Consider the following 72,089-nt stretch of genomic DNA (forward strand, 5'->3'; position numbering starts at 1 on the left):
TCTTTTTTTTAATTACATGTTGCCACAAGAGCACATTTATATGCAAATTAGATGCATTGTATTGAATGGGACTACACATTTATGGCAATTTTACATACATATTGCACATCTTTATACAAAGTTTGCTTAAAATAAAAACCCATTGGTTTCCCTATTGGCCGTTTATATATATATACAGATATGGTGTCCTCTACAGAAAACATTCCCCCCATTTGTTTCTTATGCTCTAAACAATGTAATGACGTATAAATACTAAATAATTTTTTAAATAAAAAATCTGGTTGTCAGGAGGATATAAGCGTAGACAAATAGAGAGAGAGCAACATCAGCAGAATAGAATATGAAAGAGAAATGGACAGATTTTCAGTTGAGCTTTACCTGTGCTGTTACTTCTGTAAATCTAACATCTTTGAATGTCTGGTATTCTCACTTTGTGTTCATGCCTTTTTGTTGATGAATATGATAATCTATACCAATCAACAGCAGCTTGGTGTCATGGCTCTAGATTTTAATGAATCTCAATTTGAATTTAGTCTTCATTGAGTTTGATTATAATATCAGTGAGCAATAGATTGTGGATGGATGTTTTCAGTTTTACTCTCAGTGTGACTGAACTTTTATTTAAATAAAAAAATACACTTTTTGCCAGTTTAACTTCTAAACCTATTTTAAAGTGTATCCCATGCATTTTGACACATACATGCATGTCTGGGATCTCCATTCTCCACTGAAAAAATATTTCAGATTAATTTATACAAATAGACTACTATGTTTTTCCATATATTTGCAATTCAACAAAGCTCCTCAAAACCACACTCTAAATTACTATAAGATCTTGTTAATTGATGATATTTGAATGTACAACAAATAAAACACAATTGTATATGAACATCATTCAAATACTTTATTACTTGGTAAAGTTGCATTTTAAGGTTCCAGCAGTAAGAAATAAAGCATCTTTTAGAAGAACAGAAACATTAATGTGAAGCTAATGCCCTTTCTCACTGACCTGACCCAATCATATTTGTTCGTTATATCTGTTCGTTCTTTCTCACGTAACATTTCTCCACATATGCTCAAAATACATCACTAACTCACACAGAAACATAAATGCTTTGTGAAAAACACACCATCTATAGGGTTTGTTTTACGTTCATTCTGTGCAAGTGTAAATTCGAAGCCGTAACATTGTTGATATGTTCTACGGGTCACATGTCAAGTTCGTAAGACATCGTGTGAGTTTAACTTTATTCTGCTTCATCATCGTCTTCCTCACTGGCGTTCAGGGTTTCTGAGCGAGAAGCGTGCTGAGTTTGATCTTGCCGTCCATCGAGGCGGTGAGGCACGTGCCACAGTCCATCGCCGAGCACCAGTCCACCGTCACCACGGGCGCTTTATGGCCACCGAGAGGCAGGACGCTTTCCAGACCCACGTCCGCCTTGCTTAACTGGACGAGAGGAGAGGCGATATTAGGTTAGATTGAATTACTAAAACTTTCAAATTAAGATGAAAACATGAAAAATATGAATAAAAACTATCATACTATATCAATGCTACTGAAATTACACTGATTCGGTACAGATGTGTCGATTCGATCAGATTCAATGGATATAGATTCAATACAAATACTTTTTTTCTTTTATGAACATAAGTTTATAAATGGTGAAATTAAGAGCCACAGAACTGTATATTAAACTCTTTTTATTTCAGGTACACACACATACATTAAAACAACCCACCTCTCTCTATTTCAACTGAATTTTGATTAAACATAAAAGCCTGAGCTGTCGCATGCCTTGTTAAAAAGGGATCAGGTTATTTTACTTTTAGGATAAAATAGAATTAAATCTTAAAACATTAGCTGTTGTGCTAATAATGAAAGCTCTCAGATTTCATTAAATTCTCAATTTGTGTTCTGAACATGAACGAAAGTCTTACGTGTTTGGAACGACATGAGGGAGAGTAATTAATGACAGAATTTAAATTTTTGGGTGAACTAAGGTAAATAAGAGGGTGACATCTAGTGGAGAAGTCATAAGATTGGAAAGATCATGTTTATATTAGTTGAAAGCACATGAACAAGTGGGAAACTTGGGATTTTCTTTGAGTTGGAGGTGGTTGCTGTATTTAATTAACCCTTTATATTGTCACGGCCATTATATATTTAAAACAGTAATATCCTATACTAAACCTAAAGTATGGTAAAGCTTACCATCTTTATTTTTTTTATTTTTTGGTGACTGATTTTTAAAATATATTACAGAGGAGCCGTAATTGATCAATTATCAATCTTTTTGTGTTTCTTAGAGGTTGAATTCATTTCAAAATCTGCCAAACTTCCAACACTACTTCTGAATAGGATGTATACTTCATAAATTGTATGAAAATTGTAAAAAATAATGGTTCAGACTCAAACAACATATGGAAATGGAGGCGCCCTTATATGGGCAGTAATGTCTTGTAATTCAAGAGATATCAACCTAACATTTGAAACACAACTTGTTCAGATTTTTGCCTTTGATTTTTTTGCAATTTTAGAGTCCACCAGGTTTTGAAAATATATATTCTATATAAAATATGAATAATAAAAATTTTAACGTTGTACATTTTCATAAACTCAAACTTCTATAACTTTTTTTCTGTTTAACTTTCTTAATTTATTTCACTTTTACAAAAATCTACAAAATGTCTTCTTAAAAACATCTATATCTAACATCTACATCTATATTCAATATATAAAAAAAACTTTTATTAGCAACGTTTCGGCCTCACGACCTTCATCAGGCATGAAAAAATTATTAATTGAAAAAACGACCAGCCTTAATTGATAAGGACAAAAACGTCTGAAAAGATACTGGTAACAAAACAGAGAACCAAATAAAAAACTGAACCAATTCCTCAAAGAACTGAGCTCATCTGTAAATGTGTGTTTACCCGGTAGATGTTTCCTCCATTACCGGCGCAGGTGAGAACATGTTGGCCCTCAGAGTCGAAAGCGAAGAGCCGACCGCGTGGAACCTGAACCTGTTTATATCCACTGTAACCCGACAGCACAAACGGCCCCACGGCATCCTGGGACAGCGAGTACTCCGACTGTTTCACGCCACAGCGGTGGATATTCCACTGAACGAACTGACAACAAACACAACATGTTTACACACAACGACCTCAGATGAACATGAGCCATTTCTAATGAATTGTTGAATCAGAGCTTTAAACTGATTCACTGAAATTAATCACATTTATCATTGTTTGTTGAATTTCTGAGGGCAAAATCCGGTCATATCAAGGAATTCATACAAATTTCATGTGAAGGCTAAAAAATGTGTAGATTTCACAACAGGTTCAATGAAAGTATTTATTAAGTTCCCCTGAGATTTTAAGTCACTGATGTATCGGCCGCCGATATTTATCACTGATTATTTATCAATTTAAAAATATCGGATATAGCATGAAAAAGGCCGGTATAGCAAACCAATAGTTTATTAATTAACTTTGTGTGTTGTATTATGCCTTTATTTATTTATAAAATATGATAAGTTCTATAATAATAAGTCAAATATGAGGTAACGTTATTTGATAGCAAAAATAATCTGAATGTTAAATGAATCCAATGAAAATTATTAGATGTGCAATAAACTAGCCAGCATACCTTAATACATGTTTTTTGAACTGTGCATCAGTGTGTGTGGCTCAAAGACATAATTAGTGTTAATGACATTGATCAGCGATTACAGAAGAGATAAGAATAAACACAGAAAGAGATTCCCATCACCTTCCCGTCCTCTCCGATGCTAAAGACCGTGTTCTCGTCGTAGCTGAACTCCACGCTGTACACTTCACCATCATGAGCCTTCCAGCTCAGCGCGCTCTCGTAGCGCTGCATGTCTGCAGAGAAACATTTCAGCGTGCAAGAAGGATAATGAGTGGCTTAAACACACTGGAGATAACCAACTGAACAAGAAACAGGTGCGCAAAAACAACCAGAACCAAGACCAGTGCATAAACCTAGAAAACAGGAAAATAGGGAACAAAAAGCAGGAACTGAACACAATGAAATACAAACATAACATAAACCTGATACTTGGGGTTTAGAAGACAGTAATATTATCGATTTAATGGCACCAGGACTGACACTATTGGATACGAACAAAATTAAACTGAATTGAGCTAATGTCACTCACTTTGCAACATCGATAAAGTTATTGAACTAAATAATGACAGTATCGTCTTCTGTAGAGCGGCTTTATAGCTGAGATTGAATTTGTGTCATAATTGATGAATTTTGCAACATATTTTCCTGAAGCTGATTCGAAACGATCAGTATTGAATAAAGTGCTGTAGAAATAAACAACTACCGAACAGTCGTATCATCCCGTCCGCCGCTCCGGTCACCAGCAGGTTCCCGTTGTGGTTAAACGCCGTGCAGTTTATGGCGACCGGTCCCGGCTCCAGTGAAAACTGCAGCTGAACGCAGTAACAACCAGATAAACGTCAGTAAAAACCTGTGTGCAGACGTTACATCTCTGTGTCGGTGCCGTTTGGCTTCAGTACCTGCTGCTTGACCGTTTTGGTGTCCCACAGCAGCAGATGTCCGGATATGGGACCGGATCCTCGTGCGTCTCCGTCCGTCGGGACAGCAGAATTAGCAGCTTGAGCCGCCGCGGAGCAGACGAACGACGTCCCGCTGGGACTGCAGGCCAGAGACAGGATCCTGAACACACATGGAATAAGTGTACGACTTTATAGAAAGAGTATGCAACCATAGTTAACCAAAAAGATGCATGTAGAAATTGAGATTTAAATCCTGGTGCATTATGGGTAATCTGTAGGGCTGGGTTGAAAATATAAAAATGATACTGTAAATATATAAAAAAAATATTTTTGTGAGTGAATGCAGCACAATCGTGAACATAAATGCACAACTTAAAAAAAAAAAAAAATTATTCTCATTTTGATAATCTGATATCGATTCTTAAATCCCAAAATTCGATCTTTTAGTCTATGCTGTTTTTAAGTTAATGCGTGAAGAAAACTACTCTAAACATTATTTGTTGCGCCTCTCTTGAATGTCTCGGCTCAAGCGGCACGTGAACCGATCATCTTGTCCGCTTTACTACTAGTTGTAGCACCAAATAAACGTGAATGAACATCAGAAGGAATATTAAAAGAAACAGAGCAACTGATTGAAATGAATCATGTCCCATGTAATCGATCAGTCAGTGTTTCAACCACGGAAAGACGTCAATAAAACAGCTTGTGAACAACAGGAAAAATCTAATATTTTTAGATTTTCTAAATCTATAGACCCGATAAATCTAAATTTTATATAATTTTTGAGAGCCTGATTACAAAAACTAAAGTCTCAGGATTAAAATCCACGTCCCAAGAACACAATTATGTTCTCATTATAATTTTCTGTAGCCAATTTGACAGATTGCGCTGCACATGTTGCACTGAACCGTATTTTCCTATTTTGAAGTGATTTCAATCATATTTCAAGCCATTTAAAACCATCATGTTGAACAGTGCGCATCTGAAGCAAACAATCCATTATTTATCGGCTTTAATATATCGGCTAAATTTTCTTAAATATATCGGCCGATACCAATATGGTGGCATCCCTATTCAATATTCAATGTATATTTAAATAAATCCGTCAGGTATGTTATGACAGCTACCATTTGAAATGTAAAAAAAAAAAAAAAAAAAGCTGTTATTATTTTGACAAAGATATTGAAAAAGATTTTTTTTTTTATAAACAATTATGTGCAAATTAAATGTTTGTACACAATTCAGCTGTTAATTTCAACCTTTAGTAATGTACTGACAGACTTCACCACATTAGTTGAGAGAGATTGATTTAAACACTAGTGATCTGTGAGGACTCACCGCGGGTGGACAGTGTCTATGGACATCTCGTACAAACTCTTCTTGGCGTCCGTGTCGTAAAGCCTCACCGTGCCGACGCCACTGCCGAGCAACAGCTGCAGGAGTAAAACACCACATAAACCAGTCAAACCAACCAAATACTGTTTTTAGCAACATTCACAGCTTAAAAGTGCAAGCACTGAATCTGAATCTATTTCTCCGGGCATATTCATGAACAGTGTTGAGATTTACCAGTCTGTCAGGTTTGGCCGCCCACTCCAGAGAGAGCAGCGGAGACTTGGACATGATCGTGGCTTTGGTTTGCATGATGGGATTGAAGACCCAAACCTTCACCACCCCGTCCACATCCAGACTGGCCACTTTTCTGCCGGAGCAGTCCACCCTAAAACACAAACACACAACCGGTGATGCCAATAAAAGCTCATATAGTGAAACTAAAACACAGAAACGCCCATAAGCTCATTAACATATCAACACCAATTCAGTGTTAAGCATCCGAAACTGTATGCAGAGATTAGCCAATCACAGCAGAGCTTGTTTACATACAGCAATCCTACAGCCAGTGTAATAATTAGAGTCAGAGGAGGATGATTATTACCGGTAGACAGTAAATTATGACCGTTTCCAAGGTCGTGATTGTGTTTAGTCTCCACTAGAACAGTTTTCCTGCTTGAATGTTGATTATTTTCCTCATATTCTCCATTGTTGCGGCTCCTCTCTTCCCAGTCTGTCAGTAACGCTCTGTTTACTTCCTGTCTCTATGAAGCCCCGCCTTCTGAAAAGCACACTGTGCTCTGATTGGTCGGCTGGATCAGTGTGCTGTGATTGGTCGAGCGCTTCGAGTGTGTTTGGGAAATGTCCCGCCCCTTACCATAACCACCAGTTTAACACACTACTATCTAACTCAACCAGGCCCCGCCCCTTTATTCTGCATATTAATTATTATAATGAGGAATATTGTGACGTGTTCCCGGAAGAAACTCGAGACTACAATGGAGGCGTTTCAGGAGTTCAGAAATACTGACTATGATATAGAGGAGCACTCTGAACACACACAGCGACATTACACACACACACACACTGATGTACACATGAACATGTGAGAAACCATAATGCGACCCATTTAATGTTGCCTGGCCACACACACCTGCAGTGCATGATGGATGAGTGATGTTCTCCATACTCTTCCTGACTCAGCTTAATAAAGGGCTGCTCCACTCCAGCTCCGCCCACTTCACAGACTCGCGTCTGATTGGTGGAGTCCGTCTGATCAGGAAGAGCTTCGGTTTGAGTGTCTGGATCCACATCGGTTTTCTTCTCCAAACTCTGTGGAAGTCAAAAATACACACGGAGAAACACGAGATAATGTCAGGGTGATTTCAACTTCATTATACGTGACCCTGGACCACAGAACCAGAGGATCTTTTTTTTTTAAATTAAGATTTATATATCATCTGAAAGCTGAATAAATAAGCTCTGGAATCTGAGGGAGCAAAAAAATCTAAATATTGAGAAAATAAAATTGTCCAAATGAAGTCCTCGATGTTGCTGCAAGTTGTCTTGTGCTGGAGGCTGTCTATATGCAAACGCTGGTACGTCACTTCGTACCGTGACGTCACTTCTTACCATGGATCCAGAACGAGCTGTATTTAGAGCTTGATTAAATAAATGATTCGTTTATAATGGGGAGGACGTCTTAAGCTATGAAACTTGCAGGACGTTTTAATGGTACAAAGACCTCTTATATACCAAAAGATCAAGGCAAATTTGGTTTCTCATGTCATGACCCCTTTAAAACTGCAGTGAACCAAAGACAGTCTCAAAAACACGGTTTGAAATCGCTGGTGTTTCTGATTATATTAATTATATATTATTCAGTTATTTGTTAATTTGGTATCTGGTTCTGTCATAAATTGTACTTTTTTAATTAAGCTCATATCAAATTTGGGTGTTTTGTATTATTTACAACAATGTTCTCTGTAATTTATGAAACAATAATCAGGCTACTAATTTTTAATTATGAATTTAGGTTTAGGGCTCTGTCATGTTATATTGTTATTTTTACCTTGGCTTTTATTCTTCATATTATATGTTACCAATAAAAAATAACAAAAAAACTATACATTTGATTCTTTTTTTCATTTTTTGATCCACATGCAGACCTTTTTGCCTTTATTTGCATCTGTAATGATTCTATAATGCCATATTTGTTCATGCAGTTTACTGTGTATTTTGTTATTTTTTGTCCTTATTTGTAAAGTTGCAAAGATATATAAATAATAAACATCTCTATAGCAAACGTATAGACTAGATATATGTATTCTGATTTAAATATATTTTAATATTTACTGTATTATGATGAACATCAGTTTACGTCTCGCAATTCCGACTTTTTGCATGCAAATCTCACAAATCTGACTATTCTTGTAATTGTGAGTTTACATTTCGCAATTCTGGCTTTCTTTTCTCGGAATTGCAAGTTTACATCGCACAATTTGGACTTTTTTCTCGTAATTGCGAGTTTACATTTTGCGATTTTGACTTTTTTCTCGTAATTGCGAGTTTACATCGCACAATTTTGACTTTTCTCGTAATTGCGACTTTACATTTGGCAATTCTGACTTTTTTCTCGTAATTGCGAGTTTACATTTTGCGATTTTGACTTTTTTCTCGTAATTGCGAGTTTACATCGCACAATTTTGACTTTTCTCGTAATTGCGACTTTACATTTGGCAATTTGGACTTTTTTCTCGTAATTGCGAGTTTACATTTTGCAATTCTGACTTTTTTCTCATAATAGTGAGTTTACATTTTGCAATTTTAACTTTTTTCTCGTAATTGCGAGTTTACATTTTGCAATTTTGACTTTTTTCCTCATAATTGCGAGTTTATATTTAGCAATTTTGACTTTTTTCTCATAATTGCGAGTTTACATTTTGCAATTCTGACTTTTTTCCTCATAATTGCGATTTTATATTTAGCAATTTTGACTTTTTTCTCGTAATTGCGAGTTTACATCGCGCAATTTTGACTTTTGTCGTAATTGTGACTTTACATTTGGCAATTTGGACTTTTTTCTCGTAATTGCGAGTTTACATTTTGCAATTCTGACTTTTTTCTCATAATAGTGAGTTTACATTTTGCAATTTTAACTTTTTTCTCGTAATTGCGAGTTTACATTTTGCAATTTTGACTTTTTTCCTCATAATTGCGAGTTTATATTTAGCAATTTTGACTTTTTTCTCATAATTGCGAGTTTACATTTTGCAATTCTGACTTTTTTCTCTTAATTGCAAGTTTACATTTTGCAATTTTTACTTTTTTCTCGTAATTGCGAGTTTACATTCAGCAATTCTGACTTTTCTCGCAATTCTGACTTTTTTCTCTTAATTCCGAGTCTACATTTAGCAATTCTGACTTTTTTCTAGAAATTGTGAGTCTACATTTTGCAATTCTGACTTTTTTCTCATTTTTGCGAGTTTACATTTTATTGCTACTCTGACTTTTTTCTCGCAATTGTAAGTTATAAAGTGAGAATTGCGGGATAAAAAAAAATTGTGGTGGAAACACGCTTCCATAAAGATGTAAGTCAATGATAGTGGTTAATATTGAAGCTTTTAATAAACTCTAAAGCAACATTAGACGGTTCAAAGGTTTGTTTTGTATGAAAGTCAAGATAAACCAAGAGACTTTGGTCAGACACACCTGTTAATCTGCAGTTATAGTTCACACAGAACCTGTAGCTCAATCGACATAGACCAAGGAATAATTCAGTAAGGATTATTATTCCTGGTGATGATTAATATTGCTGATGAATGTTTTTGGGAGTATGTTCCTGCTCTGTATGGGAAGTTTTTTTTAAACTCAAAACAGACTGCTGAGAGTTAAAACAATTATTACTTAACTGAAAGGGAATACTTTGAGATTAATTTCTAAGTAACTAAGAAAAATGGCGTCTAGATCTTTTGCAGATGAGGATTTATCTTGTCCGGTGTGCTGTGACATTTTTATAAACCCTGTTCTTCTGTCGTGTAGCCACAGTTTTTGTTCAAGCTGTATTCAGAGGGTTTGGGGAAATAAAACACGTAAAGTATGTCCGGTTTGCCGAAAAACATCTTCAAATGACCATCCTCCGGTAAATTTGGCTTTGAAGAACCTGTGTGAGAGTTTTCAACAGGAGAGACAGAGATCTGGACCTGGAGTCTGTAGTGTTCACAACGAGACTATCAAACTCTTCTGTCTGGATGATCAACAGCCCGTGTGTGTGGTGTGTCGAGACTCCAGAAAACACACCAACCACAGATTCTGTCCTGTAGATGAAGCTGTCGCGGATCATAAGGTCAGATGATGTTTAAAATATTTGAATAATAAATCAAATATCAATTATTATTGATAGACAATTTCATCTTGACAAATAATGCTGGAAAAAAAATTATCGTGTGGATTTATTTACACAGGAACATTTCAGATTTTGTTTTCATCTCTTAGTCCCCCTGTAGTCAATAATTGTATCCTTTAACTCATCTTTGATCACCAAAAAGACATATTTAAAAGCTTTGGGGAACATGATCTAAAACGTCGTGCGTGCTGGGATCCGACACCATAGACCCAAGGCGACCAGCCGGGGTACATACAGTGCACAATCACCCAAGGGACTCACAGGGAATCCTGGAAGAAGAGGGAACAGCCTCTATCTTCCTAAAAGAGGCGGCTAGAGCAGCCCTGCTATTTATAATAGCCAAATATAACAAGACTGTATTTCAGTCTATCCCCTTTTGGCCATATTCAGACCGAAAGTAACCTGGCTTGAAGGGCGGGAACCTCTAGGTTATAAAACCTTATAAATGTAGACGGGGAGGCCCAGCCTGCCGCCATACAAATATCTTGCAAGGCAATCCCACTTGACCAGGCCCACGATGAAGCCATGCTTCTCGTGGAGTGCGCTCTAACACCCAAAGGGCATTGCATGTCCTTGGCTGCGTAAGTTAGCGCTATTGCGTCCACTATCCATCTGGATAGGCTCTGTTTCGAAGCGGCTAGTCCCTTAGAACGCCCACTGAACAAAACGAAAAGCTGCTCCGTCTGTCTAAAAACAGACGAGCGAGACACATACGCTCTCAATGCCCTGACCGGGCAGAGAAAACTTTCGTCCTCATTCTCCCCAGTGACCGGAAGGGCAGACAGGGAAATGACCTGTGCCCTAAATGGTGTGTTTAGGGATTTAGGAACGTAACCATGCTTAGGTTTGAGTATAACCCTAGAGTCATTAGGCCCAAACTCCAAGCACGTCGCGCTCACTGAGAGCGCGTGTAAGTCCCCGATGCGCTTCACCGAAGCGAGAGCCAGAAGAAACACCGTCTTTAGCGACAGGTGTTTGAGATCAATCTCCTGTAAGGGCTCAAATGGACGACCTTTCATGGCTTCCAGCACCGTGGAAAGGTCCCATATGGGAACTGTGGGAGGTCTGGGAGGATTCAGCCTCCTAGCTTCTCTAAGGAACCGGATGACTAAATCGTTCCTTCCTATAGACTGGCCAAGCGCTGTTTCAGAGAACGCCGCTATGGCCGCCACACATACTTTGAGCGTGGAAGAGAACCATAGCTCCGGGTGGGGATGCCAAATCGAACCATTGGCTTGAGAAAGGAGACCCTTCTTCAGAGGCACTGGCCACGGGGCACAACTGGGAACCAAGGCTGGCTCGTCCAGAGCGGCGCTATCAACAGCACTGAGCATCCTTCTTCCCTGATCTGTCCACCACCTGGGTCAGGAGGGAGACAGGGGGAAAAGCATAGAGAGGATAGTTTATAGCCCCAAACCACGCCCGTTTAGGCGGGACGTGACGCGGGAGGGCGCGAAGCGCCCTCATTGGGTGTGACGTCACTCAGTGTCTCGCTCGATAGGCTTAAGCAGTTGCCAGCACAGCAGCCAATCGGCGCGCGAGCTGTCTCGCCTAGGTCTGTATGCTGCGGCAACGCGTTTTACATTTATACAAAATTAAGGATCATTTTTGGCTTCAGTATTCTCGTGGAAAAGGATTTTCCCCAATGCGTAGTTTACTACGCAGTACGACAGTATCTCTCGTAAGAGAACGTTAGTTCCAGGAAGTGCTACGGCAATTCGATAGAGAGTCACAACCGTGATTTTGGGTAATTTGTAGTCAATAAATGCATTGATTTACGATAATTATATTGTTATGTTCTGGGTAAAAGAGCGACCTCTTGTGGTGATTCCTAACCTAGCATGTGTTTACATTTTATTAGTAGTCTCGCGTCAGTTCAATGTCACGGTGAATTTAAGCGGTCTCATATTTTTCTTTCTTGATTTAATTTGGCCAGAAAACACGTTTGCCTGTAAGTACGAAGTCATATAGTTATTTCATCATCTAGCACTAGGAATGATAGTAATGAGATCCTTTGTTAATGAAGTTGAGTTTGTTTTAAATGTGTATTTTGATCGCATATGCTAAACGTTAGCCTCGTAATGTAAATTCCCTTAAAAGTTAGCATTAAGCTAGCGCATTTATTTTTATATTGTTTAACAGATAAAATTTCAATATTATTCATAAACAACTTCTGTATTTGAATGGAATACTGAAATGTATTATTCTTTGTAGTTTTACAGTGCTTCCTGAGTAAAGTTTGGAAAGGATAAACAAGCTTCATTCTTTGTCTTGGGGAAACTGTTAACTTTCTGCCGAGCTGATGTAACCGGCTAGGCCACACCATACACACAGAAGCGGGGGCAGAACATATATAATACACCGACATGTGAATTCACTATATGTATGTAGTTACAGCAGTGTTGTTTGTAAAGGATAAAAATCTGCTAATATTTTAGGATTAGTGGTCCAGCCTTGTTTACATATTTCAGGCTAATGTTACCTTGGTTAAAGACATTGTTGTAGTTGTTTTAAAGTATTTTAATGTTCTTAAACTCGAATGTTCAAGGGCAATCACGTCATGTTCACTAGTTTCACAAGGACAGGAGACCTGCGGGTGATAGTCTTAAACTATTAAACCCCAGTGCTCCTTGTCGAGTCTTGTGCTTCTGGGATGTAATGTTTGTTGAGCTCATTCTGTTCCTGGTTCTCTGTTCTTCGTGTTTGATTTGTTTTTGTTTATTCTGTTAAGAAAATTCACTGTTTTGGATCCAGCTCTCCTTCATTTGAGTTCTCTCTACATTATAGATAATGAGTAAATTATTTCTGCATTAAAGCAATAAAAAATTGAGAGAGAAATAAGACATGAAAAAAAAATCCTTTTAAAAAAAGTCACAAAATTATCTGTTTGTTTTTAATATTTCAGTTTAGTGCATCATTAGATTAAGATGTAAAAATGAGTAGTGCATCTGTCAGTGCAAATATATCCCCACCATTGTCTGCATTATAATAAATGAAAAAGGGCAACAACAAAAAAACTAATAAAATTAATTCAACAATAGACACTGTTTTTGTTGTTGTTTCTTCCAGGAGATACTCAAAGCTTCACTGGAACGTTTACAGGAGGAACTGAGAAGATCTGTGAATCGTGAACAGAAACTGTGTAAAACTGCTGGAGATATTAAGGTTTGAAATAAACAATGTGATTAATGCAGTTCTGGAAGTATATATGTAGTTTGGCCAATATGGTTGTCTCTAATTTCAGGTTCACGCTCAAGACACAGAGACTCAGATTAAAGAAGAGTTTAAGGAACTTCGCCAGTTTCTAGATGATGAAGAAGTGGCCAGAATTACAGCGCTGAGAGAGGAAGAGGAGAAGAGGAGTCAGAGGATGAAGAAGATAATGAAGAACACGAGTAAACAGATTTCATCTCTCAGAATCACAATCGGAGACATCGAGGAGCAGATGAAGACTGAAGATGTTTCATTCCTGCAGGTGTCCATTCATCTGCATTATTCTCCAATGATATTAATGTAAATTTCAGAGATAAAATCGAATTCAGTTTTGCTGAATCTCTTTATTTTATTTCTTTACAGAACTTTATGGCCACATTGCAAAGGTGTGTGTTTGTCTCTGTGCTTCTGAACTCAATCATCACTCTTAGAAGAAAAGCTTCTATATGGAATATTAAAGAGTTCCGTCAGACGCTTCATATATAGAACCTTGTAGAGCTTCCCATCATTTCATGGATTTAGTTTGAATTAACACATTCATTCATTCATTCATTCAAGTATTAACATTTTATGAATTTAACAGCTTGTAAACTTTATCACTAAACATTTAAAAAAAACAATTAAACAGAGTAAAAATTTAAGACATTTCTCCTTAGAAACCTTTTGGATTAAAGGGTTCTTAAAATTGAGTCAAGAACCCTCGAGTTCTATGTTTTTTCTGTGTTCTGCATCTCTGACTCTTGAATGTTGTTTCAGAGCCGAGTTTAGCCTCAGTCCAAGCGAGATCTGGATAAAAAGGTTTGTGTTTGTTTCTTTTTGTGCTTCCGAACTCAAATCATCAGCATCTCTGACTCTTGAATGTTGTTTTTCAGATTCAAAAATATCTGTCTAAGAGTGAGTTTCACAGATCACCTGACCAACCTGAAGCTCAACGTCTCACAGAAGATGAGGGACAGTGTTGCTAAAACTGAGTAAGACAGAACGCAGCAATGTGAGTATCTATGAGTATCTGTTCTCTCTCTTCAGCTTCAGACGTCAACATTGATCTTTCTCATCCCGTATCTCGTTTCATTTAGAAGTTTTCTGATGATTCAGATGATGAATATAATCTATATGATAATTTTCCAAAAGGTGGAGGGGACAGCAGAAAAATTAATAGAAGAGGCTTCCACAGAGACCGGCTACATTCGAAGTCGCTCGTACAGGGGAATATATACGTCAAATCTTCATGCATGAATATGACTGAAACATGATGAAAAGTTGGAGCGTCTGGACCAATCAGACACGTGTAACGGAGGCCAGCTAGTAGTTGCTGTGCGAGTAAACCTCACTCCTCTGATCTCAATAGGCGCTCCAGCGACAGACGCTAGAGGCTGCAGTCTTTAGCCTCCTTGTTAGAGTGCCTGACTCTCATGCCGGAGACCCGGGTTCGAGACCCACAAGGAGTGGGGTGAGAAGGACCCGGGTGGAGGGGTTACATTGGTGCCGTGACCCGGATGGGAGTGAGGTTTAGGGGGGTGAGTGTAACGGAGGCCAGCTAGTAGTTGCTGTGCGAGTAAACCTCACTCCTCTGATCTTAATAGGCGCTCTAGTGACAGACGCTAGAGGCTGCAGTCTTTAGCCTCCTTGTTAGAGTGCCTGACTCTCATGCCCGAGACCCGCACGCAGAGGGGTGAGAAGGACCCGGGTGGAGGGGTTACACACGCACTTAACTATTCATTATATGTAAGGAATAATTTATTTATTTTAAGTGCATTATTTTTCTAATAATTCAACGGCCTGGAGTCAATTATTCTGCTTATACTACAGTTACCACACTTCGAAACATTATTCAGATGATGTATTTCAAGACGTCTGTAACGTTTTTGTCATTAAAACGCTCTTGTATGTAGGACTAATTTCTTACGCATCTAATCCCCATGCTCCAATGGTAATTCCAAAACGTATTTTAGAGTTACATTTACATTTAGTCATTTAGCAGACGCTTTTATCCAAAGCGACTTACAACTGAGGACTACAGCAAGCGAGTCATCGTGAAGAGGCAAAAAAACAACGCAAGAAGTGCTCAAAATACAAAGTTCAGGCATTGCTCAGAGTAGCATAAGCCAGACAAGGGAGGATTAAAGGACTTTTATTTTTTATTTTTTGCAGTAGAAACGCGTCTAATACAAATACAGATTTGTTTGAAGGTAAAAAGTTAAAATAACCAAAGAATCGAAAATAGCCCTACCTTCTGGTAAATAATACACTGAACAATAGAAGAACTGGATATTAAGAAAAAAACCACTTGCACAGACTGTGCTGAACACGCGTTTGGCATGATCAGTCATAAGTATCAAATTACATTCATAACCGGCCTTAAAGTGTGTCCCCGGCTTTATGCAGTTATTAATGCAGTTATTATTTTTTCTATTATTGACAGATGACAGTAAACTAGGCTAATAAATGAAACACAAAGCCTTTTTAACTAGTACAGTAGGCTATCAATAATTATTTATTTGTTATATTATCTGCAATAAAAACCCGTGCTGCAGGACTATCCATTTATTTAGCCTGTATTCAGTTTAATTTTTTATTGATTATAGATAGGACTAAATACTTTATATATTAAAATTTAACTGCATGTTTCCATTGATTGTGAAGCTAGCCATTGAAAATTGCAGATCAAGCGCATGGGGCTGCATGTTTTTTTTTTTGTTATGAATTGTTTATTACAGTTAAAGGAGAACTCCGGTGCAAAATGAACCTTTGGTCTAATTACACATTGTTACCTAGTCAACCGTTATCTGAGATTTGTTTTCATGATTATCGAATGTAAATAGTTTTATCTCTAAAAACAGTTTAGCCTATAACGGTAGTATATGGGACATTGAGTAATGACAAATAAAAACCGCTTGTTAATACCACTAACAAGGCTCAAAATAGCCTCACACTAACACGGTAGCATAATGAGGGTCCCTACATGCAAACCGAAGCATTGAGAACTTTGTCAGTGTCCAGACAGTTTAATAAGAAGATATTTTATACATACAGTCAACTTCACGTATACAAGCAGAATCCATCTTTGAAAAACAGTCACTACCAGTCGATCTACGAACCGCCGATCCAAATGCGCTGAACTGTGTAGAATCTCATATGGTCCAGCGCATTTGGATCGGTGGAATCTTGACGGATTTACATACGGTTTGGTTTCTTACAAACGTTATTAACGTGGCTAAAATTCTGGATGCTGAAATATATAATATTATAATTATTCATAAGTATGCAGTGTCATAACTACATCTCTGACGTTTATAACAAACCAACCCGTTTGAAAATCGGTAGAAAATTTAGCAAGTTATGGTTATTTAAAAAGTACATGCACCATTAAAACACAATGTTAGAGTGAGCAAGCTGACTGTGGCAAGATGGCCGCCGTGTACGGACGTCGACCTCCATTGGCCAGCAGCGCGGACGAGACATCTAGCCTTTATTATATGATATATATGGTTGTGACTCTCACTTTATTCTTACTGAGAGGGAGAAATAAACATGTTAATCCTATATATTCTATATAAATATATATATAACCACTTGAGAAATGTATAAACATGTATCTAATCTAACACCCCACTGTGGGGTGGCCTGTTTTCTTGTAAACTCTAATGGGTTAATGTTTCAAACTTTGCATACTATGGTTAACCAGAATCATGTATAGCATGTTTACTCTCTATAAACTCTACTAAACTGACGCATTAGTATTATAAGAATCTTGAAGATTCTTCTCTTAAACACCCAATGAAATTACAGATTCAAATGCGCTGCTAGAACACAATGGGTCGTAAAACTTTCCCTCCAAAGGAAACACTTCTTATTGGCTCACAGACCCCCAGAGGCTGTGACATCTTCACGCTTTTAAAAATCACTGATCACAAGATCAGCCTTTCTCTTGCTTCTTTCTCTCTCGCTTCTTGCTCTTTTACTCTCTTGGTCCTTTTTGAGAAGTCCTGATGTGAAGATGATGCTGAACTAGAAGTTTTCTAAGGACCCCCAAGCTTGTGCCAGGCTGCGGCCTTGTCTTTCCATTCACCAAAGAGACTGACTCACACTGGTTCTCTCTCATCAAGACAACATCAGCAAAGATCAACTGTAGACTCAACAAATTGCATCAGGACAATTTAATTCAAATGGGCGAGACATGCAAGTTTCAAACTTAGTCTCATTGTTTGATACATTAAGTATCCTTACCCCTTTTAAAGAAGTGCGTGTTAGAACTAAACAAAAGTTGGTTTGCTCAAGGCTGATGATCTGCTGAATTTCAAACAATGCTATAACTTCTTGCTTTCCTGTATTCTGCTTCAGTCTCTTTCCCTTGGTAAACTGTATGCTTGTATGTATGTATGTATGTGTATGTTAGAGTAGTTTAAATGTTTAGTCTAGTTAATAAAGCCTTGTTCATATCACACGTAAAGTTGTCTGTGTCTCAAGCTCATATCCGGAGTCACTAATCATAGATTTTTGTCTACTTGCTCTTAGTAGTACTAAGAAAGACATTTCCCATACCCCGTAAATGTACATTTATATTAATCAATTAATAACCAATATTGAGGGTTCACTATTGATCACAATTATGCTTAATAAACTTCAGGATCTATTAGGGATATCTGGATCAGCTTTGAAATGGTTTTCATCTTACCTTACTGGTAGAAGTTTTAGTGTTTTTATAAATCAGATCATGTCAGATACTGCAGGTTTATCGAGTGGTGTTCCTCAGGGTTCTGTCCTGGGACCGATTCATTTCCTTCTGTATATACTCCCTTTAGGACAGATAATCAGCCAGTTTCAGTATGTCTCTTATCACTTGTATGCTGATGACATTCAGTTATACTGTTCTTTTAAGCCTACTGAGTTATATAAACTGTCATCTTTAATCAACTGTCTGAGTAGGATCAAGCAGTGGCTAAATGATAACTTTTTAATGCTGAACTCAGCCAAGACTGAAACTTTAATTATTGCCCCTGAGCAGAGCATCCCTCAGATAAAACAGCATATCGGTGCCTTCGGTTCGTCTGTTCAGCCGAGTCTCAGGAGCTTAGGTGTTGTTTTTGATGCGGCCATGTCTCTGGAGAAACACTCGAAACAACTCATTAAAAGCTGTTTCTTTCAATTAAGGAACATTTCTAAGATAAGAGCCTTGGTGTCAAAAGCCGAGTTGGAGATGATCATTCATGCTTTTATCTCGTCTCGTATAGACTATTGTAACAGTCTTTTTATTTGCCTTAAAGGGCACCTATTATGGAATTTTGAAATTTACCTTTCATGTAGTGTGTAACATAGATCTAAGTGAACAAAAACATCCTGCAAAGTTTGAAATATGAAAGTGCACCGTATATAAAGTTATTGTCTTTCAAAAGTGAGAGTCGACTCTGAGTCATTTTTATGAATCGTTAGAAGACCGAAGCTTTTTCTCTGACTAGATGACGTCAACTTGTCAAGTTATTTGAATATGATACGCCCACTTATTACGCTCCAAGGCCAGCAGGGAAAACGTCATGGCGACGAGACGCTGTGTTCTGAAGTGCGACTCAAAAGCAAACTTTTTTCATCTGCCCAAGGAGGAGCATTTGAAGACTAAGTGGCTACAATTCATATAACTATACCACAGAAGTATAGTCCGAGCCTTGTGCTTTGTTCGCGCCATTTTGAAGACGATTGCTTTATCAACTTAAATGCAATCAAGCTTGGATTTGCGAGGCGGCTGATATTGAAGGAAGGTTCAGTTCCAAGTGTATTTGCATCAGCTTCCTCCTCCGTATCACAACCTGTAAGTGTTATTAATAATTTTTGCTTTTATATTTTATGTAGCATGCTTAATAATTATTGTGTTTGTTGTGTAAGCACCGTTTAGCTTCTAGGTCTTCAATGACAATTGTATTGAGATATGTGAAGTGTTTGTCGTTGTTTTCGGAGTTGTCTAAAGAATAGAGTAATACCTCGTAGTAACGTAACTGCATTTTTTTTTTTGTAAAAACGTTATGTTTATGCATCGGGCTAACGCAAACAAACACTGATTGTGCTTTTACAATATGAACTCTGGGCTATGCTCGCTAACATAACATTACATTATCTTATTTTTCGTTTTTTACTACAAACTATAAAGCAGTGGACTATAATCATTATTATAACACAATTTAATTGATAAAAGCATCATTGTACTCCGTGTTAAAAATAAGTATTATCTCTGTAAACACTGCTGGGTCATCTGACCAATCAACGCAGATTAGCGTCGCGCAAATGAGGGGTTTGGAAAAACGAGTCGTTGAACGAATCATTTGGGAGTCGGTGAGCAAATCAGGTAAAAATAAATGCATATTATACGACAACAAAAGTTTTTTTTGTCATTGCATGCATGTAAAACTGTTGTTGGGGACTCCCTAAACAACATTAGGAACATTTTAAATGTCATAATAGGTGCCCTTTAATAAGAAGGATCTTTGTCGTCTCCAGACTGTCCAGAATTCTGCTGCTAGGCTTTTAACCCACACGAGTAAAAGGGCACATATTACTCCTGTTTTAGCTTCACTTCATTGGCTACCAGTGAAATTTAGAATGCACTTCAAAATTTTGGTTCTAACTTTTAGAGCCATAAACTATATAAGATACATCTCTGACCTGATACAGCTGCGTACGTCCTCACGTAGTTTTTTTTTTTTAGCTTTAAGTTTTCATTTTTATAAATTATAAATTATTTATTTAATATACATCATCTGTAACAATAATCAAGTTCAGATGTAATTTGGGTATTTAAAAACATTTTTTTTAACACTATTCTCTAACTTATGAAACAAATAATCAAATTGGATATTTTATTAATCGTTAATTATGAATTTGGTGTTAGGGTTCTGTCATGAATTGATATTTGTAATTTGGCTTTCATCCATCTTAATAGTATGTTAACAATAAAGAAACAACTAACAAGTACTTTTTTTCGGGTATTTGATCCACAAGCAGACCTTTTCACCTTAATTTGCATTTTATTCTGTGATTCTATATATTTGTTCATGCAAATTTCTTTATTCTTTTTCAAAAATTCAATCGCAAATATATTCTTTATATAGATAAACATCTCAATATCAAATATAGATATTTATTCTGAATGTTTACTGTATTATAATGAGCATCAGATCAGTATGTCAGTGAAAATGTTTATCTAAGACACAATCATCTCATTGATTCTCACAGTAAAGTCATCATTCTTCTATTATCATACCTTGTACTGATCATCAATGAGTTTTCATGCACATTTAAATAATGTCTGCTTTCTGCATCTAAATGTGTAACAAACATAAGTTGTCATTCACTCCGACAAGCCCCGCCCACTGAGTCCAGAACTGACTGACATGTAAACTGGCCAACCATCGATGAGAAGTCATATTCGATCCAGCCAATGAGATTAGATCTTTTGGATTTATTGATCTCGTTTTCCTGAGTTTGTTGGTGTGTACTTGACTAGATTACTAGATCAATTTCATCAAGAAGTGAAACCCCCTCAGCGATCATATCAACAGCCTCAGGTATCTACATTTCTTTGCTTTGTAATTTTATTTGCCTATATTACCGATCTCACCATCTTTAAAATTAGGTTAGTTGTTACTGTAACTGTTGAGCAACAATTATATATATATATTTAAACATTTTTAATTTGTGTCTGATTAGCATTGAGTAGCCTATCTAAAGTCTGCTCCTCGTGTGGTTTGGTTTAGCGTGTGTTTTTGAACGAATGATTAACTAACTAACTGACCCATTGCTTGAATTAATTATTAACCATTTTGAACGAATTGATTGAATAAATGATTCACTGACTCGCTCATCAAGATAGTTTAAGACACTGGTAGATTAATAACACATTGTAGTCGGTTTCTGATTCCAAAAGACATGACAAATGTTGTAGTTAGTAGCACAATCCAATACATTACACACAAGGTATGATCTGAATAATTTAGATTACTCTCCAGTCCAGATTACATATGATCAGTAACTACCCAGCACTGTTTGCTAGCAGCTTCTGGCGGATTCATTTTCATGTTTATAACAAGTCTTCTATTTTTCTGTCGTTTCAAAAATGTGTATTTAAGATATTAATCTAATTACGTTATGCAATTGTAATTGCAGTGTATGCATGATATCCTCCTGGTAGGCATAGACTTTTTTCCTCTGTAGAGGACATATTTTAGCGAATTTCTCTGAGATCATCCGTCACAGTTTTAAGTCTGGATGTCCTGTACATCAGAGCACATCAGGGCTTTCAGAGATATACCAATATGTGGAGGTTTCACCTTGAAAAATCCCTATACTTGGTCTATACTTTGGTCTAACCAAACAGTAGACTGTACCCATTGACTTCCATAGTATTTTTTTTTTCCTACTATGGAAGTTTAATACAGGTTTGTGAACTATCCCTTTAATTTAGTGATCAAATTTTGCACTATTATGGAAATATAATAAAATTTTGTAATTATCTTGTAAATCAAACCAATTTTCAAGTTGTTTGTCGTTTAGAAGCATCTCAGGAAAACGTTATGAGGTTTCAAATCAGAATATGTTATGAAGCGGCACTGATTTCATACATGTACTCAGAGACGGCATGTGTTTATCAGGCATTTTGGGGAGACACAAGTGAAGAGGGAAAGAAATGACATATCAATATTCCTATGCAATATGAGATAATATGTTGCCAAGTTATCACTACCATTATTACACTTCTTTTTTTTAATTACATGTTGCCACAAGAACACATTTATATGCAAATTAGATACATTGTATTGAATGGGACTACACATTTATGGCAATTTTACACACATATTGCACATCTTTATACAAAGTTTGCTTAAAATAAAAACCCATTGGTTTCCCTATTGGCCGTTTATATATATATATATATATGTATATATATATATATATATATATATATATGAGAGTCCTGGTGTCCTCTACAGAAAACATTCCCCCCATTTGTTTCTTATGCTCTAAACAATGTAATGACGTATAAATACTAAATCATTTTTTAAATAAAAAATCTGGTTCTCGGGAGGATATAAGCGTAGACAAATAGAGAGAGAGCAACATCAGCAGAATAGAATATGAAAGAGAAATGGACTGATTTTCAGTTGAACTTTACCTGTGCTGTTACTTCTGTAAATCTAACATCTTTGAATGTCTGGTATTCTCACTTTGTGTTCATGAACTTCATGCCTTTTTGTTGATGAATATGATAATCTATAGGCAGCTTCCAATCAACAGCAGCTTGGTGTCATGGCTCTAGATTTTAATGAATCTCAATTTAGTCTTCATTGAGTTTGATTATAATATCAGTGAGCAATAGATTGTGGATGAATGTTTTCAGTTTTACTCTCAGTGTGACTGAACTTTTATTTAAATTAAAAAATACACTTTTTGCCAGTTTAACTTCTAAACCTATTTTAAAGTGTATCCCGTGCATTTTGACACATGCATGCATGTCTGGGATCTCCATTCTCCACTGAAAAAATATTTCAGATTAATTTATATAAGACTACTATGTTTTTCCATATATTTGCAATTCAACAAAGCTCCTCAAAACCACACTTTAAATGACTATAAGATTTTGTTAATTGATGATATTTGAATGTACAACAAATAAAACACAATTGTATATGAACATCATTCAAATACTTTATTACTTGGTAAAGTTGCATTTTAAGGTTCCAACAGTAAGAAATAAACAGCATCTTTTAGAAGAACAGAAACATTAATGTGAAGCTAATGCCCTTTCTCACTGACCTGACCCAATCATATTTGTTCATCATTATATCTGTTCGTTCTTTCTCACGTAACATTTCTCCGCATGTGCTCAAAAGACATCACTAACTCACACAGAAACATAAATGCTTTGTGAAAAACACACCATCTATAGGGTTTGTTTTACGTTCATTCTGTGCAAGTGTAAATTCGAAGCCGTAACATTGTTGATATGTTCTACTGGTCACATGTCAAGTTCGTAAGACATCATGTGAGTTTAACTTTATTCTGCTTCATCATCGTCTTCCTCACTGGCGTTCAGGGTTTCTGAGCGAGAAGCGTGCTGAGTTTGATCTTGCCGTCCATCGAGGCGGTGAGGCACGTGCCACAGTCCATCGCCGAGCACCAGTCCACCGTCACCACGGGCGCTTTATGGCCACCGAGAGGCAGGACGCTTTCCAGACCCACGTCCGCCTTGCTTAACTGGACGAGAGGAGAGGCGATATTAGGTTAGATTTAATTACTAAAACTTTCAAATTAAGATGAAAATGAATTAAAAATATGAATAAAAACTATCATACTATATCAATGCTACTGAAATTACACTGATTCGGTACAGATGTGTCGATTCGATCAGATTCAATGGATATAGATTCAATACAAATACTTTTCTTTTTTTATGAACATAAGTTTATAAATGGTGAAATTAAGAGCCACAGAACTGTATATTAAACTCTTTTTATTTCAGGTACACACACATACATTAAAACAACCCACCTCTCTCTATTTCAACTGAATTTTGATTAAAAATCAAAGCCTGAGCTGTCACATGCCTTGTTAAAAAGGGATCAGGTTATTTTACTTTTAGGATAAAATATAATTAAATCTTAAAACATTAGCTGTTGTGCTAATAATGAAAGCTCTCAGATTTCATTAAATTCTCAATTTGTGTTCTGAACATGAACGAAAGTCTTACGTGTTTGGAACAACATGAGGGAGAGTAATTAATGACAGAATTTTAATTTTTGGGTGAACTAAGGTAAATAAGAGGGTGACATCTAGTGGAGAAGTCATAAGATTGGAAAGATCATGTTTATATTAGTTGAAAGCACATGAACAAGTGGGAAACTTGGGATTTTCTTTGAGTTGGAGGTGGTTGCTGTATTTAATTAACCCCTTATATTGTCACGGCCATTATATATTTAAAACAGTAATATCCTATACTAAACCTAAACCAATCTTGACAAACTATATATCATTTGAAAGCTTACCATCTTTATTTTTTATTTTTTGGTGACTGATTTTTAAAATACATTACAGAGGAGCCGTAATTGATCAATTATCAATCTTTTTATGTTTCTTAGAGGTTGAATTCATTTCAAAATCTGCCAAACTTCCAACACTACTTCTGAATAGGATGTCTACTTCATAAATTGTATGAAAATTGTAAAAAAAAATAATGGTTCAGACTCAAACAACATATGGAAATGGAGGCGCTCTTATATGGGCAGTAATGTCTTGTAATTCAAGAGATATCAACCTAACATTTGAAACACAACTTGTTCAGATTTAACTGTTTAACTTTCTTAATTTATTTAACTTTTACAAAAATCTACAAAATGTCTTCTTAAAAACATCTATATCTAACATCTACATCTATATTCAATATATAAAAAAAACTTTTATTAGCAACGTTTCGGCCTCACGACCTTCATCAGGCATGAAAAAATTATTAATTGAAAAAACGACCAGCCTTAATTGATAAGGACAAAAACGTCCGAAAAGATACTGGTAACAAAACAGAGAATCGAATAAAAAACTGAACCAATTCCTCAAAGAACTGAGCTCATCTGTAAATGTGTGTTTACCCGGTAGATGTTTCCTCCATTACCGGCGCAGGTGAGAACATGTTGGCCCTCAGAGTCGAAAGCGAAGAGACGGCCGCGTGGAACCTGAACCTGTTTATATCCACTGTAACCCGACAGCACAAACGGCCCCACGGCATCCTGGGACAGCGAGTACTCCGACTGTTTCACGCCACAGCGGTGGATATTCCACTGAACAAACTGACAACAAACACAACATGTTAACACACAACGACCTCAGATGAACATGAGCCATTTCTAATGGTTGGCGTCTAAACAGAAATGAATGAATTGTTGAATCAGAGCTTTAAACTGATTCACTGAAATTAATCACATTTATTTATAATTGTTTGTTGAATTTTTGAGGGCAAAATACGGTCATATCAAGGAATATCATGTGAAGGCTAAACATTTTGTAGATTTCAATTATTAATTAACTTTGTGTGTTGTATTATGCCTTTCTATTTATTTAGATAATATGAAAAGTTCTATAATAATAATGTCAAAAATTAGGAAATGTTATTAAGAAATATTTAATAGCAAAAATAATCTGAAAGTTAAATGAATCCAATGAAAATGATTCGATGATGTGCAATAAACTAGCCAATATACCTTAATGCACACATTTTTGAACTGTGCATCAGTGTGTGTGGCTCAAAGACATAATTAGTGTTAATGACATTGATCAGCGATTACAGAAGAGATAAGAATAAACACAGAAAGAGATTCCCATCACCTTCCCGTCCTCTCCGATGCTAAAGACCGTGTTCTCGTCGTAGCTGAACTCCACGCTGTACACTTCACCATCATGAGCCTTCCAGCTCAGCGCGCTCTCATAGCGCTGCATGTCTGCAGAGAAACATTTCAGCGTGCAAGAAGGATAATGAGGGGCTTCAATACACTGGAGATAACCAACTGAACAAGAAACAGGTGCGCAAAAACAACCAGAACCAAGACTAGTGCATAAACCTAGAAAACAGAGAAGAAGCGGGAAAATAGGGACCAAAAAGCAGGAACTGAACACAATGAAATACAAACATAACATAAACCTGATACTTGGGGTTTAGAAGACAGTAATATTATCGATTTAATCCAATAGTGTCAGCCAGGACTGACACTATTGGATACGAACAAAATTAAACTGAATTGAGCTAATGTCACTCACTTAGCAACATCGGTAAAGTTATTGAACTAAATAATGACAGTATCGTCTTCTGTAGAGTGGCTTTATAGCTGAGATTGAATTTGTGTCATAATTGATGAATTTTGCAACATATTTTCCTGAAGCTGATTCGAAACGATCAGTATTGAATAAAGTGCTGTAGAAATAAACAACTACCGAACAGTCGTATCATCCCGTCCGCCGCTCCGGTCACCAGCAGGTTCCCGTTGTGGTTAAACGCCGTGCAGTTTATGGCGACCGGTCCCGGCTCCAGTGAAAACTGCAGCTGAACGCAGTAACAACCAGATAAACGTCAGTAAAAACCCGTGTGCAGACGTTACATCTCTGTGTCGGTGACGGTTGTCTTCAGTACCTGCTGCTTGACCGTTTTGGTGTCCCACAGCAGCAGATGTCCGGATACGGGACCGGATCCTCGTGCGTCGCCGTCCGTCGCGACAGCAGAATTAGCAGCTTGAGCCGCCGCGGAGCAGACGAACGACGTCCCGCTGGGACTGCAGGCCAGAGACAGGATCCTGAACACACATGAATACGTCCTGAGTGAGTGTACTACTTTATAGAAAGAGTATGCAACCATAGCTTATCAATAAGATGCATGTAGAAATTGAGATTTAAATCCTGGTGCATTATGGGTAATCTGTAGGGCTGGGTTGAAAATATAAAAATTATACTGTAAATATATAAAACATTAATTTTTGTGAGTGAATGCAGCACAATCGTGAACATAAACGCACAACTTTAAAGAAAAATAAATAAATATATATATAGAAATTATTCTCATTTTGATAAACTGATATCGATTCTTAAATCCCAAAATGTTATCTTTTAGTCTATGCTGTTTTTTAAGTTGATGCGTGAAGAAAACTTAACTTATTATAAACAAATAACTTATTATTATTTGTTGCGCCTCTCTTGAATGTCTCGGCTCAAGCGGCACGTGAACCGATCATCTTGTCCGCTTTACTACTAGTTGTAGCACCAAATAAACGTGAATGAACATCAGAAGGAATATTGAAAGAAACAGAGCAACTGATTGAAATGAATCATGTCTCATGTAATCGATCAATCAGTGTTTCAACCACGGAAAGACGTCAATAAAACACTTGTGAACAACAGGAAAGCCAATCAATTACCATCGTTAGTTAGCTAGAAAAATAACTCTAGAGAGCAGCATTTTGATCAATATATGCACTATATTGCATATTTATTATATTTTTACTTAACCTGTTCTTCAATATTAGGGATGCACCGATATCGATACCGATAATTCTTTATATTTAAAAGCCGATACCGATGTATTGGCCGATAAATAAAAAATTTTATATAATTTTTGAGAGCCTGATTACAAAAACAAAAGTCTCTGCATTAAATGTCCCAAGCACACACTTATAATGATGTTCTCATTATAATTTTATGTCGCCAATTTGACAGACTTGAGCTGCACATGTTGCACTTTACTGTATTTTCCTTTTTTGAAGTGATTCCAATCATATTTCGTGCAATTCAAAACCATCATGTTGAACAGTCGCATCTGAAGAGTCTCAGCTGAAGGAAACAATACATTATTTATCGGCTTTAATATATCGGCCAAATTTTATAATAATATTAAAAATGTAAATATTACAAATGTAAATATATCGGCCCGATAATATTAAAAATGTAAATATATCGGCCCGATAATATTTAAATATATCGGCCGATACCAATATGGTGGCATCGCTATTCAATATTTAATGTATGTTTAAATAAATGCGTCAAGTATGTTATGACAGCCACCATTTAAAATGTAAAAAAAAAACTGGAAAAGAAACAAGAATTTTGACAAAATTGTTTAAAAAAAATTGTTTTTAATAAACAGCCATATGTGCAATTTAAATGTTTGTACACAAATCAGCCGTTAATTTCAACCTTTAGTAATGTACTGACAGGCTTCACCACATTAGTTGAGAGAGATTGATTTAAACACTAGTGATCTGTGAGGACTCACCGCGGGTGGACGGTGTCTATTGACATCTCGTACAAACTCTTCTTGGCGTCCGTGTCGTAAAGCCTCACCGTGCCGACACCACTGCCGAGCAACAGCTGCAGGAGTAAAACACCACATAAACCAGTCAAACCAACCAAATAATGTTTTTAGCAACATTCACAGCTTTAAAGTGCAAGCACTGTTAATGTACATGCCGTCTGAATATATTCCTCTGGGCATATTCATGAAGAGTGTTGAGATTTACCAGTCTGTCAGGTTTGGCCGCCCACTCCAGAGAGAGCAGCGGAGACTTGGACATGATGGTGGCTTTGGTTTGCATGATGGGATTGAAGACCCAAACCTTCACCACCCCGTCCACATCCAGACTGGCCACTTTTCTGCCGGAGCAGTCCACCCTAAAACACAAACACACAACCGGTGATGCCAATAAAAGCTCATATAGTGAAACTAAAACACAGAAACGCCCATAAGCTCATTAACATATCAACACCAATTCAGTGTTAAAGGAGAACTCCGGTGCAAAATGAACCTTTGGTCTAATTACACATTGTTACCTAGTCAACCGTTATCTGAGATTTGTTTTCATGATTATCGAATGTAAATAGTTTTATCTCTAAAAACAGTTTAGCCTATAACGCTAGTATAACGCTAGTATATGGGGCATTGAGTAATGACAAATAAAAATCGCTTGTTAATACCACTAACAAGGCTCAAAATAGCCCCACACTAACACGGCAGCATAATCAGGGTCCCTACATGCAAACCGAAGCATTGAGAACTGTGTAAGTGTCCAGACAGTTTAATAAGAAGATATTTTATACATACAGTCAACTTCACGTATACAAGCAGAAGCCATCTTAGAAAAACAGTCAAAGGCAGTCGATCTACGAACGCCGATCCAAGTGCGCTGGACCATATTTGATTCTACACAGTTCAGCGCACTTGGATCGGCGTTCGTAGATCGACTGGTAGTGACTGTTTTTCAAAGATGGCTTCTGCCTGTATACGTGAAGTTGACTGTATGTATAAAATATCTTCTTATTAAACTGTCTGGACACTTACACAGTTCTCAATGCTTCGGTTTGCATGTAGGGACCCTCATTATGCTACCGTGTTAGTGTGGGGCTATTTTGAGCCTTGTTAGTGGTATTAACAAGCGATTTTTATTTGTCATTACTCAATGCCCTATATACTAGCGTTATACTAGCGTTATAGGCTAAACTGTTTTTAGAGATAAAACTATTTACATTCGATAATCATGAAAACAAATCTCAGATAATGGTTGACTAGGTAACAATGTGTAATTAGACCAAAGGTTCATTTTGCGCTGGAGTTCTCCTTTAAGCATCCGAAACTGTATGCAGAGATTAGCCAATCACAACAGAGCTTATTTACATACAGCAATCCTACAGCCAGTGTAATAATTAGAGTCAGCGGAGGAAGATTATTACCGGTAGACAGTAAATTATGACCGTTTCCAAAGTCTTGATGTGTGTAGTCTCCACTAGAACAGTTTTCCTGCTTGAATGTTGATTATTCTCCTCATATTCTCCATTGTTGCGGCTCCTCTCTTCCCAGTCTGTCAGTAACGCTCTGTTTACTTCCTGTCTCTATGAAGCCCCGCCTTCTGAAAAGCACACTGTGCTCTGATTGGTCAGCTGGATCAGTGTGCTGTGATTGGTCGAGCGCTTCGAGTGTGTTTGGGAAATGTCCCGCCCCTTACCATAACCACCAGTTTAACACACTACTATCTAACTCAACCAGGCCCCGCCCCTTTATTCTGCGTATTAATTATTATAATGAGGAATATTGTGACGTGTTCGTTCCCGGAAGAAACTCGAGACTATAATGGAGGCGTTTCAGGAGTTCAGAAACACTGACTTTGATATAGAGGAGAACTCTGAGCTCACACAGCGACATTACACACACACTGATGTACACATGAACATGTGAGAAACCATAATGCGACCCATTTAATGTTGCCTGGCCACACACACCTGCAGTGCATGATGGATGAGTGATGTTCTCCATACTCTTCCTGACTCAGCTTAATAAAGGGCTGCTCCACTCCAGCTCCGCCCACTTCACAGACTCGCGTCTGATTGGTGGAGTCCATCTGATCAGGAAGAGCTTCGGTTTGAGTGTCTGGATCCACATCGGTTTTCTTCTCCAAACTCTGTGGAAGTCAAAAATACACACGGAGAAACACGAGATAATGTCAGGGTGATTTCAACTTCATTATACGTGACCCTGGACCACAGAACCAGAGGATCTTTTTTTTTAAATTAAGATTTATATATCATCTGAAAGCTGAATAAATAAGCTCTGGAATCTGAGGGAGCAAAAAAAATCTAAATATTGAGAAAATAAAATTGTCCAAATGAAGTCCTCGATGTTGCTGCATCCACAAAAATAAATGTGATATTTACAGTAAGAAATGTACAAAATATCTCTATGGAACATGATCTTTACTTAATATCCTAAAGATTTTTGGCATAAAATAAAAATGTATAATTTTGACCCATACGATGTATAGTTGGTTATTGCCGCAGATATACCCGTGCGGCTCCAGACTGGGTTTGTGATACAAAATTTAATAATAGCAAACCCAGGATGGGTTTAACATCAGTTAACATGAACTGAGAATGAAAAATACTTCTAAAGCATGTGCTAATCTTAGTTAATGTTAAACCTTATTGTAAAGTGTTACCAGAAATCTGAGCATTTATAAAGTTAATGTAGAGATTCTTCAGTTTGGTTTGGTTCATGGAACTTTTTAAATCCCCATGGAGAAAATGAATGGGAAAAGTACGTCCCGAACCGAATCCCTTGAATGAGTGAATTCAGTTTTTTTTTTTTTCATCCCACTCCTTTTCGAATATGCAATGGACATTGACATTGGCAAAAAAAAAAAAAGTAAATGAATAAAAAAGCCTTTGGCTGTAACTATTGTTAATTATTATTTTTATTTTTTTATGTTTAACTTGATTTGATTTTCTTATCGGATGTTCTTTTTGCATAAAATAAAAATAAAGAGACACGAGACAGAGACGTCTTTGTTGCTCGGACCTGCACTGAGGGTTTGGACAGCAGCTCTTTTCTCTCCTTCTCGTGGTCATGCACTCTTCTCGTTCGGGGATGACCCGTGGCCAAATCCACCGTCACCGCGGAAACGGCGGCCATCTTCACGTCTTTGGCGGCGGGCGGATCTTTTGCTTTCACAGACTGAAAATCACAGAGAGGAAAACCTTCAGATTAGCGGAAAGACAGAAAGACATTAGTTGCTAAAGCAACATTTTTAACACTTATACAACAAGGTCCCGTTAGTTAATGCATAAACTAACAATGAGCAATACAGTATATTTATCCATATTTGTTAACATTAGTTAATACAAATCCAACTGTTCTGTGTTAGTTTAGCTCCATCTAATAATTATAAACAGACTTTTGATTTTAATCATGTAAATGTTGAACTTGGAGAATTATCAATTCTCTAATAAAACATTTTTTTTTCATTGATAGTACAGTACATGTTAACAAATGGAAATAGGGCTGTAAACGATTAATCGCATCCAAAATAAAAGTTTGTGTTTACATAATATATGTGTGTGTATTGTGTACAATTATTTTGTATATATAAATACACACACATGCATGTATATATTTGAGAAATATTTGCATTTATATACTGCATATATATTTTTATATAATTTATATTATATAATATACATTTATGATGGATTATCGATTTATGATGGACAGATGCACTTTTATGATGGATAGATGCACTTTTATGATGATAGATGCACTTTTATGACAGATAGATGCACTTTTATGATGGATAGATGCACTTTTATGATGGATAGATGCACTTTTATGATGGACAGATGCACTTTTATGATGGACAGATGCACTTTTATGATGGAGAGATGCACTTTTATGATGATAGATGCACTTTTATGATGGATAGATGCACTTTTATGATGGATAGATGCACTTTTATGATGATAGATGCACTTTTATGATGGACAGATGCACTTTTATGATGGACAGATGCACTTTTATGACAGATAGATGCCCTTTTATGATGGATAGATGCACTTTTATGATGGATAGATGCACTTTTATGATGGACAGATGCACTTTTATGATGGACAGATGCACTTTTATGATGGATAGATGCACTTTTATGACAGATAGATGCCCTTTTATGATGGATAGATGCACTTTTATGATGGATAGATGCACTTTTATGATGGACAGATGCACTTTATGATGGATAGATGCACTTTTATGATGGACAGATGCACTTTTATGATGGACAGATGCACTTTATGATGGATAGATGCACTTTTATGATGGACAGATGCAGTTTTATGATGGACAGATGCACTTTATGATGGATAGATGCACTTTTATCATGGATAGATGCACTTTTATCATGGATAGATGCACTTTATGAAGGATAGATGCACTTTATGAAGGATAGATGCACTTTTATGATGATAGATGCACTTTTATGGCACTTTTATGATGGATAGATGCACTTTTATGATGGACAGATGCACTTTATGATGGATAGATGCACTTTTATGATGGACAGATGCACTTTTATGATGGACAGATGCAGTTTTATGATGGACAGATGCACTTTATGATGGACAGATGCACTTTATGATGGACAGATGCACTTTTATCATGGATAGATGCACTTTTATCATGGATAGATGCACTTTATGAAGGATAGATGCACTTTATGAAGGATAGATGCACTTTTATGATGATAGATGCACTTTTATGGCACTTTTATGATGGATAGATGCACTTTTATGATGGATAGATGCACTTTTATGATGGATAGATGCACTTTATGATGGATAGATGCACTTTATGATGGACAGATGCACTTTTATCATGGATAGATGAACTTTATGAAGGATAGATGCACTTTATGAAGGATAGATGCACTTTTATGATGATAGATGCACTTTTATGAAGGACAGATGCACTTTTATGATGATAGATGCACTTTATGAAGGATAGATGCACTTTTATGATGATAGATGCACTTTTATGGCACTTTTATGATGGATAGATGCACTTTTATGATGGATAGATGCACTTTTATGATGGATGGATGCACTTATGAAGGATAGATGCACTTTTATGATGGATAGATGCACTTTTATGATGGATAGATGCACTTTTATGAAGGATAGATGCACTTTTATGATGGATGGATGCACTTTTATGATGGATAGATGCACTTTTATGATGGATAGATGCACTTTTATGATGGACAGATGCACTTTTATGATGATAGATGCACTTTTATGACGGATAGATGCACTTTTATGATGATAGATGCACTTTTATTGATGGATAGATGCACTTTTATGATGGATAGATGCTCTTTTATGATGGATAGATGCACTTTTATGATGGATAGATGCACTTTTATGATGGATAGATGCACTTTTATGATGGATAGATGCACTATTATGGACTTCAAAACAGAAACAGCCCTTCACTGCCATTATAAAGCTGGGAAGAGCCAGTACATTTGTTAATATAACTCTGATTGTGTTCGTTTGAAAGAAGAAAGTCATATACACCTAGGATGACTTATGGGTGAGTAAATCATGGGCTAATTTACATTTTTGGCTGAACTATCCCTTTAATAGTATCTAAACGATGTTGAAATAACGCTGGATGTACCTGTGCTCCGGCGGGAGAGTCCTTCCGGCCCAGCGAGGCCTGTGTGGGCGAGGATTGTGGCCCCGGGGCCGTTTTCCCAGGAGCCCGTCTGGCCTGAGGGAGGAACGTGGAGAAGAAGTTTCTGGACGGCGTGGTCATGTTCACGTTCCTCTGACTGTACACGAGATCACTGAGAAAACAGATGAAACATCACTCACGTTTCTGAACACACACACACACACTACCTGATTTTCCCGCTCACTTCCCTTCCTCCGGTTTCTCTTTGCCAGTTTGAATGCCTTTTAACTTTAGACAAAGAGGCTTTTGTCAAGAATCGTAGTTTAAAATGATTTAATCTTCACAAAGAGCTTACAGGACCAGAAACCTTTATACCTCATTGATATTTGTGCAGATGTGTGCTTCACATGTATCAAAAATAGTTTTGATTTCATATTCTTTTACATGATTTTCCCCCCAAATCAAACATACCGAACCCCATATTATCCCAGTGATGTACAGAAATGATCACAGACACAATCACGACTATTGTGAGGAAGTTACGTTTCAAGTGAATGTTTATTCACTAGTCAAACGCTCGTCAGTCTCATTCTGTTCAGTTCATGCTTGTAAACATCGACATAATGTGAGATGGTTGGATAAAAACACTGATGCTTTCAGTCCTACAGTGTCCTCACAGCTCAGTGTCGCCGAGCCGGTCCATGTGCTGCACGTACGGCGGGAGTTTGTGATGCGCCGTCACCTCGTCTTTCTTTAGTCGAGATTCTCCTTGAAGAGCAAATAACTGGAACGAAGGGAGATGTTGGATTACAGACAGATGCATCTTAACACAATTACCGCTCTTCTAAGGGGGTTAATAGGCCACTAAAAGTCACAGATCGAAAAATAATAATCATGAATCAACTTTTAAAGGGACAGTTCACCTTAAAATGAAAGTAAAGTCCTCATTTACCCACCCTGGTGTTGTGTTAATGCCGTGAGCCATTCATTCTTTTTTGGACCTCAAAAGGAGAATTATCATCAAATGTTCTTGAAAAAATTTGTTTGGTGAAAAACAAGCTTTTATTTTAGATTTTATGTGTCTATGTGGTGTTTTTAATACACTTAAACCATGTGTAAGTTCATAAGTCGACAGCATTGCTGAGTATTTTCTGCTTAAAACTGCAGTGATCCAAAGACAGTCTCAAAAACACGGTTTGAAATCGCTGGTGTTTCTGACGTCACACACTACCTTGTAACCAATCAGATCAACGTGTGATCGTCAACCAGTGGATCTCTGAGTGAGTGAGTGAGTGAGTGGAGGCGGGGCTCATTTGCATATTCATAGAACCGCGTATACCTAATGAGGCAAGGGTGTCGAGTTACATTCAAGATATTTTAAGGCATGAAGTTTTTTTTTTTCAAGAATTTTTTTTTTTATATGTAATTTTGGTGATCAAAGATGAGTTTTAAGGGATAAAATTATTGACTTTAAGAAAAAATCCTGATCTGTGCTCGACTGCACGTTCATTAGCGCCGCAGTTCACTCCGACTCGCCCAGAAAAACACACAAGTTATGAGAAATCAAGATTGATAAAAAAAACACATCATAAAATACAATCCATGTACTTTCTATATATCCGTTGTGTTCGTTGTAACAATAAGTTATCGTGTTCACATCTGTCATCTGACAACCGGAGTTTTGGTCCAGAGATATTTAACTCTACTTTTTGGGGATTTCTAGGTGTTGTATTTCATGTTGCGTGTTGATTTATCACAACTTGTGTGTTTCTTTCACGGAGGAGCACGAGCTTTACTTTCATTTTTAAGGTGAACTGTCCCTTTAAACTCTCCTTTTCAATTGATTGGCTAGAGGAGCCGTCAATCTAGAACTAGAGGACCAATGGTGACGCTAAATACCCTCCTCATTTACATAAAATTCGAATACATACAACGTTTAGAAAAGCAAGTGATAAAACGGCATAAGTGTACACAAAATGAGGGAGAGACAGCACAAAAAAGCAGGAAAATAAAGTAAAACATTATTTTGAATTCATGTTTCAGTTTTGTGCAATGTAATTTTAAATAAGGTTTGATTAATGCTAATTTTTTTATGCAAGTTTTTACATTTTTGCAAAACAGTGTCGCATGCTGTGATACTTTTGATGTAAAACTAATCCCATAGCTTTCTTCCATTGTAAGTGCATCACTGTACATGTATATTTCAGTGCAATATTAAAGGGATAGTTCACTTTGAAATTAAATGTTGGTATGTTTTATCTTACCTGAAGTGCATCCAAGATGTAGGTGTCTTTGTCTCCGCAGTAGTTTCAATTTTGATATTTTTAGGTCAAACCGTTCTTGTCTGTAAGTCATATAATGCAGGTATATAGGCACTGTCTCCAAAAGCATGCAGAGAAAAGTCCACATTACACAATTCCCCATCGTAAGTGCACATTGATGGCCTAAGACACGAAACAAGCGGTTTGTGTGATAAAACGAACAGTATTTATATAGTTTTTATCTCTTTTCCACAACGACGTCCAAGTGATCTGTTTACACCGGATTTCTTCCCCGGAAACTAATCTAACCGCCTTCGATTGGACGTTGCATTTTTAAACTCAGCAGAAACGCGTGTGATTGGCTGTATGGCTCAACGTATGCCTTTTGATTGACCTGAACAATGAAGCGAGTAGTGCGTCAAGATAGAAGGCTTACAAACTGGGAATAAGTGAAAACTCAACACTCCCGGATGAGTTCGCGCGAGCTTAGGCCATCAATGTGCACTTACGATGGGGAATTGTGTAATTTGGACTTTTCTCTGCATGCTTTTGGAGACAGTGCCTATAGACCTGCATTATATGACTGACAGACAAGAACGGTTTGACCTAAAAATATCAAAATTGAAACTACTGCGGAGACAAAGACACCTACATCTTGGATGCACTTCAGGTAAGATAAAACATACCAACATTTAATTTAAAAGTGAACTATTTCAAGCTATCTCGAGCTCAACTAGTGAACAGTGAAGATCTCACCATCTGTCTGAACTGCTCGTTCTCCTCCTGAAGACCCGTGATTTTCTGCACTTCACTGTCGAAGCTCAAGAGCGCAGGCAGAGGTGAAGCTGTTAAGGAGCACTACCAATTTCATCACATTACATATGATCTGCATAATCATATCAGGGATTAATGCACATTCAAAATGTGTACACACTAAATGTCATTTCTAAGCATCAAAGGCACATTAAGGCTGGACCACAGAACCAGTCTGGAGCCGCACGGGTATATCTGTGGGAATAGCAACTATACATTGTATGGGTCAAAAAAAAAAAATGATTATGCCAAAAATCATGAGGATATTAAGATCATGTTCCATGAAGATATTTAGTAAATGTCCTACCGTAAATATATAAAACATGTATTTGTGTGAGTGAATGCAGCACAATCGTGAACATAAATGCACAACTTTAAAGGAGATTTTCTCAATGTTTACATTTTTTTGCTCCTCAGATTCCAGATTTTCAATAATTGTGTCTCGACCAAATATTGTCCTATCCTAACAAACCACACATCAATGGAAAGATCATTTATTCAGCTTTTATATGATATATAAATCGTAAAAAATGCCCCATGTGACTGGTTTTGTGGTCCAGGGTCTCATTTAAACAGCTGGAGGACGATCATAATTCCCCCCATCCCATAATAGAGGGATGTTCCAGTGAGCGCATGGGTTGCCGGGCAACCGCAGTGTTTGGATATGCATGCACTGGAAGAGGACGCTGAGGAAGTTGTGCAGAGACACCAGGAACGTGTCGGCCCACTGGCGGGAGAAGTACGGAGAGAAGACGGGATTCTGTTCCGGTGTGGAGATGAACGGCAGAGCGAACCATTCCCGCCACTCCGGCTGCGCCTGCAGCTCCAGCGCCTGCTTCTGGAAGAACTCCTGCGTCTTCTCCGGAGTCCTCGACTGAGACACGGGAGATACGAGAGGAGGCTCACAACAGAAACTACAGACACCGAACCAATCCTTTCTTATTTATTCAGCATTTTTCATATGTATTATATTTTATTATTATATTTTTCATATTATTATTAATTATATTAAGTATATATTCCTATATTAAATTACTATTATTTATTAGTATTATTATTATTGATATAATATTTATATATCTTAATATTGTTTAATGGTATTATTATTATTTATATATATTAATATTTAATATTATTTAATGGTATTATTATTATTTATATAATATTATTTATATATATTAATATTTAAGTATCTGTACAAATTCATCATCAGCATCAATTTACTAACTTCAAATAATATAGCTTTTTATTATTTCATTTTTATTTATATAATTATTATTTAATTTACTACTATATGAAGTATCTATTTAATTAAACATATTTTATTGTTATTGGTTTATGTTATTTTATTATTATTTATATTAAGTATATATTTACTTGTATTTGCATTATTACTGTTATTATTTATTTAAATAATAGCATTGTTATTATTTAACGTTACTATTTTTTAAATTTATATTATTAAGTATATATTTATATAGTAATGATATTTGTAACGATTAGCATAAATTAAATTTAGTACTACCTTGAAATAACATCGATTTTTTTAAATTATGTAATTATCATTATTATTTAATTTACTATTTGTATTAAATATATATTTTTGATAATTTTTTTATTGTTATTATTATTTATATTAATGAATATTATATTCATTAATATATCATTTTAATAATTAGCATACATTAAATTTAGTACTACCTTGAAATAACATCGATTTTTTTATGATGAAATTATTATAATTTAATATACTATTTGTATTAAATACATTTTTATTGTTTATTATGATTAGCATAAATTAAATGTAGTACTACCTTGAAATAACATTTTTTTTATTATGTAATTATTATTATTATTTAATGTACTATTTGTATTAAATACATATTTATTTTATAAAAAAAAAAATTATTATTATATATATATGAAGTATATATGAATGAATATTATATTCATTAATATATCAATGATCATTTTAATTACTAATCAGTATAAAATAAATGTAATACTACCTTGAAGCTTATTTTTTGCATAGCAGTAACAAAACTAGAGGAGTAAATTTGGGGATATTTTGATGAAAATGGCACAACAATGCAAAAAATAATAATAATAGGCTTAATAATAATAATAATAATTCCAAAAATAGGCTTAATTTTCTTTCATGCAGAAATGCATTGTCTGGTGCAGTAGTAGTTGGGCCGAGGTGTGTGTGTGCACCTGAACGCTGTGTATGACGTAGAAGCGGTAGAGGCTGGTCCTCAGCTTGCTGACGGTGGGTCTGTAGATGTCCTCCAGCCGGGAGAAGAGCCGGCGGTCCAGATACGCCCAGTACTCCTTCAGACCCGCCAGGTCATAGTTCTGGATCAGATGCTGGAGCTGATCAATGATCTTATCCACCTGGAACACACATCAACAACATGTACACATATTAATATACACATGTACATCTGATTCATGCACACTCATATTTGAATGCACATGGCGTTTTTGATGTGATTAACAGGCTTTTGATTAACCCCCGTTTTTTTAATAGACATGAAAATGCACATGCCGAACTTAAATGGTTGTAATTCAAGAATGCTTTGGAATATAGATGTAAGATTGGATCTTGTTTTAAAGAAGACATTTGGCAGAATTTTGTAGAAGTGAAATAAATTAAGAAAGTTAAACAGAAAAAAAGTTATAGAAGTTTGAGTTTATGAAAATGTACAATGTTAACAATTTAATTATTCGTATTTTATATAAAATATATATTTTCAAAACCTGGAGGACTCTAAAAATGCCCCAAAAATCAAAGCCACAAATCTGAACAAGTTGTGTTTCAAATGTTAGGTTGATATCTCAGAAAACAAGCGTTCAGTGAGATTTAGTTTGGGCGCAGTACCACACTTCTCCACTAGTGGACATTACTGCACATATAAGGGCGCCTCCATTTCCATATGTGGTTTGAGTCTGAGCCATTATTTTTTACAATTTTCATACAATTTATGAAGTAGACATCCTATTCAGAAGTAGTATTGGAAGTTTGGCAGATTTTAAAATGAATTCGTCCTCTAAGAAACACAGAAGATCACGTATGTGCATTATAGCTCGCTGACACATCACTAATGCTGAATCTATTATTATTTTCTTTATATTTAAAACATTTTCAGAGCTTTTTTTCTAAAATAATTGAATGGATGCTATCTTTTGAACTCTTGGCATGAAAACAAACTGAGGTTTCTACCATTCTTTCATGATTTTTCATGTTCATCACTATTTCAAAATAAAGGTCTGAACACGCCTCAGGAGTATGAACATATTCTTGCTGCAAATTGATAAATTACGGCTATTTATTTTGAAAATCAAACCAAATATGTAAACCAGAGATTGTAAGCTTTCAAATGATATATAGTTTGTCAAGATTTAGGTTTAGTATAGGATATTACTGTTGTAAATATATAATGGCTGCGATGCCAATATAAGGGGTTAATAAACATTAAATAAGGTTTAAGATATTCTATTGTCTTGTTATTAAACAGGTGAAACTGGAAATATGGTGCAAAAGTTGATTTATTTCAGTAATTCAACTTAAAAGGTGAAACTAATATATTATATAGACTCATTACATGCAAAGTGAGATATTTCAAGCCTTTATTTGTTATAATTGTGATGATTATGGATTACAGATTATGAAAACCCCAAATTCAAAATTGGATATAAAGGTTTTCATAAGCTGTAAGCCATAATCATCACAATTATAACAAATAAAGGCTTGAAATATCTCACTTTGCATGTAATGAGTCTATATAATATATTAGTTTCACCTTTTAAGTTGAATTACTGAACTTTTGCCGCATATTCTAGTTTGTCCAGTTTCACCTGTAGCTAATGTATACTTCTGCATGAGCCAGGCGTGCAGGAGGAGATGAACACACACACACACACACACACACACACACACACACACACTCACTCTGAAGCCTTTCTCCTTGTCTGATTTGATCTCCGAGTCCAGATGTTTGAGTGTGCTGTTGAAACCCCGGTAGATCAGATACTCTCGCACCAGATCATCTGTTCTCTCCACCGCTGCGGCCATCTCACATACTGCACTGCACTGGACACATTCACAAACACACATCATGCGTAAAGACAGCATTTCACATGCACGATTATTATGCATACAAAATGTTCCTGAATAATGGTGAGTCATAATAAAATAGTGCATAATATCAAAGTTATATTTTGACTCAAAACACAATGTGTTGTTGATGCACGACACGATCTGTTAACTTCATACTTTATAAATGAATAATTACAAATAAAAACGCGTTGAGTAGAAACAGCGATGAAGATTAAAATACCTGATTAAAATACGAGTTCGAGATGTCTTCCTGTTTGTTTTCAGCTCCTGCTCGTCATGTGATTGTAAGTGTCACGTGATAGACTCCAGCGTCATCGGATGACGTCGGCTGAGTGCGCGTTCATGCCCGCCGCCAGAGGGCGCGCTCACACTGCCATCACGTGTGCAGTAAGTAACATTAACACATATTTCGCTCTTGTAAGGCATCACTAGACCTCCACAGTCGCTTTAATCGAGGTAATAAACTTATAAAACAGTGAATCTCAAACCTTTTGTTAGTAATTCTCGTTGTCATTTTCTGCAAGACAAATAATAATATCTATAGTGTTAATCGTTTCTCCTATAGACAGAGCTCCATTATATCTCCTGTTCACACTCCTGGAGGTGTTCAACCAAATGCAGATGCAGAAATATGAGCCGCCTTTAGGTGATTTAATGAGACTGACTTTAATGGCGCTCATCATACAGTCGTGGTTGAATAATCGAACACGACCGGGTAAGAGGAGCTTCAGTCACACACACTATATATTAACTTGTCCTGAATTCAATTAGGAGAATCTGGTTCCCTGTTGGCTGTGCGATGACACTGCTCTGTTGAAAATGCTCATGGACATTTATCATATATTGGTAAACACTGCGCATTAACTTACTCTTAAAAATAAAGATTCTGCATTGGCTTCATGAAAAACCTTTAACATCCATTGAAGATTTCCAATGCACAAAAGGCTCTTTATAGTGGGAAAAAATATTTCGATTATTAAGCTTTTCATGCATGAATTTAATTATGACAACCTCAGTCAGGATTTTTCAATTATTGCAAACGCAATTGACCCTTCGCTAAGCCACGCCCGAAAACCGCCACTGGCCAATCGTGGCTTAGCAACCGTAACCAGGCATGGGAGATCTGGCAAGCTTTCGAGCGAGGGAAACATGCGTATGGATTGAAGGATTTTTTTCCCTTCCCGAAATTTTAAAGCCGAGGGGAGAAATGCATTCACAACAAAATGTCGACAGGATTAACAAAAACACCTATTGCTTGGAAATAATGACGATTCTTTGTTCTATAATGCATATATTTGAACGTAAAATAAGACGATTAAAGGCAAGACGGAGGCTCACTGACATACTTTACCATATATTTCAGCATTTTGTTAATCGACGGCCTAACTTTACACCAATCCGATCGCGGCTCTCCCGGTGTTAGTGTTATTCCACACGATTTATGGATAAACTGTTTGATTTATAGTTATTCGATTATTTTCACATTTCACTTACCCTGCTGTGCATGTGTGTGTGAGGCGGCTGCTGCTAGCGCTGGGACTATAGGTTTTAGCTTCAATTTTGATTAAAGCTACACTGTGTGATTTTCACCCCCATCTAGGGGTGAAAAGGTATATGACCATCCAGTGAATATTAGTTTCTGTTCCTCTCAATTTCGATTTCGTTTTAACTCCTACGGTGGCCAATGTAGTCCAAGATTAACATGGCTTCCAGTTCGACCTCGTCTATGAGTATTCCTTCAAGTGATGAGGTTACTTTAGAAAACTATTATAATTTTCAGTAATTTAATTTGTCAGTTAACATATAGGTTATGACATCTATGTAAAATGAATAATAGTTTTATGTTTTTGTTAATTTTTTACCATTTCATTGGTAACATCAGCTATCAGTCCCAGACGAATGCAAGCTAATCTTACTAAAGTAACTTTTATCAGTGCTATCGTTATTCTGTATATTGTACGACATCACTAGCGTAAGGCAACGTTTACATTGTAGGCTATATCATTTTCTCCGTGAGCAGAGATCAGCTGATGTGCGAGGGAGAGGGAGAGGGAGAGGGAGAGGAAAAAATAAAAAATGCCAGTGAATTGCGGAGACGCGAAAGGCGAAGCTTGAATTAACGGGTATGTCCCTCTTTGGCTAATGTACTTTCAAGATGGAGGGGCAACATGGCGACCGACATTTGAACCCCTTACCCGTATGTATTTTCAATGGCATATTATACACTCACGAGAATACTTTATTACTTGAACGAAGTAAAAATACATTAATGAGCACATATATTTTGAAATGAAAGAACTAAGTGTTTTTAGCTAAGAATAAACTAAAAAAGTTACACAGTGTAGCTTTAAGTTATTCTCTAACCGGTTGCATATTATGTTGTGGATATATCCCTCGAATGCACACTGCAGTCCCTTTTTACACTTTTTTTTACTTTTCAGACATTACCTCCAAAGGGAAAATGAGGGCACGCTTGGTGAATTACATCAAAACCTCTGAAGTTCTCCGACAGCCATGCCCTCTTCAGATCAGATCCGGTGTCACACACATACTTCATGAAGCGGGAAATTTTCTGATGAACCCAATGGTCATGATGATGGTCCTTCCTTTATTAATCATTGTTCTGCTCCCAAAGTTGGTAAATACTAATGATCCTGAGATGAGAAAGGAAATGGAGCAATATATTAATATGTTGAACCCTAACCCAGAATTGACCCTTCGCAGGGAGCTTGATTGACAGGTGATCTGACCAATCATACTTCGCCATCCGCCATTTTGTCAGACAAAGCAGTCAGGAGAGTTAGTAGATTAACATGGGAGGATTTGATCTTGAGAAGCGGAGTGTACTGACGTCTTTCCGCGGTTAAAACAACATTCCTTCTGATGTTCATTCATGTTTATTTGATGCTATAAATGAACTAGAAGAAGAGATGATCGGTTCACAAGCGGCTTTAACTGAGGCGACACAGCGATCTGTCACGACACATTAAAGAGACACAAAACGGTATTTATTGTTAACATTTCTTTAAAAAAATGACAAAATTTGAAAGGTGAGACTTTGTTTAATATGTTTCATATCAAAAGTAAGCTGGTCTGTGTCTGTCAGTGTCTCTGTCAGTGTCTCTCTGCTCCACGATGTATTTTTCAATGCGTAAGAACATGGTGTGTGTGAGAGCAGCGTAGCTTGTCGGACATAGCGACAGTAACTAAGGGGGGCGGGTCTTTGCAAACGGTCAATTGCCAGACGTTTCTGAATTGATGACTAAATTGTTCTCAAAGTGCTCCAGTAAGTCTGGGAACAAAGGCAGCAGAAGTGTCGTGTGTTTAGGATCATTTCGTCGGTTTTCTTTAACACTGTTTTACTGTTTTTCTTCTCTTTTTTAAATTAAATTAACCGTTTCTTTTTCGACTGAAATGCTTGACAAAAACAGGACTGTGTTTGCACTGTGCAACTTTTCCACGCTTCATTAGGTTCTTGAGCTGCATTGTTAATAATCAGAATATTTTAAACTTTGTATGACTGAAAACTATACATAACATTTAAAAGTGTCCAAGACCAGTACGGATAGCGCAAGACAAAAATACAGCTCAAATACGATGTTTTAACGAGTGTGAATGTAAAAGATTGGTCAAGATTCCTAGAGGGGATTTTTAGACTGAGATATTCAGTCTAAAAATAGTTTTGCTGAAACATTTCAATATCTTGTCATGCAACTAACGTGCTTTCGCTGCTGCTGCATTTACGATTCTTCACACAGATATGATTCCTTCTCAGAATTGAGGGCAATGCAGTTTCACCTCCATTACGACTTGAATAAAAGCAAGAATTAAAGATTTAAAGTGATACTTCACCTCTGGAAAGATGATTGTGTATTTAAAATGGGTCATTTATGTAGAAGAAATGTGAAATGTGGAATTTGGAGCCTTCTAGACACTTTTGTGTTGCTGTTACCGGTCACCAAGTGCCAATTGTGAATATCTTGACACTATCTGTAAAATGTTGGATATAAATACTAATGTAAGTCAGGACATATATTTCATGGGTGACTTAAACATTGACTGGTTTTCTAAAGACTGCCACTTAAAAAGAAAACTGTTAACTACTGCAAATGCATGTGGACTTACTCAACTGATAAATAAGCCTACAAGAACATGTTTCAAGAGTGATGGCTCCAGAACATCTACCTGTATAGATCATATTTTCACAAACCGTCCTGAACTGTGTAAAAAGGTACTGTCTATTCCCACTGGTAGTAGTGATCATAATTTGATCATTTCTGCGTTAACAACCAAGCTGAGTGGATCTGGAATTGCAGTCTTATTTAAAAGATCGTATAAATTGTTTAAAAGTGACAAGTTTATTGAAGATGTTCAAGCTATATGCTGGTCTGATGTGTTGGCTGCCAGTAATCCAGAAATTGCTCTCTTTAAATTTAACAATCTATTCTTGTCATTGATTGAGAAACATGCGCCTTTAAAGAAGTTTACTGTCAGGAACAACGTCACACCTTGGTTGGATGATGAACTGAAAAATTCTATGAAAATAAGAGGTCAAATGAAAAAAACAGCAGTCACTACAGGAAATAAATGTGATTGGGACCTATATCGTAAAATGAGAAATTCTGTTACTAAACTTAATAAAAAGAAGAAGAAAATCTATTTTTATAATCATGTTAAAAATATAGGTAATGATAGTAGGAGGTTATGGAATGTTTTAAATCAATTGACTGGTAAGAAAAATAAAATAAATCCATCTTTTTTGGAAACAGGGGATACATTTATAATTAAGCCAATAGATATTGCAAATTATCTTAATGATTATTTTATAAGAAAATTAGATAAATTAAGAGAAAATATGCCTAATCTAAGTAATGACATGTCTTACCGATTAATAAGAAATGAACTGATGAAAAATAAAAACTTAAGTTTTAAATTAGAAAGCGTAAATACAGATCAAGTAAAGAATCTTTTAAAATCCTGTAAAAATAAACCACCGGGTGTTGACGGTCTTGACAGCAGACTCCTTAAACTAGCTGCTGACTTTATTGCCCCTGTTCTAACCCATATCATTAACCTCAGTTTTATCTGCTGTACCTGCCCACAGGCATGGAAGCAGGCTAAAATAGTTCCTCTGCCCAAAGATAAAAAACTGCCTTTCTCTGGTCCCAACAGCCGTCCGATAAGTATATTACCTGTATTATCGAAAATAATGGAATCTATAGTATACGATCAAATTAATAACTATTTTTATACAAATGATTTATTAACAGATTTTCAGCATGCATACAGAAAAAGTCACTCCACTGCCACTGCACTGACTCACATGTCTGATGATTGGCTTAGAGAGACTGAAAAGAGAAATATTACAGGTGTTGTATTTTTAGATTTTTCGGCTGCCTTTGACATCATAGATCATGACTTGTTATTAACAAAATTATCTTGTTATGGTTTTGAGCAGTCAGCAATCACATGGATGTACAGTTATTTGTCAAACAGAACACAGACAGTGTTTTTTAATGGCAGTCTCTCAGGTATCAGAAATATCACATGTGGAGTACCCCAAGGCAGTTGTCTGGGTCCATTATTATTTAATATTTTTACTAATGATTTACCGTATATTTTAAACAAGGCTAACATTGTCATGTACGCTGATGATTCAACTATATATACATCAGCAAGTACACAAATGGAATTAGAAACTGCTCTAAATATAGAATTACAATATGTAGTAGATTGGATCAAATTAAATAAACTGGCATTAAACACAGTAAAAACTAACTGCATGATTTTAGGTTCAAATTATAACATTAATCAAAATCCTGTAATTAATATTAAAATTAATAACGCAATTATTGAACAGGTGCATGAGACTAGACTGCTGGGTGTAATAGTTGACTCTAGATTATCATGGAAAAAACATATTAATAATATTATTGCAAAAATGGGAAGAGGTATATCTATTATGAGAAGACATGCACATTTTTTGACTACAAATATTATGAATTATGCAATGAAAGCACTAACATTGACATACCTCGACTATTGCCCAGCAGTTTGGTCGAATGCCACTGGTGAATATATTAATAAATTACAACTTATACAGAATAGAGCAGCTCGTGTAGTACTTAGGTGCAGCTATAGGAGAAATATTATATTAAGGCACAAAGATCTTAATTGGTTGTTGGTCGAAGATAGACTGTTGTATTCACTGTTAATTTTCATAAGAAACATTTCCATCTCAAAATTGCCTTCTGTTTTGTTCAAGCATCTTTCTTTTAGTATAGACAATCATCAGTACAGTACCAGACATGCAACTAAAGGCAACTTCACCTTACCCATAGCAAGAACAAATGCCATAAAAAACACTGTTATGTTCAGAGGTATGAAGGAATGGAATAAACTGCCGAAACATATCATGCTTACTAACAATGCTAATAAATTTAAATTAAATGTAAAACGGCATCTATCAAAATAATACATCTGACTGTTTATAATTATTTATTTATAGATGTGTGTGAATATGTATGTACATGCACATGTGTAGAATGTGTTTTTATGTGTGTATATCTCATGCCCGTATGAGGGTACATATGTACGTTGCTATGTGTTTGTACATGTGTATATGTATGTGTGTATGTGTTTGTGGATTTACTTTTTATTTTTTCTGTACATATTTTTCAGGACCCCAGGAAGAATAGCTGCAGCACGGCTGTAGCTAATGGGGATCCTTTCAATAAAACTAAACTAGACTGAGAAAAGCCAGAAAATGTATTTTTGGCTGATGGGGATGAAAGACAACAACTCCCAGAATGCACTTGCTTCGCTGCCCTACGAGGACACGCCTACCGGTAAGAGATCGCAGTTGAACAACAAGGCTAGGCTACTAGTGAGTCTGCCCGGGATTTTGAGATCGCCAAAAATGTCTGGGATTCGGCTTTTGCGTTCTACAGTCGCCATTCCTCATGTTTACTGCGGCGAGCGGGACGAGACTGACGGCCGCGGGAGAACGGCGAGCGGGACGAGACTGACGGCCGCGGGAGAACGGCGAGCGGGACGAGACTGACGGCCGCGGGAGAACGGCGAGCGGGACGAGACTGACGGCCGCGGGAGAACGGCGAGCGGGACGAGACTGACGGCCGCGGGAGAACGGCGAGCGGGACGAGACTGACGGCCGCGGGAGAAGGGCGAGCGGGACGAGACTGACGGCCGCGGGAGAACGGCGAGCGGCACGAGGCTGACGGCCGCGGGAGAACGGCGAGCGGGACGAGGCTGACGGCCGCGGGAGAACGGCGAGCGGGACGAGGCTGACGGCCGCGGGAGAACGGCGAGCGGGACGAGACTGACGGCCGCGGGAGAAGGGCGAGCGGGACGAGACTGACGGCCGCGGGAGAAGGGCGAGCGGGACGAGGCTGACGGCCGCGGGAGAACGGCGAGCGGGACGAGGCTGACGGCCGCGGGAGAACGGCGAGCGGGACGAGGCTGACGGCCGCGGGAGAACGGCGAGCGGGACGAGGCTGACGGCCGCGGGAGAACGGCGAGCGGGACGAGACTGACGGCCGCGGGAGAACGGCGAGCGGGACGAGACTGACGACCGCGGGAGAACGGCGAGCGGGACGAGGCTGACGGCCGCGGGAGAACGGCGAGCGGGACGAGGCTGACGGCCGCGGGAGAACGGCGAGCGGGACGAGACTGACGGCCGCGGGAGAACGGCGAGCAGGACGAGACTGACGACCGCGGGAGAACGGCGAGCGGGACGAGGCTGACGGCCGCGGGAGAACGGCGAGCGGGACGAGGCTGACGGCCGCGGGAGAACGGCGAGCGGGACGAGGCTGACGTCCGCGGGAGAACGGCGAGCGGGACGAGACTGACGGCCGCGGGAGAACGGCGAGCGGGACGAGACTGACGGCCGCGGGAGAACGGCCGCGGGAGAACGGCGAGCGGGACGAGGCTGACGTCCGCGGGAGCACGGCGAGCGGGACGAGACTGACGGCCGCGGGAGAACGGCGAGCGGGACGAGACTGACGGCCGCGGGAGAACGGCGAGCGGGACGAGACTGACGGCCGCGGGAGAACGGCGAGCGGGACGAGACTGACGGCCGCGGGAGAACGACGAGCGGGACGAGGCTGACGTCCGCGGGAGAACGGCGAGCGGGACGAGACTGACGGCCGCGGGAGAACGGCTGCGAGGCCGGTGGCGTGATTACTGATGAGCGGCGCCTGTGAGACGCACCAGTCTCGTATCTCTCACGGAAGAGCGGGAATTTTCTTAGCAATGCTAAAACGCACATTAACCGATCACTTGTTTAGCGTTCATGTGAACACTACATTCAGATTAACCAATCGGGATGAACTCAGTTAGATTGAAACAAAAGGTGTGCGTGTAAACAATGAATGGCGACCGCAGAAAGCAAAAGACGATCGATCTCGGCAGCCAGACGTGTCCGGGAAAAAGAGGATGGTCACCGCTACTTCTCAGCTTTCTCCACAGAATAAGAGCCCGTTAGCTTAGCTTCCAGATAAAAGATGGCTGACACTATTTGTGCATTCTGTGAGTGAGAGCCCTCTATGGGCGGGCTGAGAACATGCAGATCTAGCGCCTTCTACTGGCTGGAGTCTCTAGCCTCTGGCCAAAAAATCCTCATATGACGCAATATGACGATTTTTGCGTCATGAGGATTTTTTCCAGACTAAAAATACATAAATCTCATCTCAGGGGGATATGAGGCAGGGGAGCACGGTAATTCGAAAATACTACTGGCTTTCTACTGATACAAAGCTTAATGCTAAATCCTGAAGTCCCTTTAAGTAAAATGCAACACATTGTGGCTGTTGAGCGGTTGAGTGCTTTGGGTTAATGCGATAGCTGCATTTTTGATGAACTGATAAAGTCAGATGCAGAAGTTATACTCACTGTATAGTTGTTTTTCTCAGTTTGTCACAAGCCTTCTGGGATATATTTCAAAAGCACCCTTGAGCTTAAGGGTCAAGATAGATGAAAAAAGTCTTTCCATCTCTGCAGTGATGCCTTGTTTCCAGACCAACCCGAGGAGGTGACATGGACCCCAATTCTGTTTCATAACTACTTGAAAAATAAAGCTTCTAGGTTATAATATTTACTATATCTTGTTTGGTTTGTGCATGACTGTGAATGAAGATGAGAAATGCGTACAGTTAAAAAATGATCGTGATTTTAACGGTAAAAGACTGCTACAGTGAAAAACTGTTAATTGGTTAACAGAAAGTTTCCTTACTATATACGGTAAATTACTGTGATCGATCTAATGGTACATTTAATGCAATTTTACTGTAAAATACCGTTAAATTTACAGTTTTTGAAAGTGAAAAAGAACAACTCATTGTATAATTTACAGTGAAAAACAGTAAATTGACATCCCACAATTCCCTGCGTGACAATTTTATGTATTTTTGTTGAAATAACTTTTTCTTCATAATTTTTCTTAGTTTTTTTCTAATCAGTTATGTACATTAGGGTTTTATGTTACATTTAATGTTGTTAAATTAATGTTTATTGCATTTTTAAAATTTCATGTGTGTTACCTTGATGGTGTTTAATGTTTGTTTGAATGACATGTGCAGCTTCTATATATTAGTATTAACTTTATAGTGGAAGATCTGCTTGTGATGAGCTTGGATTGATCATGTGACTCACGTCACTGCTGTGATTGGTGGTTGTCAGTGTATGGTACAAAAAAGATATTAATACTTTAATAGGTCAGTAAATTAACATTATATCAGATAATGAAATACAGTTTCTTACTGTAAATTAAAAATTACGTCTATTAAAGATAAACTGTTGCTACCGTATTTTATTCGGTAAATTACCGGCAGCTGTATTTTACCGTAAATTTTGCGGATTTTTTTTTTTACAGTGTACAATTTAAGCTATGAAGTATACATTTATTTAAACTGAATGGAAATAAACTTTGGGATACGAGACGCGCAGGTGTCGCTCATTATAAATCACGCCACCGGCCTCGCGCCGTTCTCTCACGGTCCTCGCCACAACTACATCACAGTAATAGTAGCCTATGGATTGCAGCTGTAATATAGCTAGTGATGCATGATGTCCAATTTAGTGGACCCAATCGAAAATCAAAACTTGGAATATTTAACAATGACATTCTGAGTCCACACCACAACTATAACGACACAGATCATTTTTTGCACATTTTTGGAATGATTTTAGTAACCCATTATATCTCATAGGTTTTACTGTTTTTGTATTGGTCACAAAGATTCAAGCCAAGTTCAAAACAAACCCTCCAACGTTTCCCTTCTACTTCCATATTGAGTCTAATTGGCATTTGATAAACAATTAAAAGCTGTTGCCTCTCCACATTAGTGGTTCCCATGGAGACAGGAGTGCTGATGCCATGTGAACACGTTTTAGATGTGCAGCTCTTCCCTATATGAGATATATAAGAGAGTTGTCTTCATATCACAGTGAATAAATGAACGGTCACGCTGCCCTGCGCTATGTGCACACAGGAAACTGGCGTATCCATGACAACAGGTGGCACAGGTTCCGGAGCGGGTGTCTCCGTTTGACCTTACACTTCTCTTTAATTGATCTGAACTGAACACAGATTGTGTCTTTGACAAAGTGAGGAGGCTTGTCAAATGTTAATAGCGCTCAAAAGGGATTTTTTTTTTGCAGTCTGTTGGAATCTTCTGGAATCATAGAGTGTGTTTCCACGCATCTGTGTGAAAGTTGTGCAGTTATGCAATCATTGGATAGGCGGACTTATTTTTCCGATGGGATGCATTTATTTTGGTCTCATTTGGGTCGGCGCGGTTGTCAAATTAGATTTGTAAATTGGATGCGTACAAAGAGTTCATTGTTGTTGTCGCACAAAGAGCATCGAAGTGCAGGAGAGTCTTGTAAAGCCTTGTAATGGACCCGTAATGCAGTCTCGTAAATGACACCAAAGTCACTTCTAAGTCACCAAAACATTATTTTATAAGAATCGATATATTGTCATGTTTTCTTTTTTTTTTTTTTTTTTTTACTGTAATATTTGGCAACTTATTATTTACAGTAATACATTTAGCAACGTATTGTTTACAGTCTACAGATGTGAATATTAATTACACTACTACACGACGTTTCAGTACGAGTGTCAGCATCTGATTAATATTCATGAGCGAATGTCCAATGAACGCGCTGCAACCTGTTGTTGACGTTCGCAGGCTCCGGCGCTAGGACCCGGATCTGAGCGCGCCGCGGGGCTGGAAACGGTTCGGCTGCTACAGATCCATCCGAGAGCACGCAAGAGCCTCATGCACACTCATTACACTTTGAGTAGGTATGCTTTAGTGTTTGAGCTTTTAATTGCGCAGGGTCCCTTTCGCATGAGGCGCGGTTCGAGCGAGATAAGCGGCGGCGGGGTTTGATGAGGATGAGGATGAAGAGCGCGAGACACCTGTGATTACATTCAGCAGCATCAGTCACTGAGATGTGAGTAAATCACCGGTGTAAACTCGTCTCGTGGTTATTATGAATATCATGTCTGCTACTGCTGTGAATCCGAGAGCTCGGTGTCGTGTGTGTGTGTGTGTGTGTGTGTGTGTGTGGCGGAAGCCTGAGTCACCAGAAACACACTGCGCAGTACCACAACTTGATCACAACAATTGTATACAAGAGTGATGTTTATATCATATTAGTCTGAATAATCATGGCTGACACTGCTTGATTTCATTGACAGAAGTTACCATGGTGCTAAAATGCTATTTTGGGGGGGCATTTACCATGGTATTACCACATTTATAGGCTATTTACCATGATAGTAGCTCGTAATCATATCTGTAACTCCTTGATTTCATTTAGTGTTTTTAGGACATGTAGTACCTTGATATAAACATTTAATGTAAAGTCCACGAGATCACCATGGTAATACAATCCAGAAGGCAGCATCACTTTTTTTTTTTGTAAGGTTTTATGTTGTTTCCAGGGTTTCACTCCCAGTCTAGTGTAGATCAGAGCAGGTTTAAACATCACATGAATTGATTTATCACCAGTAATCTCTGACTGTAAACACACTATCGATTAAAAGAGTGATATAAATGGCTAATCAGTATATTAGAGAATGTTTTGCTCATCAATGTTGGTGGCTGGTTGCCAGGGTGTTGCTAGGTGGATGTGTTTTTGCATGTTGCTATTAAGTTGTCAGGTGGTTTCTAACTGGTCCAAGTCTGTAAATTTAAAGGTGGCTTGAAATGAAAATTCACCCTTTCTGTTCTCTAAATGCATATTACTCCTCTTATTGTGAACAAGTTATCCATGCGTATGTTTAATTTAAAAAAATTGACCTCGTAATGTTTAGGCTAAAATGTCATAACTGGATCTTCCAGTGAAAACTCTTGACTGATTTCTTCAGGACTTCTCCAATTATTTAGCCTGCTTTAACTCCGCCCCTGCAAACTTGTATTCATTTGCATCCACTTTTGAATGCCACGCCCACATTCTCAACATCCAATCAGCAACTTCCCTACATTTTTCTTTTTCAATAATTTGCTATATCGTTATGAACGTTTCAATGCTTCAGAGTTTTGGACGTTGTGGACCAATATGAGTAATAGATGACAGAATATAACAAAATTTTTGGTGAACTATCCCTTTAAAGGGCACCTATTATGACATTTAAAATGTTCCTAATGTTGTTTAGAGAGACCCCAACAACAGTTTTACATGCATGCAATGACAAAAAACACTTTTGTTTTCGTATAATATGCATTTATTTTTACCTGATTTGCTCACCGACTCCCAAATGATTCGTTTAACGACTCGTTTTTCAAACCCCTCCTTTGCGCGACGCTAATCTGCGTTGATTGGTCAGATGACCCAGCAGTGTTTACAGAGATAATACTTATTTTTAACACGGAGTACAATTATGCTTTTATCAATTAAATTGTGTTATAATAATGATTATAGTCCACTGCTTTATAGTTTGTAGTAAAAAACGAAAAATAAGATAAATAATTTAATGTTATGTTAGCGAGCATAGCCCAGAGTTCATATTGTAAAAGCACAATCAGTCTTTGTTTGCGTTAGCCCGATGCATAAACATAACGTTTTTACAAAAAAAAAAGAAAATGCAGTTACGTTTATTTTATTCTTTAGACAACTCCGAAAACAACGACAAACACTTCACATATCTCAATACAATTGTCATTGAAGACCTAGAAGCTAAACGGTGCTTACACAACAAACAAAATAATTATTAAGCATGCTACATAAAATATAAAAGCAACAATTATTAATAACACTTACAGGTTGTGATACGGAGGAGGAAGCTGATGCAAATACACTTGGAACTGAACCTTCCTTCAATATCAGCCAGCTCGCGAATCCAAGTTTGATTGCATTTAAAAAGCAATCGTCTTCAAAATGGCGCGAACAAAGCACAAGGCTCGGACTATACTTCTGTGGTATAGTGAATTGTAGCCACTTAGTCTTCAAATGCTCCTCCTTGGGCAGATGAAAAAAGTTTGCTTTTGAGCCGCACTTCAGAACACAGCGTCTCGTCGCCATGATATTTTCCCCTGGCCTTGGAGAGCAATAAGTGGGCGTATCGTATTCAAATAACTTGACAAGTTGACGTCATCTAGTCAGAGAAAAAGCTTCGGTCTTCTAACGATTCATAAAAATGACTCAGAGTCGACTCTCACTTTTGAAAGACAATAACTTTATATACGGTGCACTTTCATATTTCAAACTTTGCAGGATGTTTTTGTTCACTTAGATCTATGTTACACACTACATGAAAGGTACATTTCAAAATTCCATAATAGGTGCCCTTTAATTCTAGAGCGATTAATCGTTAATCTCGATTCAAACACCCACATGATCTCATTCCTACATGACAAAGATTCTCCAGTCTTTAATAATCTTTTACAAAATCACAGCGAACATTCAGATCTGTATTTTGATCCAGAGAGAGCCGTTGTCATGTATAGATATGAATCAGCTTCACAAACCGTCTTTTCAACCACACAGTTTCATTATTTCTGTGATACAGTTATTAATCATATTATCACAGAAGTACTGGGATAAAAAGTTAATATAAACACTGATGTCTGTGCTAGCGATCAAAATAGTGTAAATCACCTTCAGAAAGTAACTTGGCGCTTCAAATAACAATTATATTGATTACATCGTTACACCAGTAGGTGGCGACAAGTGACTTAAAAAAATATTTAGCATTGAATTATTAATTTAAGAGATTTGTTCAAAAACTATGAATTCCAGTATTGAAACCAGTATTTATGAGTCATTGAATCATTCACTCGAACCGTAAAAAAAATAAAAAAATAATTCAGATTAATTAAACATTTTTGAATAGACAGCAGCAATTAACATTTTGCCTCTAGTAAATCTATAAGTAAATCACATGTTATTTTGTTTAGTTGTCTGTTCAGAATAGAGAGCTTAAGCCCCGCCCCTCCGCTTCCGGATCATCTTATTTCGGAAAATATATGTATGGTAGTCAATGGCGAGAGACAACTTATCTTTTTATTCCGTCCGAACTGTGCCCTGAATTACACATATGATGTTTGTCAATTTAAAAGATAATTATGAAAGTCAAGAAAGTCCCAGTTTGTCATAAAACGAAAGAGTATAATTTAGTTTTATGTGGAAATCTCTCAATGAACGACATCTCTCGTCTCGCACTATACGTCACCGTTGCTCGTTTGTGTGCAGTCTGGTACAACACACTCCGGCATCACGGCGTAACGTTACGATTATAACGTAAGACTATAGAAAACATGACAGACGTTAGCTTCAGTAAAGTTAGCTTCAGTAAAGTCAGCTTCAGTAGAGTTAGCTTCAGTAGAGTTAGCTTCAGTAGAGTTAGCTTCAGTAAAGTCAGCTTCAGTAGAGTTAGCTTCAGTAGAGTTAGCTTCAGTAGAGTTAGCTTCAGTAAAGTTGGCTTCAGTAACGTTGGCTTCAGTAACGTTGGCTTCAGTAGAGTTAGCTTCAGTAGAGTTAGCTTCAGTAGAGTTAGCTTCAGTAAAGTTGGCTTCAGTAAAGTTAGCTTCAGTAAAGTCAGCTTCAGTAGAGTTAGCTTCAGTAGAGTTAGCTTCAGTAGAGTTAGCTTCAGTAGAGTTAGCTTCAGTAGAGTTAGCTTCAGTAAAGTTGGCTTCAGTAACGTTGGCTTCAGTAGAGTTAGCTTCAGTAGAGTTAGCTTCAGTAGAGTTAGCTTCAGTAAAGTTGGCTTCAGTAAAGTTAGCTTCAGTAACGTTGGCTTCAGTAAAGTTGGCTTCAGTAAAGTTGGCTTCAGTAGAGTTAGCTTCAGTAAAGTTGGCTTCAGTAACGTTGGCTTCAGTAAAGTTAGCTTCAGTAGAGTTAGCTTCAGTAAAGTTAGCTTCAGTAGAGTTAGCTTCAGTAAAGTTAGCTTCAGTAAAGTTGGCTTCAGTAACGTTGGCTTCAGTAGAGTTAGCTTCAGTAAAGTTGGCTTCAGTAACGTTAGCTTCAGTAAAGTTAGCTTCAGTAAAGTTAGCTTCAGTAAAGTTGGCTTCAGTAACGTTAGCTTCAGTAAAGTTGGCTTCAGTAAAGTTAGCTTCAGTAACGTTAGCTTCAGTAAAGTTGGCTTCAGTAACGTTGGCTTCAGTAACGTTAGCTTCAGTAAAGTTGGCTTCAGTAACGTTAGCTTCAGTAAAGTTAGCTTCAGTAGAGTTAGCTTCAGTAACGTTGGCTTCAGTAAAGTTAGCTTCAGTAGAGTTAGCTTCAGTAACGTTAGCTTCAGTAACGTTAGCTTCAGTAAAGTTGGCTTCAGTAACGTTAGCTTCAGTAAAGTTAGCTTCAGTAGAGTTAGCTTCAGTAAAGTTAGCTTCAGTAGAGTTAGCTTCAGTAAAGTTAGCCTCAGTAAAGTTAGCTTCAGTAAAGTTAGCTTCAGTAAAGTTGGCTTCAGTAAAGTTATGCCTGGTTCAGATTACACGATTTTTTTGTCGGTTACGATAGTCACTGTGTCAGATTACACGATTTTGAATCCTAAAATCTTGTCGTGTCGTGGACAAGAAACATGTCAGACTACACGTTGCTTTCTGACCAGTCATCGCGTGCCGTCGCAGACATTCACTCGCACATATACTATGTCATATACACACGCACTCACTCTCACACGTATACACACACACACACACACACTGGGGTGAGGGACAGTCCCGAAGTTTGAAGCTTTGTCCCGCAAGTCATGCAGTGTCCCACATTTTAATTTTGTCTGCATCATTTTATTTAATCGTCCTTTTAAATTACAATTATACAAAAAAAAAGTTAATAAGAAAACACTGAACGTGCGCAGCCGTTATTATTGGTTCTAGCCAGAGCGGGAATTCGGGAAAACAAACACTGAGAAAAAAAAAAAAAATTCTGCAATAGAAAAATGGATCTATCCGGAGCTCCCGAGAAGAAAAAGCGTCTTTGTTCGTAAGGAATGGGAGAAAAAAATATATACATGGTTAAAACCAGTTACAGGTGACCCTAAAAAAGGAGATTGCTGTGTAGCCACCGAAGTTTCACCATCACGCATGGAAAAGACACAAAAATAGGCTACTGAATCCGGTAAGAACGCATTTAATCTGTAGTCTTTCCTAATGGAATTTGTGTTTATTTGGAAATGTGCTTTTTAGCGATTGGATTATTATTTTCACTTATATTTAGATTGAATAGACCCGTGCTGTTAAAATGAGTTTTATATTAGGCTATTAGTGACGCTCACAGCGCCGGTCAGCGCCGTCATAGACTAACATTTTTATAAAGCTAGCAAAGACATCTAACGTTAATATAAAATCTATATTTATTCACCTATAATAATAGTAAGTTATCTCCCTCGTGTCCCGCGAAATCAGGTCTGACCTGCAACAGAGCAATATAGCCAGGTGGTCACCCTAGCACACACACTCACTAGCACACACTCTGTCTCGCTCGCTCACTCACTCACTCTCGTCGTGGAGGACCGAAAAAAAATCAAACATGCTAGTCTTTTTGTCGTGATGTCGTGAAGCATCGCAGACGCGACGTAGGTTGTCGCCCACTATGACACACTATACGAGATGAAACGATCAAATCTTGCGTCCCGACGCCCGTTGTCGTTTACGAATCCCCACGACACCCTGCGTCAAACGAATCGTGCCAAAATCGGGCTAAAATCGTGTAATCTGAACCAGGCATTAGCTTCAGTAACGTTAGCTTCATTCATTGAGAGAAAAGGTATGACGTCGCATGTGCGCCTTCTGGGTTTGTAGTCTTTGTAATTACGTATGTTCACAGTCTTATACCTCAACAGTTTTACATCAAACTGCGACTTTCTTGACTTTAAAATGTATCTTTTAAATTGACAAACATCATATGTGTAATTCAGGGCACAATTCAAACAAGATCAAAATATTTGTTGTCTCTCGCCATTGACTCCCATACAATATTTTTCCGAAATAAGGTCCCATGGTCCACCGGAAGGGGAGGGACTTAGGCTCTCTATCGTGATCTCTGTTTGAAACAAAAAAATCGTGATTCTCAATCTATCCAGAATCGTGCAGAATCTGGATTTATTTTGTCCATTAATGTTTAATTAAGCATTTACAGTATATTCCAGGACCTTTGGATGTTGTTCAGGCTAGTTTGATCCGTGTCATTCCCACACACACACACACACACACACACACACACACACACAGTGAGTCAATCGGTGTGTGAAAATGTTCCAAACCAGAAAAATTAGATTTTTACAGAGAGGTTCCCGTGTGTGATGCACGGCACCGGAACAGAAGGGAGTTTGATGCTTGTATATTACTAACAAAACCTCTTATTGAGCGTGTTGCACTCATGTTATTGATCTTCTGAAGGGTGTATAATAGACACAACATGAGTGTCAAACGCTTATTGATTTCAGTCACTTCAGAGCTGTGGAAATAGAGAGCCGCAGTATAAAACCTCTGTAAAACAGAAACTCATCCGCACCGCTGGCTTCATGCTTCAACTCAGTTATTGATAAGATGATAAAGCCAGCGATCGTTCATTAAGAAGAGGCGAAATGAACATGCAGGAGTCTAATTAGGAGCGCCATCTATCACTGATCCATTAGTGTTTTTTAAAATCTCATTAGAGAACTACTGACGAAAATCTGAGTGATGTTTGACTGCAAAACTCACCATTCTCATGCTGGGGGCGGTTGCTAGGGCATTGCTATATGGTTACTGGTTGTTTTTAGGGTGCTATTATGCTTTTTCTAGGGTGTTGTGTGTGGCAGGGCATTGCTATATGGTTATGATTATCATTTATTTTTAGAGTGTTGTTATGCTGTTGTCAGGGTGTTGCTTACTGGTTGTTTTTAGCCTGCTGTTATGCAAAGGGTGTTGTGGTTGGTTGCCAGGGCGTTGCTATACAGTTTCTGGTTGTTTTTAGCATGCTGTTATTGGTTCCCAGGGCGTTGCTACTACTGTGGATACTAGTTATGTTAAGGGTGTTGTGGTTGGTTGCCAGGGCGATGCTATACGGTTACTATGCTTTACTGTTTGTTTGTTTCTAGGGTTCTGTTATGAAGTTGCCAGGTGTGTGCCAGGGCATTGTTATATAGGTACTGTTTGTTTTTAGGGTGTTGTTATGGAGTTGCTAGGATGTTGTGTGTGGTTGGCAGAGTGTTGCTATATAGTTACTGGTTGTTTTTAGCGTGCTGTTATTGGTTCCCAGGGCGTTGCTATACTCGTCTCTTACTGTGAGACTGGATACTAGTTGTTTTTTTTAGCCTGCTGTTATGCAAAGAGTGTTGTGGTTGGTTGCCAGGGGGTTACTATACAGTTACTATGTGTTCTATGGGCACTGTTTGTTTTAAGGGTGCTGTTATGGGGTTGCTAGGGTGTTGTGTGTGGGTGTAAGGAAGGTGTTGCTATACAGTTACTGGTTGTTTTTAGCATGCTGTTATTGGCTCCCAGGGCATTGCTATACTCTTACAGTGGTTACTGTTTTTTTGTTTTTTTTGCCTGATGTTATGCAAAAGGTGTTGTGGTTGTTTGCCAGGGTGTTGCTATACGGTTTACTGTGGTTATTTGTTGGTTTTGTTGTGCTGTTCTGTTATAGAGTTACTAACTTACTAGGGTTTTTTTTTTTTGGCCAATTTCCAGGGTATTGCTGAATGATTATTTTGGTTACTATTTGTTTTTAGGGGAACTGTTATGCAATTGCTAGAGTGTTGTTGGTGACTGGTTGGGTTTTGCCATACATTTACTGTGGTTACTGGTTGTTTTTAGCTTGCTGTTATGCAGTTGCTAGTGTGTTCAGTGTGGTTGCTAAGTGGTGTCTTAGCAACACCCACTGTCTTAGTCTAGTCAATTTAGTGGCTGAAATGATATGCTGCCCAAAATTGTTTCTTATATATATATATATAATCACCTGTCCCATTACTGAAGTGAACGCCTTTTCATGCAGCTTAAGGACATCAGCTGTTGCCCATATTAAAGTTGTTTTATGTTTATTTTTATTTCAGCAACTCAGAATCTTCAGAGCTTGTTTGAAATCTAGTCAGTGCTTCAAAGCTATTTCTCTCTTCTTCTTTTTTTGGTATGCCGTGTTGTACCCTGACAGAAATCATCTGGCGTTGAATAAGAATCCGCTGTCGAAGCGACTGTTTAATTAGGAACACACACACACGGTAATTCTCACCGCAGTAAATCCTGAGGGGCACTGCCTTTTATCATACAAATGAGTCAATAAAACATTCTGCTGTAACATTGAGGAATCAGTTGTTGTAGCCTAAGCGGCTCAATGACTGATGTGTTAATTAATTTGGACTTCATTTATTTAAAAAAAAATTTAGTTGATGTTTAGCCTTGTTTAGCTCATTCCTCAGTTTGTTATAACCAGCTTGAATTACAATAATGCAGTGGTAACGTGGGACTAGTTCTAGATCAAATCACTTACTGACATTGTCTGTTTAAAATTACATCCAATATTTTAACTACTGTTATCATGACCATTTCGGGTTAACACCAGGGTTAAACTAAAACAATAAAAAAAAAACATTTTTGTCACTTACCGGTAATAAAGTAAACTTAAACTTTAATTTCAGTTAGTTGCCAAGGCAGCATTTCTCATTTTCATTTAATTTAACTGGTGTACTAAAATAATCATTTAGCAGATGCTTTTATCCATAATGACTTACAAATAAGAAAAACAATAGAAGGCAATCAAATTAACAACATGGCAACAATATGAAAGTGTTGTGACTGGTCCCAGTTAGTTTAGCACAGTACACTTAGCAAGGTTTTTGTTTTGTTGAATAAATAAATCGGGGGAAAAGAAATAGAATAGAATGCTAGTATAATTGGGTAAAATAATGATGTGTCTTTAGCGGTTTCTTGAAGATGGGTAAACATTAATCTGCTCGGGTTGAGTTACATCAGTCCAGGTGAAGGTCTGTGAAAGTGATTTTGAGCCTCTTTGGGATGATGGCAACTAGGGCTGTGCGGTATTGAAGAAAATGCGATATGCGATAACTCCTTAAATAATGCGATATTCGATATGCGATACGATAATGCTTAAAGTGTGTAAAATAAACTTAAATTATCTTTACAATATATTTAAAATGATATAACCTACATGCTTTTCACATTCTTTTTATGACAAGAAAACATCCTTATAACTTCTGAAAGTGAACATCAGTGTTTTACTGTAGCATATGAAGTGTTATTTTAAAATCAGTGTAAACCACAGGGTTTCAGGTTATCTTACATTAGGCTTATTTAATAAAATATACTGAATCATAAATTATAAAAATAAAACATTGCATAGTTTTTACTGTATGAATTAAATATACCCTGATACTTATTAAAGCTAAAAAAAGAACTTTCTTTTGTTCATGAACCCATTTATTGCAAGCTGTTGCAATATGCATTTTGCGATATACATTTGCGATATTTCGATAAATTCGATATATTGTGCAGCCCTAGCAACACAAGGCACCGTTCACTTGCAGAACACAAGCTTCTGAAGGGCACATAAGTCTGAAGTAGTGAGTTGAGTTTAGGTATAGGGGTACAGAGCCAGTGGGTGTTCTGTAGGCAAACATCAGTGCCTTGAATTTGAAGAGAGCGGCAATTAGCAACCAGTGCAAGTTTATGAAGAGAAGTGTGACGTGCGCTCTCTTCGGCTCATTAACGACCGCTCTCGCTGCTGCATTCTGGATCAGATACAGAGGCTTGACTGGTAATGCTGGAAGGGCTTCCAAGAGCGCATTACAATAGTCCAGTCTCTCTGGATAGAGCAATGTTGTATGAGGCAAATCTGTAGGACCGAGCCGTTCTAGCAATGTGGTCTGTGAAGAGTTATGGTTGACGAATCTAGCTGAATGAAGAAGTTGTGATGAAGAGTTGGGTTGACCGAGACTACAAGCAGTTCTGTCTTTGCACGGTTGAGGACAAGCAGCAATTGTCGGATCGTCTAGCTGGAATGAGACGTAGATTTGTGTGTCATCAGCGTAGCAGTGAGAGGAAAAACCATCTTTCTGAAGGACAGATCCTAGTGATGACATGTAGATGGAAAAAAGAAGTGGTCTGAGCACTGAGCCCTGAGGGACCTCAGTAACAAAATAGGCACCCCACCCCTGAGAGGCCCTTTGTCTTGAGGATTGAGAGGAGGATCCGGTCGTTAACTGTGTCAAAGGCGGCAGACAGATCCAGAAAGATGAGCACTGATGCTTTGGAAGTTGCTCTGAGCTTCAGTAACCGAGAGCAGGGCAGTCTCAGTTGAGTGGTCACTTTTGAAGCCAGTCTGGTTGTTGTTCAGGAGTGTGAGAACGGTAGAGAGTTGGTTGAACACAACTCGCTTAAAGGGATATGTCACCGATTAGCATTAAGCTTTGTATCAGTAGAAACCCGGTAGTATTTTCGAATGACCGTGCTTCCCTCCCTCATGTCCCCCTGAGACGAGAGATTTCTGTATTGTGTGTCTGGAAAAAAACCTCAGATGACTCAAAAATCGTCATTTAGCGCATCAGAGGCTTTTTTGTCCAGAGGCTCGAGACTACAGCCAGTAGTAGGAGCTAGTTCTGCATGAGTCACGGAGACTCACGATAAAACGGCGTCTTTTCAGTTTCGAGTCGACTAGTAGCCTAGTTGTATCATTTCTCCCGATACTGGCCTCTGTAACCGGTAGTCCTCGTAGGGCAGCGAAGCAAGTTGTTGTCTTTCATCCACATGAGCCAAAAATACATTTTCTGGATTTCCTCAGTCTAGAAGGCACCAACTTCTAAAATAATTTCACATTTCTACTACATAAATGACCCAATTTAAATACACATTCATCTTTCCAGCGGTGAAATATCCCTTTAATTGTCTCTATCCCTATAGTTTTCTGAATGTGCTGGATTTAGAGTAGGTTTCTTTAGCAGTGGGTTTACCCGAGCCTGCTTAAATGCAAAGGTACCAGTATGAAGAGAGGTCTAATGTGAGTGAGTGCGGGTACAACTGAAGAAGAAATGTCTTGAGATGAGTGGGGATAGAATAAAGCCGAGGTGTAGTAGGGGGATTGGAAAGGATGAGTTTGGAGAGAGAGCGGAGAGAAGGAGGGGATAGTGTTGTAAGTTTCTGGCGTGGAGAATAGGCCACTGATGGTTGTGGTTTAGTTTATGAAGAATGTGGGAAAGTCATCATCAGCTGTTAATGATGATGGACAATGAAGAGAGGAAGAGATTCTGAAAAGCATGCAAGCGAGTGTCAGAAGAATTGTTCATTTTGTTGTGGTGTGATGTTGTTTTAGAAGTGGAGACGTTTGCAGAGAAGGAAGAAAGGAGTGACTGATACAAACTAAGGTCAGTGGGTTCTTTGGATTTGCAAAACTTTCTCTCTGCAGAACATAAAAGGGGACAAAAGTTATCCAAAAATGTCAGAGTGGAGCAAAGAGTATCGGTTGCACTATTAGTATCCAATGATGAGGACGGATTTGGGGGAGAACGTGAGGATGAAACCAAAGACGATAGGCGGAAAAATGACATCCACCTAGAAAATGAATCAATCCTAACTGAACATTTTAAAGAACTTTTATCATACAACTTTTAGAAGAGTTATCAGTGTGAGACGAGCAGTTAAAGAAAGATCTTCAGTAAGAACTTGTGCATCTTCTCCCTCCTCTGAAGCCCAGCGTGTCTCTTTGCTCGTTGGGTAATTATCTCGGGTCTGCCTGCTGCGCCCCACCGCAGGGGTCAGAGGTCACAGGGCTCACCAGCTGCTGAGGAAGACCCCCCCGCTGGGCGCATTACCTGCGTGCCGGGAACCCCAAACACCCCCGGCGGCTCGGGAATAGACACACTGATCTCCATTTGAAACCCCTCGGACTAAACGCTGGCCGCCGTAATGGAATAATGTGGGTGTAGGGAAAAAATCTAGTCATAATTAGATTAATTTACTAGATTTCTGATTTAATGTTTATTACTTTTACTGTTGATTTGGCCTCTAACATCACCAAGTATTAAAGTTTAGTGTGTGCATCGTCCTCGAAATTCAGTGCAATGCATCATAAAAGCCAGACTAAATTATTTGTGGCTCGTCATTCCCTCGTATCAGAATGAACAGTTGTACAAATGTGCAAATGCGTTTATGTAAACGCACCTAAATGCCACTTCAGAGGTGCTTCTGTGCCACCTTTGTAGTGTAAATTTGGCAGTTTAAGTGATCCGGCTGGAAATCATCACGCAGAGCGAGCGATTCACTCGCATTTGCAAATAAAAATAAATGTGCGCGTTCCTGTGCATCCTTAATATACAGTCTAAAAGTATTGTAATTGACCTTTGGCTAAGCCCCGCCCCCCTTAGTTACTGTTGCTTCCTCCGACAACTTCATCTGGGCTCTGGTTTGGTATCAACATGGCTTATGCTGTGACGGCTCTTCCTGCTGAAATTTTATCAAACTTTTATAAAGCAGCAAATAAAGTGTCCGATAGAAGTAGGCAAAAGTGGCTCAGTGTGCGTTCGAAGGCTTTATTCAAGACATAAACGCAAGCAACAACAAGATCCAAATAGAGGCAAAAGCATAACGGTCACAGTCAAAACATGACCCACTGCATATCCTAATGGAGAACTGTCTAACTAGTATAACTTCACAGTAAGGTTAAAAGCTAAATGTATCTTAGAGACAAAAGTGTGTTGTTGATCTTGAGGGGTTTCGCTGACTGAGGACGTCCACACAGTTTAATACAAAGACGACACTTGTCAGGATCTGACTTCGGTTTTGGGAAGGGGAAAAAACGGACACCGCCCTCCAACCTCTCTGGGAAACGCGTATCTGTGTTACAAATGCCCCAGACACAACGTTTAACCATATTTTTGATAAAACTACGACGGTAATAGCCTACCGAGACCAAAAATATGAGACGCCTGTGTTAAAGTCAATGGAGCGCTGTGAAAAAGTGTGGGAGCTCGTTCTTGGCCGCGCTGTGATTGGTCAATCTACATTCTAGGGCGTGGCTTAGCCAAAGGCGAATTGGATCAGAGGGAGTTTGGTGTAAAACTGCACCATGTTTTTTTTTTGTGTTCAACTTTCCTTCAATGACTGGAAAAGAGGGAAACATGGAGGAAATGTGTTCAGCTCATCCTAACCACTTTCCCCTAAAGCCATAAAATGACTGTGACAGTGCTGATTGGTTTACGTTTGATGGCAAAATAAAGCAGTAATTGGCTTTACATACTTGCTGTAATTGTTTTTTGCATGCTGCCAAGAACCTGAACGCGCTAATAGATGCACTACAGCGACTGAGGCCTCGGGGAGACGTTGTCTTTCACATCCTAATGCTCATAAACACAAGCCCCAAGGACCTCGGCCATCTCCTACGTATTAATCTTCTGATGAATAATTCATGAGGTTGCATGTATTAAAGTTAAACCTGTCACTTTCATCCTTTAAGTTACGTTAGCATAATCATTTTAAATCATTTGTGATGGCGGATCGCACTGAGGTTTGTCGGTCCGGTGGCGTCTGGGATTTGTCTTCTCCTTAAGGGCGTTGGATTCGCGAGGGCTAATTGGCCAGCCTAAATAATTAATGCGGCTGAAGACGTTCAGAAATGCCAGAGAGCTCGTGGAGGAGCCGCAGTCTGTGTGGACTTGCGGTATCTAATGGCTCTGCTCTTCTCTCTAGTGTGTGTGTGTGTGTGTGTGTGTGTGTGGGTTTGCAACAAACCCAGATTCACAGTCTTCTGCTGAATGCGCATTTTGATAATATTGCATTGAATGATGGGAAAATCCGATCTGTAGTTCCTCGTGAAAGCTCTCCATGCTTTTTTTTTAAAGAGCTCTTAGTAAGACCGTTTGCTGGTATTTAACTGACCTGCCGTCGAACTGGTGCATGCTGCTTTCATTTGCATGTGAGCATTTGCATCTGTGTGAATTCATCGTCTCATAACATATTTACTTTCAGGCTTATTGTGAAAAAAAAAAAAAAAAAAAAAAAACGAAATCAAAGGAGCACTGTTTCAAACACCTCTTAGTACAGCATTGTGGGTAATATTTGCATGCACAGATGCACACTTTGACATCGCCTGAGTCAGTTGTATTTGTTTAACTCTTTTCATAATGCATCTTTACAGAAATTCATTCTGTTTATAATGCCAATGGCCATTTTCCTTTCTGTTTTTGGGATTCTGTTTTAATGGGTTAATACATTAAATTGATTAGATGTCTAATCAATTTAATTCATAAAAGTTTTAACAATTTAATCAGTATTTTAAAATGCAATTAATGCATTTTCTGTGTCAAACTAAAGTACATTTTTTATTATACATTGTATATGTTTATCATAATTTCTTAAAGGGGTGGTACGAGCGATTTATAGATTAGCATGACAGAATATGCTAATTGAAGATAGTTAACTCCACATCAGTGGATTTGTAAATGTATTATTCCTAGCCTGATTCATAGGCTATAACATTTTATTCCAAAAAACATGGCGAAAATCCATTTTTTAAGGCTATTGACTGTATATTCTGATTTACAGGATAACAAAAGTAGAAATCCATAAATCCCTCTGTAATTTTTTTTCCCATGTAATATGTGAACACAATGAAAAAATCATTTTTAACCTGGTTTTATCCAATACTCAGATTTCGTTTTTTTAAATATATGCAAATTAGTGCATATTTAATTAGATAATGCCTAATTTGCATATTTAAACGTTAAATTAAAGAAAACTTGTAAAAAAAAAAATCTCATCTTAATGTAGATAATCAACTGGGAAAGTTCAATGGTGATATCTGCTAGTTAGAAATGAACAGTAGTGTCTCGCCTTAATGTTAATCAAACAACAAAAGACAAAAAAATCACTCGCTACTCTTGACTAAATATCTTTTATAACTTTAGTAAGAATTAATGTATATTTAAATGATACAATGAAAAATATATTTTACATTTGATTACTTCATTTCCTGAAAACTACTGATAGACATATGCTACATTTGCATATTTGTTCTGTTGTATTTATGTATTTATTAAATGGATCTAATCCATGTTCAATAGGAATTATTTGATGATGCAGCAATAATGCATGTGTTTTTTTGAACTTTGCGTAATTTAAATCATAATCAACTAATCTATTTTATAGAATGCACTGCATTTTATTTATCATCGGCTTATTTCAAGATCAAAGAGTGCAATAGGAGAGAGAGAGTCATCACCTCTGGTAACATCATGTAGTCTCACTGCTTTTAATGAAGACGATTGTGTGTTGAGCTTTCAGTTGCGTTTGGCTGAAGAGTGATGTGTGGCGGCGGGTTATGTGTGGTGTCTGTGGCGAGCCGTGTTACTGTAGCCCTGGCAGATATGCCTACCGGGATCCGGTGTTATACGTTATTGCACGTTTATTTTATATCATGTGACCCTGGAGCACAAACCCAGTCTGGAGCCGCATGGGTATATCTGTGGCAATAGCAACTATACATTGTATGGGTCAAAATTAAAAAAAAAAAATGTATGCCTAAAATCATGAGGATATTAAGATCATGTTCCATGAAGATATTTAGTAAATGTCCTGCCGTAAATATATAAAACATGTATTTTTGTGAGTGAATGCAGCACAATCGTGAACATAAATGCACAACTTTAAAGCAGATTTTCTCAATGTTTACATTTTTTTCCAGATTTTCAATAGTTGTGTCTCGACCAAATATTGTCCTATCCTAACACACCACACATCAATGGAAAGATTATTTATTCAGCTTTCATATTATGTATAAATCTCATTTTTTTTAAATTGACCCATGTGACTGGTTTTGTGTTTTGTGGTCCAGGGTCACATTTGACCATTTTGGGAGGAGTAAATTCACATATGTGGCTTCAACAACCAGATGCATTTACACTTGTCCACGTCTGTCTAGAATCTCAGACCACCAATATTAATCTTAATATTATTCGATATTTATCTAATATACACAATGTCCCGCTCTGTGTTTAATGATGACCAGAAAACCAGGCGTCAGAATGTTTCCAATGATGATGTAATCAACCTAAGGTTTTTCTTTTTGCGAAGATGTTTCCTCCCCAATGTGTAAATAATGATTGTAAGAAAATAAATAAATAATTGATCACAAAAAAAATATATATATATAATCTTAAATGGTTCCGTCAGTCACTTCATGCAGTCACACCAAAAATGATTCAGACATCAGATATAATGTTTTATATTTCTTCACTAGTTGGCGCAGGACGCTATAGTTAAAGGATTAGTTCACTTCCAAAAAAATGTTTTGCTGATAATTTACTCACCTCGACGTCATCCAAGATGTCCATGTCTTTCTTTCTTCAGTCGAATTTTTTTTAGGTTTTTGAGGAAAACATTGCAGGATTTTTCTACATATAATGGACTTCAATGGCAACCGTCGATCCCAATGTTCAGAGAAGGATCAAATGTCCGTCTCAATGCAGCTTCAGTCTCCACACGATCCCAGTCCCAATCCCTCATCCAGCGAAACGATCGGTCATTTTATTAAAAAAATTAAAATGTATATACTTTTTTTTTTTTTTTTGACTTTTTTTTTTGTGTGACTTTTATTGGATAGGACAGTATCTAGACAGGAAGTGAGATGGGAGAGAGAGCGGGGGGATGGGATCGGGAAAGGTCCACGAGCCGGGACTCGAACTCGGGTCGCCCGAAGCGCAGCGGCGCTACATGTCAGCGCACTTGCCCACGAGGCTATCGGCGCCAACGAAATGTATATACTTTTTAACCACAATTGTTCGTCTTGTGCTGATCTGCGATTACGTCATCACGTTGGAAAGGTCACGAAAAAAAAAAAATGTAAACAAATATGTCGGATTATTTTGAAGTTGGAGGAGAAAATGAGAAATTTTTTGCCCTTCCCTACTTTTTTGAACCGGAGTACACAGACAAATAACTTAGATAGATGACGTGACCCGTGACCTTTCCAACGTGATGACGTAATGCGTGGCGCGTCGCAGACCAGCACAAGACGAACAATAGAGCATCACAGTCCCGCCCACAGCCGGTACCGGAAGTAAAAATTCAATACAATTTCTCCATAGACATTTGGGGTATAAGCCATAAAAACGTAACCATACATGGTAGACTTAAAACCAGCAACGGCTGTACTAAGCGATTGTATATGCTCATATAAACGCCAAAAGTTCATGGGGCACTAACCTTGTTTTGAGATAAATGCCTTTTATTCGCGATGTCTTGGATAAGTACTTCATTACCCACAATCCTAAACAATCCCACAATCCCACAGTGATGCATCTGATTGGTGGAAATCGTGTAAACCCCGCGAAGGTCCGTGGAAAAAACAGAGCGTTGCCATGGAAGCAGGATTCTAACAGAAGAGACGGAACGGACTGTTTTCTTTAGCGGAAGCCATATAAATAGTTTTTAAATCAATACATTCCTTTTTTAATTAATATTTTGTGTCAAATTATTGATTTATTTGGTAGGTAGCCATGTAATAAGCGGGATAATGTATAGCGAGTTGGTTGTTATAGCTGATTCAAGACCCCTCCGCTTCGCGTCGGGCTCATAACGTTAATTAACGTTAGCCTTTCGGGAGTTGTATTCGCTATAACAACCGCCTCGCTTTACATTATCCCTTACTTATCGTTCACTTTAGATAGGCTACTGTAGCCTTCATATGGTATGAGTCATATCAAGCATTTTATGATGCCGCTGTCAAAACAATATTTAACCTAGGCATAACGTTACCTCTTCATGCATTTACTGAACATTTGTATAATAATTCATGGCAAGTTAATAAACTGAATATGATGGTCCAAGAGCAGACCATGCATCAGACCGATGGCGTTGTGCACTTTCTGGTTTGCTGACCATCACTTTTTAATTTACACTCGTTGTGGATATTAAGAAAATACATTAAATGTTATTACAATTAAGAATGAACTATAACTTCATGAAAATGAGCATGGACCTCAACCTGTCCTGTCAGCAGAGTGTCCGGTGTCATAAAGGGCTTTGAAATAAAAACACAAACTACACACTGACTGAACACACATGTGTTGACGACTCAGACTGAGCGGTGATTTGCAGTCAGGTACAAAGCACTGCACCATGTTGCTAACGTTATCGTTAACCGCTTTCACACACGCACACAATATAAAATACACGATGATAAATATAAAATTCAATACACAATACCTATATAAAACACTATTATTTTTATTTACACGATTACTACTGAAAGAACTGCTATTAACCACACATTCACTATATAAAATTCACTCAAAAGGCTCTTTCGCGGTTGGCTTCAGTCGACTTCAGTGAGGCGCGGTGGGTTATGGGATGAGTAGTTCCTTCGCTCGGAAATGAAAATATGTACACAGTCTTGTACCTTTGCCTTTTTTTGGATTTTCTCTTCGTTTTTTCACTCGAAATGATATGTTGTATGCTCATGAGTTCAGCCGTAGCTGGTTATCCTCAGACATGCTCTAAAACTCTTTAGATACAGATTTTTCCAAAAGTCAATGGGAGAAATGAATGGGAAATTTACTTCCGGCACCAGAGCTCTCTCGGGCTGTGGGCGGGACTGTGATGCTCTATTGACCCTTCGCAGGGAGCTTGATTGACAGGTGATCTGACCAATCATACTTCGCCATCAGCCATTTTGTCTGACAAAGCCGTCAGGAGAGTTAGTAGATTAACATGGGAGGATTTGAGCTTGAGAAGCGGAGTGTACTGACGTCTTTCCGCGGTTAAAACAACATTCCTTCTGATGTTCATTCATGTTTATTTGATGCTATAAATGAACTAGAAGGAAGAGATGATCGGTTCACGAGCGGCTTTAACTGAGGCGACACAGCGATCTGTCACACACATTAAAGAGACACAAAACGCTATTTATTGTTAACATTTCTTTTAAAAAATGACCAAATTTGAAAGATGAGACTTTATTTAATATGTTTAATATCAAAAGTAACCTGGTCTGTGTCTGTCAGTGTGTTGTCAGTGTCCTCTCTGCTCCGCAATGTGTTTTTCAATGCGTGAGAACATGGTGTGTGTGAGAGCGGCGTAGCTTGTCGGACATAGCGACAGTAACTAAGGGGGGCGCGTCTTTGCGAACGGTCAATTGTGGTTAAAAAGTATATAAATGTAAAAAAAAATTATAAAATGACTGATCGCTTTGCTAGATAAGACCCTTATCTCTCGACTGGGATCGTGTGGAGACTGAAGCTGCATTGAGACGGACATTTGATCCTTCTTTTGAACATTGGGAGAGATGGTTGCCATTGACGTCCATTATACGTAGAAAAATCCTGCAATGTTTTCCTCAAAAACCTAAATTTCTTTTCGACTGAATAAAGAAAGACATGGACATCTTGGATGACATCGGGGTGAGTAACTTATACATTTTTTGAAAGTGAACTAATCCTTT

The 72,089-nt window shown here is 37.8% G+C and overlaps 2 protein-coding genes across 5 annotated transcripts; one reads left to right on the forward strand and one right to left on the reverse strand.

Annotated features, from left to right (window-relative positions):
• Nucleotides 1-882: 882 nt before the first annotated feature.
• Nucleotides 883-42,721, reverse strand: wdr91 (WD repeat domain 91). 3 transcript variants are annotated; one of them, XM_079586493.1, is made up of 17 exons: nucleotides 41,795-41,918; nucleotides 41,422-41,571; nucleotides 41,034-41,174; nucleotides 39,296-39,475; nucleotides 37,748-37,955; nucleotides 37,025-37,107; nucleotides 34,685-34,791; nucleotides 34,011-34,179; nucleotides 31,362-31,517; nucleotides 30,290-30,468; nucleotides 28,537-28,687; nucleotides 5,893-5,987; nucleotides 4,555-4,714; nucleotides 4,359-4,467; nucleotides 3,776-3,888; nucleotides 2,935-3,132; nucleotides 883-1,447 (listed from the first exon to the last, which is right to left on the reverse strand). In XM_079586493.1, the coding sequence occupies exons 3-17, from the start codon at nucleotides 41,154-41,156 to the stop codon at nucleotides 1,283-1,285; spliced, it is 2,196 nt and encodes a 731-aa protein (XP_079442619.1). In that variant the 5' UTR covers nucleotides 41,157-41,174; nucleotides 41,422-41,571; nucleotides 41,795-41,918; the 3' UTR covers nucleotides 883-1,282. The 3 variants fall into 3 exon arrangements, with proteins under 3 accessions (XP_079442619.1, XP_079442618.1, XP_079442617.1); XM_079586492.1 differs by lacking the exons at nucleotides 883-1,447; nucleotides 2,935-3,132; nucleotides 3,776-3,888; ... (2 more) ...; nucleotides 5,893-5,987; nucleotides 41,795-41,918 and adding exons at nucleotides 23,172-23,743; nucleotides 25,129-25,326; nucleotides 25,862-25,974; ... (2 more) ...; nucleotides 28,293-28,387; nucleotides 42,696-42,721; XM_079586491.1 differs by lacking the exons at nucleotides 883-1,447; nucleotides 2,935-3,132; nucleotides 3,776-3,888; ... (1 more) ...; nucleotides 4,555-4,714; nucleotides 5,893-5,987 and adding exons at nucleotides 23,172-23,743; nucleotides 25,129-25,326; nucleotides 25,862-25,974; ... (1 more) ...; nucleotides 26,661-26,820; nucleotides 28,293-28,387 and having other exon boundaries at nucleotides 41,795-42,109.
• Nucleotides 9,795-15,473, forward strand: LOC306984797 (E3 ubiquitin-protein ligase TRIM17-like). Of its 2 annotated transcripts, XM_079586504.1 has the most exons (7): nucleotides 12,165-12,242; nucleotides 13,361-13,456; nucleotides 13,536-13,766; nucleotides 13,868-13,890; nucleotides 14,261-14,302; nucleotides 14,377-14,495; nucleotides 14,636-15,473. In XM_079586504.1, exons 3-6 carry the CDS (start codon nucleotides 13,662-13,664, stop codon nucleotides 14,477-14,479), a joined length of 273 nt encoding a protein of 90 aa, XP_079442630.1. In that variant the 5' UTR covers nucleotides 12,165-12,242; nucleotides 13,361-13,456; nucleotides 13,536-13,661; the 3' UTR covers nucleotides 14,480-14,495; nucleotides 14,636-15,473. The 2 variants fall into 2 exon arrangements, with proteins under 2 accessions (XP_079442629.1, XP_079442630.1); XM_079586503.1 differs by lacking the exons at nucleotides 12,165-12,242; nucleotides 14,261-14,302; nucleotides 14,377-14,495; nucleotides 14,636-15,473 and adding an exon at nucleotides 9,795-10,231 and having other exon boundaries at nucleotides 13,868-14,079.
• Nucleotides 42,722-72,089: the final 29,368 nt, after the last annotated feature.

This window comes from Phoxinus phoxinus, assembly GCF_949152265.1.
Source record: "Phoxinus phoxinus genome assembly, chromosome: 17".
In the NCBI taxonomy this organism is placed as follows: domain Eukaryota; kingdom Metazoa; phylum Chordata; class Actinopteri; order Cypriniformes; family Leuciscidae; genus Phoxinus; species Phoxinus phoxinus.

Bases quoted from the DNA above. Each gene is read 5' to 3' on its own strand.
- wdr91 (XM_079586493.1), bottom strand. From the start codon at position 41,156: ATGGCCGCAGCGGTGGAGAGAACAGATGATCTGGTGCGAGAGTATCTG. The intron at 34,792-37,024 runs GTGAGATCTTCA...CCTTCGTTCCAG, and splicing joins ACGAGCAGTTCAGACAGATG to TTATTTGCTCTTCAAGGAGA. The intron at 5,988-28,536 runs GTAAATCTCAAC...TTACTCCTGCAG, and splicing joins CGGCCAAACCTGACAGACTG to CTGTTGCTCGGCAGTGGCGT.
- LOC306984797 (XM_079586503.1), top strand. From the start codon at position 9,842: ATGGCGTCTAGATCTTTTGCAGATGAGGATTTATCTTGTCCGGTGTGC. The intron at 13,457-13,535 runs GTTTGAAATAAA...CTCTAATTTCAG, and splicing joins AAACTGCTGGAGATATTAAG to GTTCACGCTCAAGACACAGA. The intron at 13,767-13,867 runs GTGTCCATTCAT...ATTTCTTTACAG, and splicing joins AAGATGTTTCATTCCTGCAG to AACTTTATGGCCACATTGCA.